The sequence below is a fragment of the Lepidochelys olivacea genome (genome assembly GCF_965140295.1).
Source record: "Lepidochelys olivacea isolate rLepOli2 genome assembly, chromosome: 9".
NCBI lineage: Eukaryota > Metazoa > Chordata > Testudines > Cheloniidae > Lepidochelys > Lepidochelys olivacea.
Window position 1 is genome coordinate 64,950,723 of NC_140419.1, and position 60,948 is coordinate 65,011,670.

Sequence of the window (60,948 nt, forward strand, 5' to 3'; positions counted from 1 at the left end):
GGTGGGAGGAGTGGGAAGGGGGAACGTTAAGTAGTCTGGGATCTGATTTTTGATTCCTTCATTCTCTCATTTCCTGATGCCAAAAGCACGTAATGCCTCATTTTCTAAACTTGTCCGTTCCAGGACTCTCTGGCAAAAAAAAAGTACATTCCAATTAGCCTCAGCAGGACAGCCTGTATTTAATGCAGGCAATGCTACAGCATATTTCGCTTCTAGTAATCTCCTTCTGCTTTAGTGCTTTGAGACCATCGGGGCTTGGGGTGGGGAGAAGAAAAACAAATAGAACTCATCAAAACCAACAGAAAAACCTCATGCTCCTAGCTCCTTAATCCTCACTGGGTCTACTAATCACCATGGCAACCAGCAGGCCTGAAGACCCCCCAGCCTTCCATCTTGTTGTTATCTGAGCCACGTTGAAGCTGCTGCGACTGCCTAGAAAGTTTGCAGTCCTGGGAGAATTAAAGGGGGCGAAGATACTCTAAAGGAGGAAGAGGGAGAGGGATGGGGGAAGTCAGCATTAGTTCCTCTCTTCCACAGCTCTATGCAGACTCTGCAGACTGAGCCATTTCTCTAGGTTGGCATCAGCCAACGCATTGATTTTTAGAGCAGTTTCTCGCCTTTGTTTACAGGCACTAAACTCAGACAGGCAGGAGAGGTAACGAGGGAGGCTGAAGCCATGGCTAGAGTTCTCCTAGATCAGACACAATTAAGTGCTAGCCCGACTGGCCTCATTTCTGCAGACACATCTGCCAAGAGAACACGTTTGGATCGCAGTATAATGGGCTCCCCCAAAACTGGTTGGAAACACTTGAGGCAGTTAGCGAGACAGAACTAAAATAAGAGAGCACCCCTTTCATAGAGGCATGCAAGCAGCTTGGGGGCACCTGCCCTGAGCCGCCCTGTCAGTTGTTCTTGAGACTAGTACCCTTACTCTGAAGATCCCACATGGGGCTTCAGCCTCCGTGCTTATCCTAGAATGTCCCATCCACCCAGCCACCCTCTCATTGGGTTGTAGGCTCAGTGGGACTATCCCAGAGTGTCCCATCCTCCCCACTGATGCCTCACCATCCTGCCAGCCCAGTGTGACTACCCCAGAATGCCATAGCTTCCATACTGAGCTCTCCAGCCTCACGCTCATCATGATCATACTAGAACGTCGTCCCACCATCCCCACGGACATCCCACAAGTGTCAGCACCCACTGCCCAAGTCTTAGGGCCAAACTCCACACTGGAACAAGTGGGTGCAACTCATCTGTAGCCAATGCCACTACATTTGTTGATGCCAGCAGTGCATTTGGCCTTATGGGGTGCAGCGTCCTCCCTGAACCCTGCACCTGAACCCTCCAAAGCAGGGGGTCCTTCACATCAAATGAAAGAGAAGGACATGCACTAAAAGTGAAGCATCCCCTTGGCATAACATGGCATGGAAAGGTGATACAAGAGGTATTACTGTCTTACTTTCGCATCTTCAGATTAATAGTGTGCCCGGTGCTCTGCACCCCCCAGTGCCATGCGCAGCGTCCTCACCCGTGCTCACTCTCTCTCGGCATGTTGGGAGGATACATTTAAATCATGTCTGATCTCAGCCGATGTCTACACTGCACACTTTACAGCGACACAGCTGTGCTGCTATAGCAGTACCATTGTAAGGTGTGCAGTGTAGCCGCTCTTTGTCGGCAGAAGAGAGCTCTTCTGCCGACGAAACAAAACCACCCCTAGTGAGCTGCGGTAGCTCTGTCAGCGGGAGAGCATCTCTTCCAACAAAGCGCTGTCCACACCGGTGCTTTTCATTGGTAAAACTTTCGTCGGTCAGGGGTGTATTTTTTTCACACCCCTGACCGACAAAAGTTTTACCGACGAAAGTGCAGTGTAGGAATAGCCTAACGCTTTACATAAGGCTTCCCTTCGGAGCTCTGTCTCAGATCAGACACAAGGGCTGACATTCAGTGCCAGGATCCAGATGGACTGCAGGTCTCTAACTCTTTTATAAGCAAAGTGGGCACAGTTCAGAACTGCTTAATTTTATTCAGCCCCAAAACACTGTAGAGAGTAAATAATGGCAGCACAGACCCAGAGAAGTAGAGGTGAGGGAGACAAGCTATGCCATCAGATGAGATGTGTGGAACTACCTGGAGAGCAGATAAGGCAGCGACGTGGCCATAGGACAGAGGACATGTGCCAGAGGACAGGAGCTACAGAAGAAAAGACTCTCATGCCAGCACTAGAGCGGGTGTGGGAAGAGCCTGGGGAGAGATTGTCCAATAAGCAGGCCGGAGCAGGTCCACAGTGGGGCTTAAGAAGAAACAGAGTGAGTTTGAACTGGATACTAAAATGAATGAGGAACCAGTGGAGTGGTTTGAGGAGGCTGGTGGGCATGGCTCTGGGTATGGGACGGGAATGGAAAACGTTACAGATACTGGAGCCTAGCGAGCTGGGGCAGAGCCATTGCCCGGCTCCTTCCAACTCCCACACCATGGTCAGTCCTGTCCTCACCATCCTTTCAAGGCTGCTCTTTGGTGACTTTCATTGCAACCAGCAACAGTGGGTGCCTACCGAATTCACCACAAGTAACACGACAGCACTGCTCCTCCCTCACACCACTGGGGGCTTTCCCCCAGGCACTGCTCCATGGGCCTTTCCTCAACCCCCACAAAGAGGATGAGCCCAGTCATAAGGACATAGATGTCATGTCAGAAACAGTGACAGGGATGGCCAGGCCTATGGACCAGAGCAGCGGCTGTCAAGTCTAGGGCTTGGAGCCAGAATCAGGAGTCCAGAGCCAGGTTGGAACAAGGCAAGAGTAAGGCTGGGAACAGGGCTGGAGCAGGTTGAGGCCTGTGGAGTCTGTCACTATTATCAGGCAGGGGAGGGTTCCAAGCCCTGAAGTGACTGAGCTGCTGTTTCTCATGTGAAGCTTACATACCTGCCCGAGAGTCACCCCACAAGCTCTTGGTTTATGCATGGCCTAGCACGGGATTGACTCATCACCACATGCAGCTTAATCAGGCTCTAGTTCTAGTATGACTCATCTCCTTGCAGTAGGACAACACTTCTCACTGGCCTGTACCCCTTGATGGCACCTCGTGATTACCCTCAGCCTCTCCAGGGACAGACTATTCCAGAAGCTAATTGTTGTTCCGATTAAGAAATTCCCTCTAATGCCCGGCCTACAGGTTACCATGTACAGGTGCTAGTCTCGTTGCCTTGCTCTGTCATCTCAGCCTCTGTAAACAATCCCACCTCCTCTTTATCCTTACATATTTCAAGAGTTATCTCCAATGTGACCACATTCCCCTGCATTCTCGGGCCATTGGCTTCCTTGCCCACCTCCTCAGAGGCCCCATCTCCTTCTAATGCTTTAATCCTCTTTGTCACTCTTCTTTGGATTCTCTCCAATTTCTCAAGGTCCATTTCACAACGATATGTCTGACCCCTCTGCAGCTCTCCCACTGTGGTCCCCGTACTACTGCTTTGTCGAGGGGCTGTTATCAGCTCATGTAGTTTATACCAATAACTCTGTACATGCCACACAGCCCACAACAACATTTGCTTCTTGAGCAGCTGGCTGACATTGTGAGGTCTCAGCCCACGTGATACCCTCTCACAGCCCCAAATCCTCAATTGCATTCTGCTCATCAACTCTTAGGATACGGTCAGGTCAGGGATGCTAGTTTGGGGGCTCAAGGGAGTCCCCAGCAGCAGGAAGGAGTGCCTTGCCTGCCACAAGTTCCATCTCTCCTCCACTGACAAATACTCTCTCTCTTCCCTGCAGGGACTCCCCACACAACCTGCCTGCATGGTGCCACTCTGGCCTACCCTTTGGGCCAGGATCAGCTTCCATGGGGGTCAGAGAAGCAACAGGGCATCAGAGTGGAGGCATGTGATGAGGGCAAGGAAACAGGCCAAGGAGATGGGAAGCAGCTATGTTGGGGCAATTTGGGGCTGGCTATGGGAGGGTTGCAAAGCCGGGTGACTAATGAGAGAGGGGAAGGTGAGATCTGCAGCTAGCCAGGGGTCAGCACATCCCTGAGGAGAGGAGCGCTCGCTTCCATTTTGCATCTGTGCTGGCCTTAGCTTTTGGCCCCAAGTGTTTTATTCAACACTTATCTAAATTAAATCTCCCCTTTCAGTGTGCCCATCTCACTAGGATCACAGGATCATCCCATAATGGTGCTCTATCCTTTATTCCATTTGCAGTTTCTCCCAGTTTGCTGTCATCTGCAAATGTGATCCAGATACAATTTACTTTATGATGAGTGCAGTCAGTACCATGTTCTCCCCCACAGATCACTACAAACAAGATTTTTAAGCCCCAGGACTCAGAAAGGCATGTGGATGCATTTGCCCAAGCCTTCACACAAGTGCAGGAGTTCAGCTGCTTGTATACAAATGCACACAGGGATGTCCAGATTTCTATCTATGCCTGTTTCTGTAATTTTCACTCCATGCATCTATATGGTCATATTTTAATCAGATAATGTCACACTGGTCTCCACTGAAAACTCACATTGGCATATCTGTGTCTCTCAGGGATGTGAAAAATCCACATCCCTGAGAGACGGAGCTATGCCAACCTAACCCATGGTGCAGACAGAGCTAGGTTGACAGATAAATTCTCCTGTCTGTCAACCTAGATACCACCTCTCAGTGAGGTGGATTAACTCCAACGAGGGGAGACATCATTGTGTATGTGTGTATATAGACAAAGATATATAGATAGGGAACCAGGTTAGAGCATGGCATAATTTGACCTTATGCCAAAAATGCAAGTTCAGTACCATACAGCTGTACTATTTCATGGCTGCAACTGGCTATAAAGACTTTTAAAGAAAACGTATTTGATTGTCTTCTTTTGAAATACACTGTAATGGATTGATTTCCAGGGTCAGTAAACTGTGTCTGCCACAGATTCATGTTCCAGGGCTTAGGTGGATGAACTGCAGGTAAGAAGCCAGCATCCAAAAGACCTGAATCAATATTATACGAGGTCAGGGAGTAGGAGTAACCTCTCCTGGCTTGGTAATGGTTTATGAGATTATTGGGCAATTCCTCAGGGCATGGCTACGTTTGCAGATGTAGAGCGCTTTGAGTTAAACCTGCCTTCGGAGAGTGCAGTAGGGAAAGCGCTGCAGGCTGTCCACACTGACAGCTGCAAATGCACTGGCATGGCCACATTTGCGGCACTTGCAGCGGCATTGGGGGCAGAGTGGGGAACGGTACAATCACAGATTTGCGTATGTCCTGTTACCGTACTCAGCCTTCCTGTCTGGAGTGCTGTGCAATGAGCGCTGCACTTCAGGATGGCTATACTGCATGGTGATGGGGGTAGTGCAGTGGGTAAGGGCCGTAGTTTTCAGGGCTGGATGGTGAAGCTACAAGTGTTGGAGGCAGCTGGTGGCAGTGAGAACCCGGATGTTGGGGCAAGTGGGTTGGAGGTGACATGGGGGCACAAGGGAAAGCGTTTGGGGTCAAGGGCTGCGGGGAGGAGGATGGGGGCAGTAGTGCTCCACCTGCATGGCTACGAGGGCCTGGAAAGAGTCCGCTTGGCGCTCCATCATGCTTATCAGCCAATCTGTGCTTTGCTGCCGGAGCACCGCGCTTTGGTGCCGGTGCTCCTCAGTCTGCTGGCGGATCCTCCTTTCGCTGTCCCGCCACTCCTGCACTTTTCAATGTTCATTACTTGAATGCTGCATGACTTCATGAAACATGTCTTCCTTGCTTTTATGTGGCCTCTTTGGAGTCTTTTGGCCGGTGATAACATGGACGGCTGAGATCTCAAGGTTGCATCTGTAAAGGCAAAATGCAACACTTAACAGAGGCAGCGTTGTTCACACCAGACAGAGCAATGATTCCCCCGTACTTCAGGGCAAGCCCAGTCTACACAATAGCATAATTGGCCTGTCCCAAAGCGAGCACATATAACCCATGGGAGCCCCAAAATGGTGAATAAGCACAGGCTCAAGCGTGACCGATTGTTTCACAGCTGTACTGTCCTCTGGGTTTCTGTGCCTTGGGGAGAGCCAACAGCAGCAGGGGGCTCCTACACTGAACACTGTCTCCACACTGCAATGCAGCTTCCACCCTGGCCCATATGCAGCTTGCCTGTGTGCAGCAATGGTCCCCCCACCCCTCACGGCCTCTGTAAAATCTAGGCCTATCCCATGCAGCGTGAATCCCACCAGTCTAGTCTCCCTTGGCCACAGCCTTTGCAGGTCCTAGAGGTCCTCTCTGTCATTGCTAGCCAGGGTTCGTATTTGGCATGTGACAGGGAGGGGGAGAGGGAGGAAGTCCACAGTAAAAAAACCAGAGACTAATCCTGCATTCCTCCCCACCCTGAAGCCTAAACTGGATTCAGCAGGAGCTCTGGGTGTGCCAGGCCTGGCAGGTGGGGCCAGGACCTGGAGAGCTTTGGTAATTATCAAGGAGAATCAGGAACCGTAATGTGAGATGGGGCTGGATCCACCTCTGCCTGGGAGTTTTCTCCAGCAGGGCAGCAGCTCTTTGGGCAAAACCTGGTGCTCCAGTACAGCAGGTGTAGGGCCAAGGACTGTGCAAACCGGGAAAATCACTTCCCGAGGGGGGTTTGCTTTTTTGTTCCTGGCATTCCGCTCATCGAAAATGAGGCGCCCAAAGTGAGCCCCCAACACCCTCCCTGCTCTTAATCTTTTAAAAGACCGCAACCGAAAGCGAACATACTGCAGCAATCAGCAAATTAAAACAGGGTTATCGAGAATAAAAGGCATCAATTATAAAAGATTCCCTCTGGACAAAGCAATAGGCGAAGGATTACTGGGGATTTGCACCAGTAGAGGTGGCGACTGGAGCTTCGGATTCCCGACTGGAGAAGGGGCTTTAAGAGGCTCCCTTTGAAAGCTGCTGGTGCTGCGGCATGCACTCGCTGTCTCTCTCCCGACCCTAATCAGATGCCGTTGTTCGCTGCTTATCCTCACAGTCTGTGGACTTTTTGCTGAAAGAATAACATTGCATGGGTTGCCATTGCTGAATTATTCATCCCGCAGCCTAGGCATGACAAACTGCTCTCATTAAAAACACAGGGTGAGACTGTCCTTACACTAGAAGGGAAGGGGGGCGTGGCATAGGACCAAACCACTAGGGCTTTCCACATGTCACATCACACCAGAGGAAGGCACCGGGGCCCCTGGTTCTCCATCACCTTGTACCCGGTGGAATCATCTGCAACTGGGCAAAGGGGAGAGAAGATGCTCCCATGTCAGAATGGTCCTGGTATCCCCTCAATGTGCCCCAGACTCCTATGCCATGCCAGTTACAGGGGAATTCAGGCCCAGCAAGCCAGGGTGGGTGGAGGAGGGGAAGTGTCCAGAACTAGAACTTGCTCGTGTGGTGAGGTAGGGGAATGGCACGTGGACATTTCCTGCTAAACAGGAGGAAGGTGTGGGGAGGAGGGGGAATCTGGGAGGTGCCCCAGGGCTGTGATAAATAGGAGAGATGCCCCAATTCCCTCTGTGGACTCAGGCTACCCCCAGGCCTCTGTCAGCACAAAGAAGCTCATACCACCCCACATGGTACTGGAGTATGAGCAATAAACATCACCCCAGCATCTCCACCTGCCACTGGAAGGATGGGGCACCCAGAACCAGGGTCCCCCACAGCAGCAGGTTTGTCAGCAATGTCTGAAACAGCCCTGGTGTGTGATGTCAGGGATCCAGGCTCAGCCATACCTCTGCAGGGAGTGTGGTCCTCACCAGGATGGGAAGCAGTGTGTCAGGGCCCACCGAAGACCTTCCGGGAACAGAGGGGAGCTGCACGACAGAGGAAGAGGCAGCCAGGCAGAGCAAGAACTGCTCAGTAGCAAAGAGCCATGTCCTGACTGTAGCCCGTGGAGGGCATCCAAGTCTTGAGCTCTCGCTTGGATCCTGTCCAGGTTTGGTTTCCTTCTCAGACCCTCCTCCCCTGAGCGGGGCAACAAGCTAGTATAAGCAGCTCTGCTTCCCAGTGCCTGCATGCGGCTCACGCTTTGCTCCCATATAAACAGCAGGATATTTTTAGCCCTGGAAAAGAGCCACAGAATTGGAGAGAGACATTTAATGCAGTTTTGACAAAAGTCTCCTTTCACCTTGCAATCTCCTCTCCAGGCTGACCTGCGCGTCCCAGCGAGGCCCGGCGCTATCTGCATGCGATGGGCAGGGATGTGTCTCCACAACTTCCAGGAAGAGTCCTGCTGGCTGAGGACCTGAGGCAGTTAGCACCCGCTCTGCAAGGCAGATATGCCAGCCAAAGGAGAGCAGTGGGAGGGGAGGGCCTGGGCTTACTGCAGGTTAACACACCCCACTTAGAAGTGAACAACACTTGATGCACCATTGTAGGCTGCATGATAAAAAAGCTCCCCAGACAGCATCTCTAGCTCTGGCTCGGGAACTGGAGCCTTCATGGGTAGGCCCCAGATCCCGGGCCAGGTAGCTCACAGTGGCTAGGAGCCCTTGGGTTCCCAGAGGGAGGGAGGCACAGGACTAAAGACAAGTGCTGCCCGAGGTGTTTTGCAGCTGGTGGAGCTGGCTAGGATCAGAAACTGATGCCTTGGGCTTAGGAGAAGTGTGTGCCAATGCCCAGGCTAGCACACGTGCTCATTGCCCTGTAGAGTGACACTCCTGTCCCTAGGCAGACTCGCTTACATTCCCCCCAGCACCCACCCCACCCACAGACACCCATGCACCACCCACACTCATGTGCCTCCATATGCATCTCCCACTTGCACCTACACACCTAGACACCCACTCACCCGCACACACACTCACACATGTACTTGGGTACACACATATACACTTACCAGGGTCTACACCCTCCCTCCCATGAATAGACCTTGGCCTGGTCCCGCTCCTACCCACCCGTCCTTGCACACAGCTACCTACACACATGGGACACATAGTACTTCCATAACCCCCCTCAACATACTGTCACAGACAGGAATTAAATCTCAAGCCTTCCTGCCAGGCAAGGAAGTAGTTTTATCCCCACCTGTTAAACAAGGCACAGAGAAGTGAAGTGAATTGCCGAGGGTCACCCCTCAAGTCAGTGGAAGAGCTGGGAAAAGAATCCTGGAGTCCATTGCTCCCCCATGCTCTCACAAATAGACAGTGCTTCCTCTCAGCCGGTCCTCCTTGCCCTTGAACGATCATGCCCACTGCAGCTTTTCTGCAGCAGGGTCTGCTCCAGTATTTGATTGACTATATTTGCCTTATGCCAGTGTTTCCCAGCCTTCTCCAGAGCAGCTTTCCCCTCCCATCTAGCTGGGATCCGTCCCAGTGAGCAACAGGGAAGAGGAGGGTGTTCTTGTGACAGATTTTTGCTACCAATCTGCCTGGGGCCACAGTTGATCAGGCTGGGGCCACAGGATCTTTTTGGGGAGGAGATGACAACTCACACCAAGTGTTTAAATTTTAAAGCTTTATTAATAAAATAATAAAATAACAGCAGAGAGTGTTGGGAACATGCCCATGTCACTCAGGGGAAGAAAGAAAGCATTAATGCCCCAAGCCCTAACCCACTTTCATACTCACACACGCACGACCCACACTGGCCAAGTCTGAATGTAACGTCAGAAGAAGTGTGGGGGACGGGGGGAAGGTGGATAGGAGTGCTGTCCTGGGCTTAGGCCGTCCAAGGATCTGCTATGCTCTCCGAGTTGATCCAGCTCTTAGGAGGGTTTGAAGTCCTGGGCTCCTTTGTGGGTTTTCCATTTCATTACCTCTGTTCCTGGTCCTCTTTGTGTTAGTCCAAACCGGCTTTTTCTGGTCTCTTTCCCATTCCCAAAACACCCGGTTTCAGGGCCGTGAGACAGTTCTGTTTGTTCCTGGCTGGCCTTTGCCATTTTGCTCCTCTTCCCACCCCCTGCATTTTGTTTAACAACTTTCCTTTCTCACAGCTGGTCGGGGGGGTTGGACTTCCCACTTTTCTGTCTTGGCAGGTGGTAGCTGGCCTTGGACTGGAATCAGCTTCTTATCTTCAGACTGAGCTTGCAAGCTGCAGTGTTGAATTAACCCATTCTCTGCTTTCTTCTTTCTCTCCCCACCCTCAGCCTCTCCTACCTGCAAAGGAAACTTCCACTCCCCACTCATACACCTCTGACCCTCCCCAAAATGCTTTGTGATGCGAGCAACAGCATTAGCAATATACAATGCTGATCTGCCTTCCCAGGGGACTCCTTGAGGGAGGGGGCCGTCGGGGTGTGACATTCTCACCCACTCCTCCGCCGTCTAGAACCCCTGCCTTCTTCAGAGAGAAAACAGAGACCTCAGAGCAAAAGCCAAGGAGGGACAGAGTGTGTGTGAGAGAGAGAGACAACGTCTCCTAGGTCTTTGCCGTCATCACTGTGCTTGCTACACGACCTCTCCACATAAGATCTCATCACAGCAGAGGGGACAGAACTCACATGCTCCTGCCCCAGCTTCTACCACCCCTATAGGAGGATCTCTAGTAGCTCCTAGCAGTGTAGAGCTCATGACACAGAGCTGAGCAGTCTGAAGTAATAAAGAGGTTGGTGGCCCTGCCGTGGCACTCGGCGCCTGGCAAATTCTCCCTTTCCACAGAATTTTCTGCTTTTAATTTGTTTCAATGCAGCTGTTCATTTTATTTCCCTCAGTTCTGTTTAATATCCGGGCAACCATTCAGACACTCCTCCCGCTTCCCAACACTGCTTTCCCAGCCGGGAACATTCCCCAGCAGCAAACTGAAGAGCAAGAAAGTCACACTTGTTTGGGTTTGGGGGGAAAAAACAAACCCAGTGTGATAGGTTAGCGCTCCACAGCTGGAGTGAAACAATGGCAGAGATGCAGCCATGGGCCCTGAGAGGCTGTCTCAGAAGATATCATAACTAAGTAGATAAATGGGGCAGTTGAAATCCCCCGCCTCCAGCTCTGCCTGGGCAAGGAGATACAACAATCGCTTCCAATCCAGAGGAGCCCCTGTATCTGGCCCGCAGTCTGCACAAAAATCTCTGGGCTCTTGTGACTGTCCTAGAGCTCACCTGTGGTAGGCCCATTGACTGAGACATTGAAAGGGGCTGGTTCTTCAGAAAGTCCAAGCGTCTGTCATGGGGTGCACCCACCGCTAGTGGCACCTCCTCCTGGCCATTCTGGGGATCAGCTCTGGCTAGGGCTTGTGCCCTCCTCCGGCAGCATCTCTCCTGTCATCCTCTCACCATCTGCCACTAAAGGGGCTTCCTCTTTGTGACTCAGCCCTTCAGCCAGATCACCACCATTTTCTTTCCAGGGGAGTATATCCAATTCCCTCTATTCAAAATGGCAGTCTTCTTTTTACTGCTCTGACCATGCCACTCCTCCAGTGGCTGGTAAGGGGACCCAGGCCCACCCTCTACTCCAGGTCCCGGCTCAGGGGTCCTCTCATCAGCAGCAAAGGTCTGACTTACCCCATGCCTTGCTGCTTTTCCCCTGAGCCTTGCCTCTCTCTCTGGCTCTCCCCCTTGTCTGTATTTGCTCCGGAGTAACTGTAGGCTACTTGCCTCTAGCCCCAGACTTCCCTCCCTTCTCCCAGGGTGTAACTACAGGCTCCTTCTCTGCCACCTCCTCTGCTGCTAGCTTCCTGGCTTATATAGGCCCTGCCTGTTTCTGCCCAGATGAGCCTCTTCTAATTAAATCCCTGCTCCCTGTCTCCTTCCCCAGATTCAGCCTGGGCAGTTAATTGGCCCCATCAGCCACTCCATGCCTTGTGTGGGGTGGACACCCCATCACAGCATCCTCCCTCCGAAAACTAGATTCTGGCAACGTGTCTCCAGCTGGGCACCAAAAATCACTAGCCACTTTTGAGCACCGCACCTAGCACAATGGTACCCTGACCTTGACTGCGGTTTCTGAATTCTACTGTAATACAGAGAAGAAGAAATAATCAATATCTGGGCCTGCTGGTGGAGCAAGACAATGGGGAAAAAGGCCAGAGTGAATTAACATGGAGAACGAATGCCTCTGACTACCAGCCTCCAGTGGGCCTTGTGGAATGAGCCAACCCGGAGACCCATTGGTGGAGCAGCGTGGCTAAGCTAGGACTGGGTGTCAGGGAATGATGTTCTTGGTAAATGGCATTATTAGGCTAATGTTGTGGGAAGACTGCTGAATTTTACATAGTGTATCTGGCTCCTGGCTAAATATAACTGGATGGGCTAATCTAAGATAATTGGAGGCTTTGCCTTTTTAGCCGAAGGTCTCTTTTCTTGTACCTGTGAGAAAGTTCAAGGCTTCATCTTCCATGTCTATGAAATCTCAGTGTTGCTAAGGAGCTGTAGTGAGAGTTGGGGGGTCAGGATATGATTTTAAGCAATACATTGAAAGAGGAATTTTTAGGTTTAAAAGTTACGCATATTTGAGATTATATAACTGTACTGCACGCACGTTTAATAACAGGTGATGGACCATTCCTTCTCAAGAAGAGATGGGTTGGTGGTATATTGATCAGTTTAGGAGTCAGGACTCCTGGATTCTACTTCTGGCTCTTCCACCGTCTCTCTATGTGATCCTGAACAAAGTCATTTAATCATGCTGTGCCTCGGTTTCCCCATCTGTAAGATGGGGGATGATACCAACTTCACAGCGACATTGCGAGGCCCCATTCATTAATGAATGTGTGCAAAGCACTGCAAGATCCTCAGATCCTCTCAGAAGGCAAAGTAGCAATTACTCTGTATGTAAGCACTTACTCATCAGTATGTTACACTAGGATTATTTATTATTACCCATGCTGGGACATTAAGGTGCACGCAGCATATCTGTGCTGTTTCTTCAGAGAAAACACAGAGACCAGCACAAATCTGAGAAACCAGGAAAATAAATAAGAAATAAACACCCCAGCACAGCACATGCAGAGAGCAAAGGGAAAGAGAAACAAACAAATAAACCCACAACCAGCCTCTAAGACTTCTTTTTCTGCAACATTAATTTTACACCCGTGACCCGACTGGATTGCTCAGATGTGTGCTTACTGGGAAGTCACTTGCTATTATCTAACCCAGGGATTCCCTTGCAGAGGGTGAGAAAAGACAGCAAATGGCTCTGTGCTTAAGGCTGCATTAGTGTGCTACAGTGTGAGCACAGGGGAGACACTGAGCTTGAGTTTCCCCTAACTTGCACCTTGTACAGTATTGTGCATTTACACTTGGGCAAAGTGAGTGTAGCGAGGGCATAAAATGCTCCCACCGTGATACCACTACACTGCCCACAAGAGGACATGTGTAAATGACCACAAGAGGCAAAACAAAGGAGAATCAAACCCCTGGATTCTACCCCAGACTCTGCCACCGACTCACTGTGTGACCTTGGAGTGTCATTTCACCTCTCTGCCTCAGTTTCCCCACTTGTAAAATGAGGCTAAAAGTATCCCTCTTCACTGTGAGGAGAGTCTGGAAGATTTTGTGAGACTTACAGATGTCTGTAAAGTGCACCAGATCCTCTGCTGAGAGGCACTAGAGAAGGGCAAAGGTTTGTTTTACTGCTTTTAAGCTGGGATCTGTTGGGAGACAAAGGGCATTCAGGCCTGTGTTTCACATCACACTGCAGCAGTCCTGAAGGATAATTACAAACCTAACGGAACAGTAAGAATAAAGTCCTCCTTTGCCACTGGCTACTAGGCCAGTCTTCTATGGCTCAGAACAGCCCTGGGCCTGTTCTGTTCCTCCTGTGGTGTAAATCAGGTCAGTGGGGTAATGCAGGTGTAAACCCACACAAATCTGAGCAGCATCCTGACCAAGAGCTGTAATGAGGTCATCGTATCCATGGCAGCATGATGTTCAGCTTGGGACTTGTTGACACAAACCCATTTTTCCTCTTTCCTTTTTAAAATAATGTCATGATTTATTAGAGACTGTCAGCAAAGCAGAGTTAGGTAATTAGAGTTCAGCCCGAGTGGCTAAGTGGCTGAAGCCCACCACCCTTCCAGCCCGTCATGAATGACAGGGGAAGGGAAATAATTGGGGACCTATGCCCTTTTTTCCTCTTCTGTGATGTAAATCTGTTGGTTTTCCTTAGAAATATGCATAATATCAAGTTGGTTTTTCCAGTTTTGGAGAAGTCCCATGAGGACTACGAAACAGCAGAGGGAGCTTTCATAGCCTTGGGGTAGAGTGAAGGCACTGAACCTTTTACAAAGAGGTTCTTTCCTCCTTTTACACCTTTTACAAAGAGGTTCATTAGGAGTTTGGGTTAAAATAATTAACCAGATCAACTCAAAACAGCATTTTAAACACTGCCTCAGAATCCTTCCCCCTCTCACTGACACAGGTTTCCAGCTCTTGTTTCTGGTGATAAAGTCTCAGTCCTCCAATAAAACAGAGAGAAGGGAGAGGTCTAGTGATTAGGGCACTAACCTAGCAGATGAGTGACCCAGGTTCAGTTCTCTGCTCTGTTCGGGTAAGCCTCAGTTCCCCACCTGTAAAATGGGAATAATGATTCTTCCTGTTGCCACAGGGATGTGGTACTGGTAAATATGTTAACTATTGTGAGGTGCTCAGCTCCTATGGTAACAAGAGCCATATACATACTATGGACAGGAAAGTCTACATGCTTCTAATGTGAAATACAGCCCTTCCAAAAACAAGATCTTCTGAGCCTCCTTTATACATTGCAAAGAAGCAAACCAAGTCTCCAACCAACTCTCACCTGTCATTGCACGGAAATGCTCTTGCAATTGGTTACTATTGTTTCAATAGAGATTCACATGCAGCATGAATTGTTGCTGGAGGGATTTGACCCCTCAGGTGGCTGGTGCTCTGGAACCACAATCTTTTCAGCAATTGCGGCTGTGAGTCCTAATTAGAGATGAGCTCCTGCAACATAACTGGGATTTGAGTCTGGATTTGGGACACCCCAAAGTTCAGCCCCAGGAGTCAGGTTCTGGCCCCATCTCTAATGTTAATCTGAGCCTGAATGAAAGAGACTGAGCTTTAGCGTCTCTCTTACTGAGCACCTGATGCAAAATTCACTGAAGTCCGTGGAAAGACCCTCATTGATTTCCATGGGTTTTGACTCAGATCCTGAATAGGGGATTCTGCGAAACTGGCCATTGGATTCAGCAGGAACACCCCTGAAGGGTAGCAGCATCTGGCCAATGCAGTGTGTGTCACAGCTGGCTCTTAGGAGCACTGCAGCTACTTGTTATCCCAGGATGGACTCCTAATCATTTAGCACAGGGGCAATGGCTGCTCCCTAGCTAACCTTCTCCAAGAGTCAGCATCCTGCTAACAAGGGGTTAATCAAGACTCCTCAGTGGCTATGACTGCCCAGTGTCAGAGTGGCAGGAGAATATCACTGCATGGCAGGCAATGGGTTCACCTGCTCGGAGTGACCCTGTAAAAGGGGGCTGGGCGGGTACAGAGAAGAGAGTTGTGGGGTTGGTTGTTAGATTCCCTGATGAAGGAAATTGTCCCATGCCTGTGACTCTGACATTTAATTAAAATAAGCCAACACCCTCCTGAAGCATCTGTCTCTGCCACTGATTAATGGCATAGCCATTATCCCGTCTGTGGTTTGCCTCATCATTTTGCCCTCTCTGGGGCCATTCCAAATGCACTCTGGTGCCATGTGACTTAGAATAAGGGTCTCTGTGAACTTTCTCCACAGCCTGAGCCATCTGAAAGAGCTGAATTGTAAATTGCTCTTACATTCTCTCCTCTCTAAGCTCAGCTCCCTCAGGCTGGGAACACTCTAATTGAAGCCATTTGAAATTCTCACTGCGTGCTGCTGTCAACCTCTGCAATTCTCAAAGCACCTATCCCTCCCACTCCAACCCTTTTGATCCAGCCATGTGCATCCAAGCTCCAGAGGTGGCTGCACTTCAGTGGTGGGCAAGGCTTAACTCTGGGGCTGTCCTTGCCTGACACTTCAACACCATTTATTTTAGAGATGGAGCCCTAGGTGTAAATGTGAATTTGGAATCAGATCAGAATCCCCAAAATTCAAAGGGTCTGTGGATTCATGCATCCAGTTAAATCTATTATAGGACAAGGGTTGAATCACAACATTCCCCAAAGTGTGTGTGCATGTGCACGCACAGAGCAAAGCTGGGATCTGGTACTGGAATTTTTCCCCCCTCTGGTTGGGACTAACATTTACAGCTTAGACAGCTTGTTTAAAAGTCACAACAAATCTGTGATCATCTAGGACTTCATGCTTCTCGCTATTCTGCACATGTAGAACTTCATAGCAGCAGCAGGAACAGAAGTCAGCACCTCCTTCTCAAAAAGCACTTGAACTACAGGAGAATCTCCATCAGCTAGTAGCAATATAGGGCCTATGACACACATCAGAGCAGTTCCCATTCCACCCAGTGGAGGGCAATAGTGACATATACATGTTGCTTCCTTTGAGAAAGTCAGGGAATTGCTCTTAATACTAGATATCAAAAGTAGTTTGCAACCTAAAAATAGCAGGATGGCCAATGAGAATTCATGTCAGAGGAGAAAATAAAATGCACCCATGAAGTGTATTTCCAACCTGAAATGCACATGATACCTGTCTCCTGTGCATTCTGCTCAGAGGCAGTATGGAAACATTGCTAGCAGCAGCATGTTCTGACAAGATCAGGAAACATACAGCACAACAATACCCTGAGGTGGAGATGGCCTGCGGCTGAGCTCCCTGTCTATTCAGCATCCCACACCAGAACTCCCCCACCTCAGAGCTCTCTCAATTTCTGTCTTGGTCTGTAACTGGCATGGCTGACCCCCCTTATGGAAAGGTTAGATGGAGAGATATAAGGGTCTCCTAATTTGCCTAACTTTTACTCTGTCCTCCATCCATTGCAGCCCGTGGGAGTTCTTCCTTAGTAAAGGTTTGGGGATAGTTTATTCAATGAGCTGGCTCTTCGGGATCCCCCTGGATCTAAGGTGTTACATCAATACAAAATTGGTATCATCCCACCCTGGCAAGAGCCAGTGTTTCCCCTTCAAATTAATTCTCCCTCTGAGCTCAGAAAAGCCTGAGAAATCCCTACTGTTTGGACACCCGGCCCAGCCCGCACAAGACCTGAGTCCTGAAGCTGATCGCCCAGGCTGAGCATTTCCAACCTAGGTTTAGCACCTAAATCCTCTCTCCCTACAAAAATGACCTGTGGCTGAGAATGGGTGTCTTCCCCTCAACTGGGCTGGAAAGTGGTTTGGCTGCTATTGTGATCAGTTAACCCATTTCAAAAAGCAAGGGGACCGAGCAAGCTTCCTGCAGTGGGTGTGGAAAACAGCGTGAGTCTGACTACACTAAGGCCAAACTGCTTCCAGCCTGGTTGGGAAGGGGGAAGAAACAGGGTGCGGGATCTGCAACCACAGGTCATTCAGCCCGTCGCCCAGCAAGGCCCAGCTCCTGACTGGGGTAATGCGTGCCATCCCCATACAAAGAGTAGCATTTGCCCGAGTGCACTGAGGGAGTTAGGCAGCTAGATACCTTCAAAAATCTGCCCCTAAGTGCTCAGTAAGGGGCCATTCCTGCCAGGCGTTTAGTCCCTCCTGGGAGCTGAGTCTCTTGACCCCCAAACACACAAGCGTGGAAATTCCTCAGAGGGCTGCACCGCTGTTGAACACTGAGCGCTGTCCAAGTGCTGAAGCCTAGTTCAGTGTGAAAGCTGCTCTCCACTGGCCCTAAACCCTATTCCGCAGCCTGGCTGGAAGAACCGCATCACCTTGAACAGAGAAAATTACCTGCAAGGAAAACCACAACAGAGGGAGACAGCCTGCTCCTCAGAGACACGCCGGAGGCTTTGCCCTCCCTGTTAGCACATTTAGTAACAGGACTGAGCGGCTCTATGAAATCAGCTAAATTCCCTGTAATTTCCCCCAGGTGAAATAAACACACTGCCAGCACAGAGTGGCTCTACCCTCAGGGTCTCCCTGGAATCACTGCTTGCATAAAAAATGCACCCGTCCTTTTAAATAAACCTGAGAGGTGCATGGGGCCAGGCCCCCAGCAGCCTGGGAGCACAGAGCAGGGTTGAGGGCTAAGGGGAGGTTTCTAGGGAACTACTTGTGGCCATATATTGAGATCACATCCAACCACCTCCTCCCTGCCATAACACCACCACCACCACATTGATTGTGAAGCAATGGTTCACTCGGCAGCACAGTTTAAGTGCCCTGCCAACCTTTCCTCCAGAAATCATGGGTTTTCAACATTCAGCCACTTTAAACCGTGTTAGCTGAGTACTCAGCACATTTACCTGCCTGGATTAAAGAGATATACTCCAAAAAAAAAATGGGTGAAGCCAAAAAAATATCCAGCCTAGCAAAGGAGGGCAGACCCTGAGCTGGTTTAAATGGGCACAACGTTGTTGAAAACAGTGGTGCTAGGCTGGTTTACACCGGCTAAGGATCTGGCCCCAGGGTTTTTTTTTTTTTTTGGTAGGGGTGACAGGGGCCTGTGCAGGAATAAAAAATTGACGGCTTTTGGAGGGGCATGTTCTGTGCCCCCCACAGCCCTGGGGCCTGAGGAGTTCTGTGCCCCTGCCAATTATGGGAGGGATGGGCCCATGCTTGCCCTGCCTTGTGCACGCCCTGAGGTGTGATGCTCTCTTCCTCCTGCCCCCATCAGCACCTTTCATCCTCATGTTGTGTTGACTCTCCCCTTATTAAAAGAATATGACAAATATCCTACCGTGATAGTCTGGAATTCTGCCCATTTACAATAGTGTTATTAGGGGGGATGGGTCTTGCAGACTATTGCTCCAGTATTATTTTTTTTTTAAATAAGGCTGTCTCCAAAAAAGGATGGCTCCCATTCTGCACAAAACTACAACAGTACAGCAAGGATCCCAAACCCTGCAGTTCACTAGAGGGATACTGCCAGTGCTTGGGGCTATTCCTGGAGAATTTTGTTACTAAGGAATACAGCTCCGTTCAGAGCACTGGCCACTGTGAGTGCTTGAGTAGCAGCAAGCCATCTCCCTCCCCAGGGCCACAACATTGCTTGTTCAGCCCTCCACGCCCCAGCTGGGCCTGGGGACTACAGGGAGAAAGGCAGGGCCCTGGCTGTTCCAGGTGCTTGTTGTCTGCAGAATGCTAGGAGCTTCAATTGCACAGCTGGGCTGTGCACGGGGTGTCCTTTACTGTTTACAAGGAAAGGGCTAAAAGGAATCAGGGACCAGTGGCGAGCAGCTCATTTTTACTGTCCAAGAAGATCATCCACACTGGATGCTACGCCTGGCCTGATTAAGTCCCACAGATACTGACTGGAGCAGGGGCAGGGTTTGTAGCACTTCCAGCCTATCTCCTAACCTCCAAAAGCCCCAACAGCATTTCGGTGGCTGTTAGAGTTCCCTTTTAATTCCCATGGCCCTTGCTGGTAAGGCATTGGACTTTGAGTCCACAGAGCTGGATACGGTGCTTGTCTCTGTCCCAGGCTTCCTGTGCGACCTTGGGCAAATCATGTTCCTCTCTTTGTGCCTCAGTTTCCCAATCTGTAAAATGGGGATAATACTACTTCCTTTCCCCTACCCTTTGTCTGCCATGTATACTTAGGCTGTAAACTCTCGGGGGCAGGAACTGTATTTTACTAAGTGTTTGTGCAGCACCTAGTATGGTGGGGCTTCTTAGCGCTTCTGTAATGCAAGCAATTCTAGGAGACTTGCCCAGGACAGATGTCAAGTCAGTGGCTGCAATGGGACTAGAAGCCAAGCAGCCTGCCTCTTAGTCAAGTAACCCTTGCCAACGGACTACACTTCTCCCCTTTCCACTGGAAAAAAAACCTCACAGGAAACTATAGACAAAGATCTACATTTTCGGTATCTATCGCTCATTTTTCCTCATTAAAAAACCCCAGAACTCAGCAGGGAGCTTTCAAAATCCCTGATTTGGCTTTTTTTAAGAAAGAGAAGCCAATACAGACAGAGCACCGTGCTTTCGAAATCTGTGACCATCTGGACTCATGGGATGGAAATTGCGCCATTTGAAAGGGAAGATGCTAGAAGGCTTTATGGATCGGAGCCAATTCCCAGTCAGGACCCTGGAGATATTTCCACTGACTTCAGTGGGCTTTGGATCAGGCTGACCTTGGGTTTCATTTATCCAGGGCCAGAGTGGATTTTCTGTGGTGTCTAGAATTCCCAGTGGAACTTTAATGAAATAACTCAACAATGAGAACTGGGCAAGCCAAGGAAACAGCGGCACAGAGGTGAAGTGACTTGCCCAAAGTCATATAAAAGGTTAGGACCAGAACCCAAGGACCAAATTCTCTTGCAGAGATCTGGGGTATATGTGGTGTCACTGAGAGCAGGATCTGACCCTAGATTATCTGACAGCCGGTCTTGTGCTGTAGCCAGAAGGCAATCATTCCCTCCAAGGCCAAACCACGCTGCTGGGCTGGCCTTACTAGGGAGACGGAAGGAAAATGCTGATGACAGGAAAGTGCCAGGAAATCCGAGACGGGGAGGGGGGAAGGAACTGAAAGGGAAGGGGAAGGGGGCTGCAGGTGAAAGTCCTGTGTCCCAGGGGCTCTGCGGTAGAGCACAGCGGCTCTAGTCCAGCACAGGCTGGACCCCGGGGGGGTTAGATTGATGTCATCAGCTGCCTTGGGTGTGGGGCCAGCCTTGCATTGTGCAGTTCTCCATGGAGCACTCCTAGAAAGAGGGCTAGGGGGGGAGGCCGAGCCCACCGCTCAAGGCGGAGAGCGGGCAGAGATCCTTCAGAACTAGGTTACAGCGAGGGCTTCTTAAAGCACTGGCGGGACTGGCCTCGCCGGCAGCGGGAAGACGCCCAGCTCCTCCGCCCTGGCTTTCCCCAAGCTGGGAGAGCGAGCGGCGTTGGCACTTGCGGTAGGACTCCGGCTCAGCCAGAGGGAAGCTGCTAGGTGGGAGTCCCCCGGATCAAACAGCTGCCGGCTGGATCCGACCCCCCTGCTCCCCCCAGAGCGCCTCCCCAGCACAGTTGAGCTGCTCTGCACCCTGCTCCCCGCGGCTGGGGGCTGCGCCTTTCTACCTCTGCTCCCACAATACGGGCAGGGGGGTCTCCTCTCAACCTGCCCACCGAGAGTCTCCAGGCTCCGGAGAGCGACCGCAGCCCACAGCGCAGCCTGCTAGGAGCCCTGGGCTGGCAGCTTTGGGTTCAGGGGAAGACTTCCAGGCGCTAGTAGCGAGGCAGGGGGTGGGGGAAACAGGAGAGGAGACTCCAGCGGAGGAGGGGGAGGACATGTCTGTGATGAGGCAGAGGGGGTGCGCTCTCCGTCTCGGGCTCCCTGCGTCCCCTAGCAGCTCCTCTTCGCACCCAGAGAAGGGGGGTTCAGCTTGGCCGAGGAATGAAAACTCTCGCCCTAGGCACCGTCTCCTTCTTCGTCTTCTGCCTTTTGCAAGAGCACATCCCGCCCAGGTGAGGAGCAGGGTCGGGGGCAGGGCAGGGGAACATGCAGGAGCCTCGGGGACCAGCAGGTTTGGTGGTCTGACTTGCGGGCGGGGGGTCCGTACCTGCAAATACCACCGGGGATAGGAATTACCCAGTGTAGCCCCGGGGAAGGAGAGGGGCGTGGGAATGCAGCGGGCTGTGGAACGTAGCCCTCTCCAGCGTGCTGGGGTCTGGGGGCCACGCCACTCGGTCTCCCCCTGGGGCTCCTAACGGTGCCGACCCACTAGCCTTTGGCCAGCAGGGACAAGGGGCGCATGGCGCTGCACAGTGGAGATGGAAGGTGCCGAGTCCCAGCCCGCTCGCAGACAAGGACTAAAGGAGGTTCTGTAGGCAGGCAGGCAGGCAGCGGTGGGGGGGGGGAGGAGTGCAGCGCAGCATTGAGAAGCTCTGTCCACACGGTGCAGGGCAGGAGCCGGAGCCGCTCGGCTGCCGCGGGCTGCGGGACATACACCAGGCACCTCCTAGAAGCCCTGGGGAGGGCTGGGCGAGGCTGCCTGGGGCCCACAGGGAGGCGAGAGAGACTCATAACTGAGCATCCCCCTAAGGATTGCCCTGCCCCAGGCTTTGACTGCCCGGTGTTAGCGGGCAGCGCCTGGGGCCGTAACCGGGCGTCGGGCAGGAGTGTGCCCGCAGGGTGGTGGTTTCCCTGTCCTCTGAGCCTTCCCTGTAACAGGGAGACCTGCTAGCCTTTGGGCACAGGGAGTCTGAGCCCAGCCTGCCTTCCAGCCCTGGCCTCAGGTTTGCTCTCAGCACCCAGCTATTCTCCCACAAGTGCCATTAGCCGAGACACAGGGGAACTGGGGCTGCAGCCAGCAATTCCAGACCCCACCAGCCTCCAGCTAACTCTCCCATGCCCTATGCCCCCAACCCAACCTGGGGCTGCGTGCCCCACTAAACCCTCTGGCAGCAACCCATGAGGGGAAGGATCCGAGGTAATGCTGAGAGGCTCAAGAAACCCTCCCAGGGAATAGGTACTGGAGCTAGGGGTGCTGGGGGTGCTGCACACCCCCTGGCTTGAAGTGGTTTCCATCATGTAGAGGTTTACAGTTTGGTTCAATGGCTCTCAGCACCCCCATGTTACAAATTGTCCAACACCCCTGCTCCCCGGGGCCCAGGCAGGGCTCTAAAGAGAACAGGCCACACTGCGGGGCAGGGGTAGAATGACCAGATAGCAAGTGTGAAAAATTGGGACGGGGGTGGGGGGTAACTGGCACCTATATAAGAAAAAGCCCCAAATATCAGGACCATCCCCATAAAATTGGGACATCTGGTCACCCTAGGCAGGGAGGGAGCGATTCATCGCTCTGAGTGCACAGGGAGAGACAGGAGAAGTAGGACAGGGTGGGCTGGGAAGCGACTGCCAAACAGGGGGGTTGTAACCAAAGGCCTCCCTCCCCCATGGCAGATCTGTTGGCACAAGGTAGCTGCAAAAACAACACAGGGGCCTACCCTGGAATTCCTCTTTCATGAAGGATGCTCCCAGGTGACTGGGACATAGCACCCCTTCCCAGTCCATGGTGTAGTGGGAGTGGCAAGGAAAGGAAGCATGGCTAGGTTGCCTATATGATTCAGATGTTATGGAGGGGGGGGGAGGAAGGGGATGGACAGGACACAGCCTCTTGCATCATGGAGAGTTCAGTACAAGTTGCAGCAAACTTTGTGTCACCTTTTTCCTCTTCTCTCAACTGATGCACTGAGAGAAACTTGGAGACAGCTGGGAGCCTAGGCCTGAGGATCTGGTAATCACAAAGCCAGTGCCAGGGTTTATAACCGAGCATCAGGGGTATGTAATGGTCTGGGAGGTGAATGCTCAGCACTCAGGTTTATGACTGAGGGAGGGAGGCACTGCCTATTGCTCATTGACTGCAAACCGAACGTTTGTCTCCAGGACAGTATGCGGTGCTCAGCAGTGTTTGTAGAATGGGCATGTAGCTGGCTCCAGAGGCAATGGCCTGTTCCCTGCAGCTCCCTATTGCACATGCAACAGCACTAATGGAGTGATCCTTCCACTTGAGCTGTTGAGGGGGAAGAATCTTTCATCCTCCTCTAAAGTGAGGGCTCAGGTCACTGGTCTGTCTGGCAAAGGCCTGACTTAACTCTTTGCTGACCTGGTTTCTGGAAGACAGCGGGTTTCCTGTCACTGGGCTGTCCCACTCCCCACAGATTCTCTCCCAGCCTTTTGGTCTCACCCAAGCTGCTCATGCAACAGCAAACTAATATGAAAAGAGATATTGTCAGGTGCACATAGGAAACATAACTTGATAGGCAGGGTTTTTCCTGGGTGACTCTAGCCCAGGCTGTGTCTTTTGGGTGACTATAGCACAAGCAGGAGTTACTACTTGCCTTGGGCGGTGCTATGAGGCAACCGATTGACTTTTATTTTCCCAGAGACCCAGCATGCAGCGTTTTACTGCTCTTAGGAAACGGGATTTGCAGCTGCAAGTAGGGGCAGCAGCGTCACATGTGCCTAGATCTGACACGATAGCAAGCAAGGATGTAGCATCGCTAAGAGCTACTGCCAGAGCTCCCTTGGGCCCAGAGTTTTAAAGCCATTTCTTGTGTGTTACAGCACGCCCTGCGATGTGTTTAGTCAATGTCTTTTATTTTGTTCCTTCCAATGATCATTACAGACTGACGGAGGGAGAGAAACTGACAAGCAAATGTAGATTCATAAATATATACCCTTTGAGATCAGTTTGAATAAGTCTCCATCATCCATAGAAACAGTTCAGGAAATAATTCATGTCCGATTCTCCTGGGGTAAATGTTCACCCCGTGCTGTTTCACTCCTGCAGGCCCATTTAATCAGTGAGCATCAGTTAATCAGGAAGGAAACTGCCGTACAACACTGAAGGGGAAATATCATTGAAGAGACTATGCACTGACAGAGATCAATCACCAGGACTGGGGTTTGGAACAGGCTAAGGGAGCTGAGTGCCCAGCACTGGCATTAACTCTTCTATAAATAACGTAGAGAAGCGCTTTCTGTGTAAAGAACGCGCTATAGAATCCCCACACCCACTCAGTTTGCCTTGATGTTTGCAGTGCCTCATGGGGGCAGACAGTAGGTTCATGATCCAAATTTGGCATCATTGGAGCAAGACGTTCCTGAGATACAGCCTCCTCCCAAAAAGAAAGGCATATCTTCATGCTGGTTGATTCTATCAACATTTTTTTTTGCACGCACCCGGGAGGGCGGGGCGCATTTCAAGTCTTGTCTCTGATCATGCCCTCAGTGGATCCATATTTACCCCAGCTAGCGCATGGCATCCACTGACCCTGCAGGGAAGCAGTACTGAAAACATCATTCAGCAGAGTTAATCTCCAGATAGGATCAAGCCTAACGCTCAAAAGCCAAGTGGATACACAGCATATGTGCAGACAGACAGCCCACGGGCTTGCTAGACAGCCAGTTTTCACACTGTGGCCATGGAACCTGTGCTACCCCAGAGCACTATACGTCTGAATACACCCTGGGCAGAAATCTGAAGGCGAAATGTGGTAGGTTGCTACAATCTGCTTTGGAGCCATCATCTCAGGCTGTGTTCGTCTCCCTGCAGTGTTCTCATTCAGCTGAGCACAACTTATTGAGCTGATGGGGCCACTTCACGCTTCTCTGAACCTCCAGTGCTGCAGCTGGATGTGTAGAGCCACTTCCTTCCAAACTCCCTGTGTCCTTGCTAAGAAGTTCCCCTTTCAGGATTCCCCTGTGCTGGCGATCTGCATTAGCAAAGCAGTTGCTGATGATTAATTTCATGCAACATTATAGCAGAGCAGCTGCTCTACTACAGTTACGGCTGAAAAGATTTTTCTGTTTAAAGATAGATTCTTCTAAATGCTCTAAAACTGTATGTATAGCTGGATTGGACTGACATTTGCTGTGCCTCCTGGGGGTGCAGGGTAAGGTTAGTGTTCTAAATCTGAGGTCATTTCCCAAGATACAGGGGGGGAACAAAACAAACATAAACAAAACCAAAAAGCCTCTCAAGGTTCACAGATTCTACCAACATTTTTTGCACATAACTGAGGCTCAAACCATGCCTCGTATTACCTCCCTACCCCCAAAACTCAGTTATAAACCCTGAAGTATGACCATAAGCCCCATTCCACTATAACAAAAGGTACAGGAGTGGGGAGAAGCATTCAGAAATCATGTAGCATCCTTTACCTAGCCACAATAACATCTCAACTGCAAACCTATGCTCACTGCAGCTGCATACACCATCACTAATTCCTACAAACAAAAATTCTCTTTCATTAAAACAAAAATCAAACCTAGGAAATTCAATGATGTCAGACTTCATAAGTGCAGAATTCAGGTTGTCCAGTGGTATCTGCTGCCCTTCCCAAATGTCCAGTTCAGCAAAACTCAAACAGCTGATAGCTAGGAAACGCAGAGTTAAGGTACACACCCACTCAATCTTTACTCGGCCCTCTTCACCTCACTACACCGCTAACTCATTCACATTCTGCCTTTGCACTGGAGCAAACAAGCTACAGTACCTACAGTGGATCTCCACTCAGACACTTCCCCTACTCCACAGAAAGAACCCCACATCTACTAACTTTTACAGCCCTCCGCCATCAGGCACACAATGCCATCTAACTGCACTTTCATTTACCCTTCATTAGACCTACAGACCACCCTCGTCTCCCACCCAACTCCTTGCCATGGGGATTGTTACTGACACAGCCTACGCAACACAGTGCTGACGTTAGCCATACTGGATTTCTCAAGTACACATGAGCCTCTTCCCTACGATCACACACCCAGGGGTCAGGGAGAGGGGTCACATCTGTGCTTAATTTGTAATGAATGAGGTGCCAGGTCTCAAGCAATTTTTTTATTTTCATAACTGATGCAGCAAGCCCAGAGGTGCCGGGGCTCAGCCCTGGCACAAATTAAGTACCGGATCACATCCCTCCCTCCCAAGGAACACAGTCCCCAGATTGCCTCACATCACAGTCACAGCTCTGTCAAGTCGCTCCCAGCAATCCCTCCACCATCCAATACAGCTACCCTGAGCAGACTGCATAAAGATAATTCCCAGTGACTATGGCCAGCTCCAGGGGGACAGAATTCAGGTACTGTGCGGGTGAACCCTAACTCTTCATTTCCTGGTTCTCAAGAGTTTGCGTTTTACAGAACTCAAAACAAAACCAAGACACCTCTGGGCAACCTGAACTCTGCATTAGTGACGTGTCTGGTCATTGACTAACTGTGTGTCAGGGATGGGAGGGCCCAGCGCTGGGGTTTATAACAGCGGCTATGTCCTCAGTTGGAGCAAAGCTAGGGGGTGTGAGTCCTCGCTCGAGGAGACAGGCTCACACACTAGCCCTCCTCGAGCTAGCGCACTAAAAATAGTAGCGTAGCCACCGTGGCAAGGGCAGCAGTGAGGGCAGCACAGGCTAGCCGGGCCAAGTGTGTACCCACAGGGTCCAGGCCAGTGTGGCGCAGGGCAGCTAGCCCCTCCCACCACTCACTGCTGCCGGTACTGCCATGACTACATTACAATTTTAGCACACTAGTGCGGTGAGCGTTAGCATGAGCTGGGGAATCACACCCCTAGCTCCTAGTGCAGACATAGTCGGAGTGTCTAGGAGCAGAGTGCCTGGCGCTGGGGGTTCAGGACACCAGTGGAAATTCAGAGCCTAAGTAGCCTTGAGGATCTGGCCCCCCAGCTGCACCAGGAAGGAGATGAGGAGGGAATGATACTTTACTGGCCCGTCACAAAAGAGGACATTCCCCAGGCAGGTGGATGTGCAGCAGGGTCTTGCAGGCTGCTGAAGGGGCAGGTAGATTGGATGGAGAATCCCAGCTACAGTTTAACCCCAGACATCGGCCTCCCTTGAGCGGGGAGGTGCTGCTATTTCCAAAGGGACAATCATTGGGAAAGGGAAGAAAGCAGGAAGGCAGCAAACTCCCCCCTGCCACCCCAGTGTATTTGTATGTGGGCGCGGCCTCTTCATCCTTCCATTCACACCCACCCGGTCACCCACAGCCCACCACTGGAGCCGCTCCGCCAGCAGCCAGGCAGACTGAGCTGGTCTGTAACCCTCCCTCCTTTGCAGGGCGAACCCACTGACAGCAGCAGCAGGAGAGCCGTCTCTCTAATCAGTGACTTTACCTCCTGACAGCTGATTGACTGAGAACTAGACAGGAGGCGACACCTCTATCCATCACCCTCCTACTTCCTGGCTTTCCTCAGCCCCTAGTCACTTTAAGCCCTTGCTGCAAGTGGGCTGGACACAGAGCGCCCCCACCTTTGCTGCACCACCCCTCCTGAATGATCTGTGCATTGGGGGAACTCACCTCTCCCTGCTCTGGTCCAGGCCCAGCCAGAAGCAGCAAAGAGTCCCCCACCAGACCACTTATCAACAGGGTTAGGAGGCATTTCACAGTTCTGGGGGAGTGAAAGGACCCACTGCACATGACCCCAGCAGAGCCAGGGTCACAGAGCTGGGGTCCTGTTGGTGTCAAACTACATGGCCATTGGGGGAGGTGCTCAAATACTACAGAAGGTATCAATGCCTACATAGACAGTGAGGCAGACAAGCTTTACTAGCACTTACTGCTTTATTGTCAACCAGTCCATCCTTGTGCCCTGGGAGGCAGGTAAAGATGGCAGATACTGGATACGTACTAATGGGAAAGCTGAGATATAGGGTGACATTCTGGCTCTGGTTGAAGTTATTGGGAGTTTTGCCATTGACTTCACTGGAGGCTGGATTTCACCCATAGAGAAAGATTGAATCAGACATACAGGGCTGGAAGAGACCAGGAGACATCATCAACTCCAGCCCCCTGCACTGAGGCAGGACCAAGTAAACCTAGACCAGCCCTGACAGGAGTTTGTTTAATTTGTTCTTAAAATACTTCCAATGCTGGGGATTATACACCTTGGACAGCTATCTCACTGCTTAACTATCCTTAGAGTCAGAAAGGCTTTCCTAGAATCTAACCTAAGCCTCCCATGCTGCAGATTAAGCCAGTTACTTCAGGTCCTACTTTCAGTGGACATGAACAATTGATCAACACCCTCTTCAGAACAGCCCTTAACACATTTGAAGGCTGTTATCAGGTTCCCTCCCCCGTCAGTCTTTTCTCAAGACAAAACGTGCCCAGTTTTTGTAACATATAGTCATAGGTAGGTTTTCTAACCTTTTATCATTTTTATTGCTCTCCTCTGGACTCTAATTTGTCCACATCTTTCCTAAAGCACGGTCCCCAGAACTGGACACAGCACTCCGGCTGAGGCCTCATCAGTGCCCGGGTCTCAGATACGATACTCCTGTTAATATACCCCAAAAGGACATTTGCCTTTTTCCTAACAGCATCACACTGTTGGCTCTCATTCAATTTGTGATCCACCATAATCCCCAGATCCTCTTTTAGCAGTACACCAACTAGCCAGTTATTCCCCAGGTTGTAGTTGTGCATTTGATTTTTCCTTCCTAAGTGCAGTACTCTGCACTCGTCTGTATCAATTTTCATTATGTTAAGTCCAGACTCTAAACGATTTGCCTGAGATCAGAGAGTATATGTCAGACCAAGGAGTAGAACTCCAGAGGCCTGGCTCCCAGTCTGGTGTTCAGGCCAGCATTATTACAGCAGTTGCGTGAGGCACTGTACAAACACATAACAAAGAGATAGGCCCTGCCCTAAAGATCTCAGGCCAAGAGCCAACTCCAGCTACTTACATGAGAGGCACAGAGCCAGCGTGCACAGAATGGGGTATCCACCCTGACACAAGATGACCACAAGCCCACAACCATGGACCAGCAGGACCCTGGGCCCACGCATAGGTAAGCAAGCTGATGCTGCCAGTGGAAGGCATCTGTGGTGTGTTAAGACAGGCAGGACAGAGGCCCACCGCTTATTCTGTCCTTCCTGCAAAGCTTGTGCTTCACCTGGCACCAAGGGCTATATGCTGCAGCTGCTCTCCCCCAGGTCAGACACGCCTCACAGAGAGGCCCAGACACTGTTATAGGTAAGAGGAGAAAGAACAGCTCCAGCAAAGAGCGAACGCCTCCCTGCTGCTGGCAGTGCAATTCCCCAGCTGCATGTGACTGTTTAGCACTGGTTATGTACAGTATTTTGAACACACCGCAAGGGGGAACAGCTACTTGTCCAATTCCTCAATATTTACAATACTCCCGCCCAATCCTGACATTGACAATAACCATGGTAGCAGGTTGTGAGCTTCCTCAAAGCAGTGCCTTGGCAATACCAGCCAGGATGACAGCAAGCTTCTTCAGCCCGGAGCCCTGTCTGCGCCAGGCAGGTCTCTGGCTCTACGAGCTCCACCACAGCACGGCCTTGAAGACTCCTGCTCCCCAGCCCTCCACACAGCACTGAGGCAGATGATGAGGCATTCCTGGCCCAAGAGGGAGGATCCCAGCCTGCTAACCTCCATCCTTTCCCCCTTCAGGCTGGTTTCAGGGAAAGAGGAGATTCAATCCACTTCCAGAGGCTCTACCCAGCCTATGTCACCCTCTGATTTCCTGGACAAGCTCATGGGAAAAACGTCAGGATACGACGCCCGGATTCGACCTAACTTCAAAGGTAAAAATGGGGCACGAATAAGGCTTAAAAACCCAACAGCAACTGAAACCCAGAGTCTCTCAGACAGCACGGACTAAAACCAGGGACAGTGTGAGCATGGGATTCGGTGCAGGACCCCTGGCAATGCCCCTCCACCCTGACCTGCCACCCCCGTGATTTTCCAGCCTTGGGAACCTGCCACAACTCAGCCAACACCCCTCTGTGCTGTCCTGCCTCCCCCTGCTATTCCAGCCTGGCGAACCCGCCACAGCTCTGCCATTGCCCAAGGGATGGGCTGACCGCCGCTTCCTGCAGCCCCCATTGGCCTGGAGCAGCGAACCGCGGCCAGTGGGAGCTGCGATCGGCCGAACCTGCGGACGTGGCAGGTACACAAACCGGCCCAGCCTGCCAGGGGGCTTACCCAGATGTGCTGCGTGCCAAAGTTTGCCAATCCCTGGTGTAAATGAACCCATGGGGGGGTCTGGAATCCCCCATCCCTTTAGATTGCATGTATGCATGCACGTGTACGGGGGTTATCTGTGTGTGCATGACTGTATATCTAGGCAAATGCCTGTGCATTTACTGGGGGCAAGTGACTGTTGGGGTGAAGATGGGGAGCAACTGGCTGGTTTACATCTTCTCTTCCCCTCTGACCACCTGCTCTAAGGAGGGCTCACATCTTGTCTGGTTGTTCCTCAGGCGTGCCTGTCAACGTGACATGCAACATCTTCATCAACAGCTTCGGCTCCGTCACAGAAACCACCATGGTAAGACTTCACCATCTGTCCCACCCTCCTTCCCAGCCCCTTCCACTCCCCTAGAAGCCTCCGGAGGGAACAACTGGGGAATTTGGCCCTCTTTGCTATGCATGCACCAGGCCCTTGGAATGGGCCAACTCCAGGAGATCTGGGGTCAGATCCAGCCCACCTGAAGGTTTGTTCAGACCCACCTATAGCGTTAATCCTGTAGCTAACATAGAGATATGTTGCCCATGGTACTGGGAGACTTATGGGGAAGTGGTGGGAATCTTGTGGGACAAGGGGCTAACCAGTGGGGGGCCTTGCGGGAAGGGTGTGAGAATGGAATAGGAATCACTTTGTGGTGGGGAGAGGTGGATGGCAGGAACCTCGTAAGAAGCTGGAGCCTTCTAGGGTCCAGAGACGGATGCAGGAAAGAGATTAGTATTCGCTCCTTTCCCCAGGCAAGTCTTGTTGTTCCCCAGGGATGTGCAAGGCTGCTCTGAGCTGGCTCCTGTAGGAGTGTTTCATCCCCAGTGGGGTGAGGGGTGGTAGCCCTGCCTGACACAGTACATTCAGTCCCTCTCTGAGGAGCAGCGATGTCCAGCCAGGTACCCATGCTGCCTTCCCCACCTGAGATGGGCTTCCTTAAGACATGCCAAGCAGCAGGGGCCAGAAGCCCTGTCCTTTGGCCAGACCCACTGTCAGTCTTGTAGATGAGACTGAACTGAAAGGCCATGGTTGCTCCTGGCCACTGAGGACCCTAGGGTACCTTCTGCCAGCAGAGGGGATGAACCATATGCAGCGGGGCCAACTCCCAAGGTCCTACAACCATGAGTCAGACTCCCCCAAAATCATGAGACTAAAAACCCCTCATGATGTTTGGGTGAGAGCTGATATTGTGGTTTTTAGTCTGTTCTTTGTTGAACTCCCTCTCTCCACCTCAGTGTGCACAACCGTTAACGCTGCCAACTCCCCCTCTCCACCGCCCCAGTTCCAGAGTTAAGCGAGTAGCAACCCACATGGAACTCAGAGCAGTGTGAGATGCAGCAGGCTGCACTGGGATGGCAGAGAAAGCGGTGCTCCTGATCAGAACAAACAGATCTTTGCTTTAGGAGAGCTGAATGGGCACGAACAAACTCTGGCATGCAACCCTGAGAGAAGAGGGCTGCAGGGCCTGAACTGACGTCAGAGCGGCTGAAATTTTATTACATATATTATCATAGGAGGCCCAGGCTAAGCCTCAGGCAGGAGGGAGTGGATCATCCCACCCTGCAATCTAAGTACAGTGCCCTCACAGAAACGGGGAGGACGGTTTCAGAGGTACGATTAGTACAGGAACTATGACTTCTTTGCTGGCGGGGGGGGGGGGGGAAGAGGAGGAGGGAGTCCTAGGACAGTTGTGAATTTACAGTAAGTGCCAACAGCTGTGAAAGCGAGTACTGTCAGAGGAAAAAAGCATTTCAGAGAAATGGATCTTTAAAACCCTAGACAGTTTATACACAGGCCTGGCTTACCCATCTTCCATAGGAAGACCCTGGCAGGTTTGAAACAGTCCCAAATCCTCTCACAAGGCCTGTCTCTGGTCACGAACTCCTGCCAATTCTTGGCCTGAACATGAGACACCAACCTAATCAGGGCTGTCCCTTTCTGGTTCCAAGTACTTTGTTTGCCAGGAACTTTGAGCCAGGTCACTCGGTCTGCTCTTCCCAGCTACAAGAGGATTTGTTACCAGGGCCGGCCTACAACATTTTGGCACCTGAGCCGGGGAGCTCAAATACAACCCCCATACCCCCTCACTCGGGCCCAAACTTTGAAAGGTCTCAATTCTGCCTTCTTCCTGTTCTACTTCTCTCAGGGTACTGCTCTGCTACCTACCCCAATAAAGGAGAACTTAAAATGCCTTGTTCAAAAATTAAGTAACACTGAACTTTTAAACACCTGAACAGCAAATGTAACTTTTCTTGGCTGCATAGTAAACACTGGCATTTTTATGTTTGAATAATCAAAGTGGTGCTTTCCGTGCCTTCTTGGTTGCAAGGATTTGAACTGCTTCCTGCTGAAGGTCTACAGTCTGGGCCAGCTCAGGCTCGATTGAGATGGCTGCAAGGCCGACCAGCCTCTCCTGTGTCATTGTGGAGCGTAGATGTCTTTTTATTAACTTCAGCTTGGAGAAGCTGCGTTCTCCAGTGGCAACTGTTACAGGAAGTGTTAGAGAAGTATGTGCAGAGCAACAAAAGCATTTGGAAAGAGGGTGGTCATCTTATTTGTGTACATATATTCCAGAACAGCCTTTGGAGTTGATCCTGCTGAAATGTATCTTGAAAGGGCTTTCAGTTCATCACCTAAATCACTCGCATCAATATCGCGCATGTCATCATGTGTTAACACTGTCTCTAGTGCCCTGCATTGCTGGTGTAGGTCTTCTTCAGGTATAGTGAGGAGTTTTGAAATATCCTACAACATCCCAAATATACTGCTGTGTTCCTTGAGCAGCAGGAAACATTCAACTGACTGTATTGCACAATCTAGCACCTGGTTAAAGAATTCAACTTTGAATTGTTGTTTGGGATCTCTTATGGGATTATCCCATGCCTTGTAATCAAAATGTCTTCTTCTTCAGTGACTCTTGTATTCCTGAATGGGTGGGAAAATAGCTTCAGTGTGAAGTTCCTCTGCCAACTTCTGTGCATTCTTCAGAACGTTTTGAAATCCCTCATCTGACCGGTAAGACTGTAGGTATGACTTTGCTTTGTCCAGTTGTTCCCTTGCTCCAGATATATCAAGGTCAACATCTTGGAGTCTCTTGCTTACAACATTTATTTCAAACAGTATGTCATGCCACTACACTAAGCCACACAGAAATCTGAAGTTAGGTATGTTTCTGGTGATTCCATTTCTCTCTGCCACTGTTCTCCCACAAATAGTTCCTGTCATAGCATTATCCTCCATAATGGCAACTATGGCATCATCTATCTTCCCAATTTGGTGTTTGATAGGCTTTATTGCCTCCACTCGACTTTCCCATTGTGTGGCACTCAGTGGTTTCAGTGTCAGAGAGGATGTGCCCAGATGTTGCTTCAAAATTTGCCATTGATGAGTTGATGCAGAGAATACACAGATGCTTTGAATTACATTAAAAAATTCAGCAGCCTCACTAGAAGCTGATGCTGCATCACTGACCACCAAGTTCAATGAATGAGAAGTACATGGGAGAAAAAAAGCTCGAGGATTTAACTCTCGGATCCGTGTCTGCACTCCTCTGTTCTTTCCTTTCATGTTGGCACCATTATCGTAGCCCTGACCTCTCATATCAGCTTTCGCAATTCCCGTATCTTCCAGCTTTTTAAGAAGCACATTTGTAATACCAGCTCCTGTATCATCATCAATGTCAATAAATTCTAGAAAATGCTCTGACAGTCACCGTTGCAGGGGTGTTTTCACTAGATTCTGTTGATGTTACAAAACGGACCATTAAATTCATTTGTTCTGTATAGCTGATGTCAGGTGTGCAGTCCAGAATAATGGAGTAATATCTTGCTGACTTCAGATCTGCCACAATTTTCTGTTTGAATTTTGTTGCCAGTAACTGTATGATCTCATTTTGAATGGTTTTTCCAAGGTAGTGGTGTGTGTGTACATTTCTTGGATGGTGACTCTTCTTAGATGCTCCTGGAGTACAGCATCAATCTCAGCCATCAGCTCCACACTTTTAAGGAAGTTTTCATTGTTTGGCACATACAGCTGATCTGAAATGCCATGCAGTGCTATGTTTTGGGTAGCAACCATTCTCACAATGGCAATGAGCCTTTTCAGAACATTTTGCCAGTAAAGAGACTCCGATGCAATCTTCTCTTGATGCTGATCATCTATGGTGGCTTTTAACCTTAGTCTCACCTTGAGTGCTTTCCACCTATGGAATGCTCTCTGGAGATTTGCTGCCTTCTCATGGCATGCCAGATTATTCCAGTCCTTTGTTCCTGTAGAACCCCCTGTGGCTGGAACATTAGACTGGAAGAGTTTGCAACAAAAACAGTACGCAGCACTCTGGGTTTGAGTACCTAAGCCATGGCCTTTCCACTTTGTCACTATTGGGGATTTCACGCCAGTAATGTGTTGGATGGAAACTTCTATTTTCATTGTCTTTGGGGAACATGAAGTTTTTCACTTGCTGTGGCCCATGCAGTACAAGGAAGTCCCTCAGGCTACTGCTCAAGTGGGTCCACAGTCCTGGATCATCTAGACTTATGGAACTAAACTCAGCAGCAGCTGTTTCTTGCACTTCCACCACACTCTCCTCTGATCTACACTTTTCTTCAGGAATGTGCATGGATGCATCCATTTGAGATGGAGATATAGATGCTGCAGTAGCTGCCAGGTCCCCTGCACTCTGACTAACTGGAAGATCAGGCATCTCCTCACTATTCACATCCGCACTGGGGCTGGAAGGCTCATCATGAACATTTGTGTCTATGTATCTCAGGAGAGCTCCTTCCTGCTTAGATAGAAAAGCTTCCTTTCTTTTTCTGAATGCTGCCCCAGAGGGGCGTTTTCTGCTTTCACTCATGACTGCTGTTCTGTGCCAGCTATAGTGGCTCTCAACACTCAGTAGAAGGGGACAAATAAGCAGGCTGGTAGCAGAGCCTGAGTGAGGGAAGATATCAGCGTCTTAAGGGCCTAACTGGCTCCTGCTACTTCAGTTGACTGCCTGTTCTCCTCAAGTGGGTTCAGGGAAGCAGCAGGAAACAGGAAGTTCCCTGAGAAGCTGGTGTTAATCAGTCCAGGCTCCTTGGGGTGCTAGAGAGGTACATAAGAGGCTCCTCTGCCTCTCTCTCCCTGCAGCTCCTTCTGCTTTCTGTTATTCCCTCTCACCTTTTCTCCTGACTGCCTGTTATGTCTCATGCCCTCTTTCCTCCAGCACAGCACTCCACCATCTCTGTGCATGTAGATCAGAGAGAATACATATGCACCAGCAGCAAACACAATTTTCTACACTCTGAGTCCTAGTGGCACCCCCACCCCCCAGTCTGGCACCTGAGGCAGCCGCCTCAGTTCGCCTCATGATAAGGCCAGCCCTGGTTGTTACCTGCATTATCTTCAGTAACTGGGGATTTGCATTAGTCCCTCTGATTGACATTAGCTCCTGTAAGACACATCCATGAAGCTAGGAACACAGCCACTAGAAGCGTTCTAGATATCTCAATAGGGTTGTTAAAAATCTGACTGTTCCAGGATACCATAGCACCTGTCACTGGCTGCTCCCTCTCACCCAACCCTTCCCAAGAACTCCTCTTCGCCCGAGCAGAGGAAGGAGAGCTTTGCCTGCTTCCTGCAGCAGCTCCGATTGACTGCTCTTCCCCAGGAGCCTGACCCTCTTTCTCCAGCCCCACTCATCACACTAGAGCCAAGTCCCTTGAGGCATGGTGGGTGTTTGATAACAGGGAATATCCTTCCTCCCCAGCTGATTGGGATGGGTGCTCCTCTCCCCTTAGGATTACCGGGTGAACGTCTTCCTGCGCCAGCAGTGGAACGACCCCCGCCTGGCATACAGGGAGTACCCAGACGACTCGCTGGACCTGGACCCCTCCATGCTGGACTCCATCTGGAAGCCAGATTTGTTCTTTGCCAACGAGAAGGGGGCCAACTTCCATGAGGTCACCACCGACAACAAGCTGCTGCGCATCTTCAAGAATGGCAACGTGCTCTACAGCATCAGGTATGCACGGGGCAGGGAGAAATGAGGTGAGCAGGGAAGGCAGGAGAGAAGAAGATTCTGGCTACCTAGGGGGGAAAACAAGGCAGGGTCATCCAGGGAAAAAGGGATGAAGAACAAGTCTTAGGATCGTAGACACATGGGGATAGAAGGGATCTCAAGAAGTCATCTAGGCCACCCCCTGTATTGAGGCAGGTCCAAATATACCTAGACCATACCAGACAGCTGTTCGTCCTCTAACCTGGTCTGCAAGGCTTCCAGTGATGGGGATTCCACAACCACTCTAGGTAACCTGTTCTAGTGCTTAGCTACCCTAGAGTTGAAAAGGTTTTCCCTAATAGACAACCTAAATCCCCCTGGCTGCAAGCCTTCAGTGGGTGTGAAGAACAATTGATCGCTGTCCTCTTCATAACAGCACTTAACATATCTGAAGACTTATCAGGCCTTCTTTCTGCGTCTAACTTAACAATGTTCAGTTCTTTCAACTTTTCCTCATAGGTCATATTTTCTAAACCTTTTATTATTTTTGTTGCTCTCCCTGGACTCTCTGCAATTTGTCCACCTCGTTCCTAAAGTGAGGTGCCCAAAACAGGACACAATACTCCAGCTGAGGCCCCACCAGGGCCGAGTAGAGCAGAATAATTACCTTCTATCTCTTAGATAGGACATTCTTGTGAATACACCCCAGAATGACAACATTTGCTTTTTTCCTGCCAGCATCAGATTGAATATGAGTTAACAATTTGTGATCCACTAGATATATCCTCCCAGTTTAACAGCAAGCCATTGATAACTATTGCAAGTATGTTTTTTCAGCCAGGTGTGCATCCACCTTATAGTAATTTCATCAGGACCACATTTCCCTCAACTCTTGATCCACTGACTGGTGTGGAAGGGAGCCTCACCGCAGGCACCCCCTGGCCTGGCTGGGCATGGTGTAGCATCCTTTTCCTCTCCAGCATCCCCTGCCACTGGTCACTCCGGTCCTGTGGTGGTGCCTCATCTTACAACTTGGCCTGCCGGGAGAGTCACATTTCAGTTCTACCCCTTCCAAGATGACAAAGTCTCACAGATAATCCAGTATCTTTGCATCAGGCCCTCAGCCCTGTGGTCCTTATATACTTCTCTCAGGACTTTAGATCATCCTTATCCTCTTACAGCCAGGGGCTTCAAGCCACCTTCCCAGTGGCTGGTAGGGGGAACTCAGGCCTGTCCTCTGCGCTGGGTTCCAGTCCAGGGACCCTTGGACAAGCAGCCTAGGTCTGCTTTGTCAGAAGCCTTAAAGCTGCCTCCCTGGACTTCTTCCATTAGCCTTTCTTCAGGCCTTTACCCCAGCCCTTTCCTTGGCACTTGATAACAAGCAGCACCTCCCAGGGCTTCTCCCCAGGGGTCCAGTGTTGGATCATATTAAAGAAGTTCTGTATTAAAATCACAAATGAGTTTGATTCCCCAGAGTTTAAATTCCAGGGTATTACTAATTCAGAGGTCTCTTGGTTTTTGGTGCTGTTTCTCTCCCTCTATGTGTGAAACTTGCAAGCTGCTAATTGTGTTAGTACATTCTAAGAAAGAGTCTGTTCTCAAAGCAATTCACACAGAGAGAGACTCAAAGCAATACTCTGTAACAACAGAAACAGCACCCAGAGACTCCCCGCCCTTTTGTTGTATTAACCATTGTGATTAAAATAGAGATAGAGGATGTATGTGGATGGATGCTTGGTGTGGATAATAACTGAATGATCAGGGAGGTGCCAGCCTAAGAATCCAGTGTCCATCTGTTATAACTATAACTAACTGCTTACTATGATTCTTTCTGTATTCACAGTAAATGTGGTATTTTGCCTTTTTCCCTTTAATAAGATCCTGCTGGTTTTTATTTTATTGGTATAACACCAGTTCCTGTCTTTTTGTCAGGGTCAGCTGCAGGAACTTGCTCCAATTCTGCATCTTCCAGAGAATAACTGCAAAACTCTGCCTACAGCCCCTTCTGGGACAGACTTCTCTTTATAGTCTCACCCAGCACTTCCCCAGCAAGGCCTCATCTTTAATTACACCAGGTGCATCCTCCAGATGCCACTCAGGCCTACATTAACCCTTTCATCACCCATGTGAGGTCACTACCCCATCACACATGGCATGTATACCCCACTGATTTGCTCATGTCCCTCCCAGTGGTGAATAGCCTATTATTATTACCAGCTCAGGGAGTTACTCCTTTAGCTGGAGTGATACAGGCCCATGCCTGTAGAGCTGAAGTTTCCTGACTCAAGCCCCCTGATGGGGGAGCCATTACACATAGAACTAATAAGAGGTTCCACACCTGCTGTTAACCATGGGCCAGCAGCACAGCTCTCTCACCCCTGAGTCCCAGGGCTGCTTTGGAAGACAAAGGGCGGGAAGGGCTTATCCAAATGCTGTAGGCTCAGACAAACCTGCTCCATTCTCTCTGCTCCTCCCAGGCTGACGCTGATCCTCTCTTGCCCCATGGATCTCAAGAACTTCCCCATGGACATCCAGACGTGCACCATGCAGCTGGAGAGCTGTGAGTACCCCCTGGGAATGACGGGCAGGGATAAGGATGTGAAGCGGGATTGAGGGCCGTGTCCTACCATCTCTCCAGGCTGCTCCTGTGGTGGCTGCCTGCGGCAGCATAGGGGAAGGACACTCAGCAGGCTGTGTCCAGCAGTTGTCTTTGTATGTGTCTCCCGTGCTGACCCCTTCCAGAGCCGGCTCCATGTAACCCCACTTCTCCTGCGTACTGGGCCTTGCCGCTGCTTCTGACTGAGGAAGCTGCCGGGTAACTGAGACAGGAGGTGGGGGTAGGTGCAATGGAGGGAGATGGGGAAAGGGGTGAATGGCGGTGAGGGGGAAGAAGGGGAGGAAAAGGTGGAAAGGAGGGCCAGCAATGAGAAGATGAGCCAAAGAAGGCTATGGGGACACAGCCAAGGGGGGCTGTGGCACAGGAGGGAAAGGGGCGCAATTAGTGGGCAGCTGAGAGACACCGTGTGGGGGAAATTCTGGGGTGAGTGGCCCTCACTTTGGGACTGGGAGACTGCAGGAGTGGGAGGGCAGGGGGGGAGATGATGGGCCTAATACTGTATATGAGCCCCTGGCGGGAGGATCACGGCTGCTAGAAAAGCTCATCCGTAATCTAGTTCCCAGGAGAGAGAGAGAGAGAGAGTGAGTGTTCCTAATGCTATGTTTGGGGGAATGATTACAAGTGTCAGAGTGTGTGTGTGGTGCGTGAGATAATGCTGTACCCATCTTGTGAGCGCTCTGACTGTGCGAATAGCCTGTATAGCCCAGGTGTGCTTGTCAGTAGGTTTGCATGAGTATGAATTTCTGTGAAGGCGTGCATCTCTATGGCATGCATTTGTGTCAGTGCATGCCAGTCTGTGGCGTCTGTTATGTGGCATGCCTATCTACGCATTTGTGGCTATTCCCTTCCAAACAGGAGCACTTCCAAGTCCTTACGCCTCTCTAGTCCCAAGGCGTGAATGCATGGACTCACAGCACGCATTGCAGGCAGCATTTCAACACGTCCAGCTATGCAGGGCAGGTCCCACCTCCAAAACAAGGAGCTCACAGAACAGGACAGAATTCCTCCTTGGGAAGTTCTCAGTTGCACCATAGCCCTTCACAGCTACTGCGGGCTAATGGGCTAACCTCAGTGGGAATGCCCTGTGCCAGCATACTTAATGTACAGACCCAGGGGCAGCAACACAGAGCAGCCTCAAGTCTGCTTCTCCATCATCCTGTTTCTAGAGTTGGCCTGAGGGTTCTCAGAATCGTCTCCCAATTTTCATTCTCTCTGCCCTCGTTCCCTTGCTCCATCCACCCTCACTCTCTCTCATGCTCTCTCTGTTTGCCAGTTGGCTACACCATGAATGACCTGATCTTTGAGTGGCTGGAAGAGCAAGAAGCTGTCCAAGTGGCAGAGGGCTTGACGCTCCCACAGTTTATTCTGAGGGATGAAAAGGATTTGGGCTATTGTACAAAGTATTACAACACAGGTAAGTGCGCGCGCGCGCACACACACACACACACACACACAGTAGAAGTCTGCTCCAACAGCCTCAGAGCACAGGTAAACCACACCGCTAGACTACCCCACGCATAACTCCACTCTGGGGTTTCTGCAAGCAATCAGAGCAGGGAGGGTGGTCCTGATCCCACCCCAGGAACAACCGTTTAGGACTGGAAGTGCGCCTGGAGATTGTCTCCAATTGAAACAGCAGGGGAAGCTGGGAGCATATCTCCCTGAGTTATCACTTACCAGACCAGCAGGGCTAATGCCCCAACTCTTACAAAGAGTGTCACGGGGCCGCCAATGGCCACACCTGGCCAATGCCTTGGTTTTGGGTCTCCCCAGAATGCCAGCCATGAGCTAGGAGGTTCTGACCAGGTCACCACAACCTCTCTTAGGGCTGCCCAGACCTAGTGACCATCTGTGGCATTGACCTATCTCGTGTCTCTCTCCTTGCAGGAAAATTCACCTGCATCGAGGTGAAGTTCCACCTAGAGAGACAAATGGGCTATTACCTGATCCAGATGTACATTCCCAGCCTGTTAATTGTCATCCTCTCCTGGGTCTCCTTTTGGATCAATATGGATGCTGCACCCGCCCGTGTAGGGCTGGGGATCACCACAGTGCTGACCATGACCACCCAGAGCGCGGGCTCCCGGGCCTCTCTGCCAAAGGTCAGTGGAAGGGGGTTACGGATCATGTCGGCATTGCCTGTGCCATCATATCATCTATTCCGTGCTCCAACACCACTGCTCCTCCGACTCCTCCGGTTTCAGCCAGCTGTCATGGAGGGAGATCTGGAGCAAAGCAGGCCCAGGGCAAGCTGTGGGACCTTCTTTCCTTCTATCCCAATTTCCTGAGCACAAGCCATGTACCCCAGGGCTCTCCCCACTCACGTTACTGGACGGTAACTGTATGTCAGGTCCCAGACACACAGAGGGCTCAAATCTTGTGTGGGGCAGAACCCAGTGCAGAAACCAGTAACCAAGAGCCAGATCCTCAGCTGCAGTAGAGTGATGTAGCTCCACTGAAGTCAATGGAGCAACACTGATTTACACCAGCTGAGGAGCTTGCCCCTGTTCTCAGTGTGCTCCGGACCTGCTGAACCTACAGGAGCATGCACTGTGAAGAAAAGTCCCACCTTTCCACCACTGGGCCTCACCGGAGCTTTGCTTCCTCCCCTGTGCTGCAGCAAACTGTCCTTATGCCAGGATCACTCTCAGTCAGGTTGTTAACCTCTCAACAATGTGAATTTAGTAGCAATTGCAAGGATGGAAAAGCAGAACTACGCTGTAATTACAATCGCTGCATTCAAAAATGGAACTGAGAGGCTCAAGCCTGGAACAGCTGGGGGCTGCATGTCAGGAGAGGAGAGGGGCATTGGCAGAGTGGGTGTGGGGAGCCCAGGGCTGGAACAGCTGGCGGCTGCATGTCAGGAGAGGAGAGGGGCATTGGCAGAGTGGCTGTGGGGAGCCCAGGGCTGGAATAGCAGGGGGCTCTGCAGCTGAGGTTGAGGTACTCTGGTGGAGCTGAGCACAGGAGCAGTTTGCTCCTCCCCAGCATGCACTGTGCCTCGCGCCAGCCTGTTCTCTGAGTCCCCAGGTGACAAGCACTTCGCACTGTCTGGTGCAGTTGAAGGAGGTGTTTCAAATTTTAGCTTCCTGCTGCCAGAAAAGATCCCTTTCGGCCAGGCCAGCTCCTGCCAACACGTTCAGCCCATCTGCTCACCGCAACTATTTATAGTTTCCTTATTCAGAAGCAAAATGTTTCTTGCTGCTTCCTGCACATCCTGAGGATGATGCTAGGGTCTTTTCAGCTACCAAATGATGCTGTTAGCCAGTAAGCACATGTTCCAAGAGTCCCGCCCTAGATGTTGGTGATGTCCCTGTGACTGCAGGAGCCAGAGGAAGCCCAGCTGCAGCACCTGGGATCCCTGAAGGGGAGTGAGGGATGGAGACAGTTTTGGATGCTGACAGGGTAAACCTGGCCCTGAAGAGCTAAACTGAGAGGGAACATTCCCAGGCCTTTCTGTTCTGACTCCAGCAGAAACCACCATCTTTTAAAGCAAACAAACATCCTCTGGTGGCATTTGCAACCCTGCCATTGACTCACTGAAAGTAAAACCAGTTCTAAACCACTGACTCTGATGTCCTTGAGCGCCAGCGTCCAAGCAGAGAGAAATACAGAAAGGACAGCCACCATAAGCAGGGTCAGCTCCAGAGGAATTTTACAAGCCCTCCCTCTTGTGCTATTAAGGGGTCAGGGAAGGAAAAGTCTTTGCTTAACTGTGAGCCAAAGATCACAGCATGCTGGATGCACATTGGGTGGTAAGCTTAGTTGTAAACCTGGCTCCATGTTCTTCCAGAGCGGAAAGCGTCCAGATTTTGTGGGGAATTTAAATGAGGTTTTCTAATTTTTAGCAGGGGAAAGGAGATTGTACTAAGGGTTCTTCTTTCCGCTCAAACAGGGCAAGAGCTAGTTATGAGTTATTCAGTATTCGCATGACAGTAGAAGCCCCGACTGAGAGCAGGGCCCCCTAACGGCAGGTGCCGTACAGACACATAGTAAGAGCCAGTCCCTGCCCCAGAGAGCGAATGAGTGGTGCAGTGCACCAGAACACCAGCTTCTCAGCTCCACAGGCTGGAGGGTTTTGTTTAGATCACCAGTAAAGTGAGTTGGGATGTCTTGTCCTGCTGACCATTCACACATCATAAAACTGCATGATTGGCAAGGGAGATTCAAGGCTGGAATAGCAGGGGGCCACAGGTCAGGAGTGAGGGGCATCGGTAGAGCTGTGTGAGGAGTTGGGCAGGACTGGAAGAGAAACAGATTTCCAGCCCAGGACAGAGGTGCCTTGGCAAAGCTAGCTCAGCTCCTGCCAGCCCCGTGTATGGGCAACGATGCAACAAGCTCCTGAGTTTAACCAGCTCTCGAATCCACTCTTCGTTCTTAAGAAAAGACTGACTCAGGCCACCAAGCCCCCCTCACGCTCCCAGGCATGAGCAGTGTCTGGGACTGGCATCGTCTACTGTGGCGTTGGTTAAGGGGCTCCCATTCAGTCAGCCCTCAGGAAGGGACAAGAAGCCAGCCTGGGAAGGGCCTGCCCTTGGGTCAGTCAGGGCCAAGGGGGAGCAAGACCCTCCTTGTCTCTTGCAGCACTCGGAAGGACACCATGCCGGGGAGGGCTGCTGGCCAAGCCAGCAGAGCCCCACGGCTGTTCTGCCAGGGGCCCAGTGAAGCAGCGACAGCGACGACAGGAGGCGAAAGCTGCTTTGGGTTAATAAAAGCAGGAGCCAGGAGGAGGCACATGGGTGGAAAATGCGTCAAGTGCTGCATAATTGATTTTCTTCTTTCCCTCTTTTCATGGCCCCTTGGTCGGCCCCACACGGGGCCACTCCTTACTGCCTTAGCACAATCATCTCTGGGGTCAGAGATGCGGGGAATGAAAAGAGGGAGAGGCAGAGCGAGGGAAGGACAGAGAGGGTGGGGGAGGGGGAAGTGTGGCTGAAAAAGGGAGGAGAGAGAAGTGAAAGGGGCTGGGCAGGCCCGAGGAGATGGTGAGAGGCTCTGTCTAGCAGAAGGCTGTGGGAGGCCTGGGGCCAGAGGATGGCCATGTCCCCACAGGCGGGAGCAGCCCAGGCCCTGTGCTCTCTGACCAGACTCCCCCTCCATGCCGGTTTGCAGGTCTCCTACGTGAAGGCCATTGACATCTGGATGGCCGTGTGCCTGCTCTTTGTCTTCGCTGCCCTGCTGGAATACGCGGCCGTCAACTTCGTCTCCCGCCAGCACAAGGAGTTCATACGCCTGCGCAGGAGGCAGCGGCGCCAGAGGATGGTGAGTCCCCCCCACACCCTCCAGCACACACAACACCCTCAGCATTACCATGGGGACTGGCCAGCGGGGATCTCCCTGGCTGGCCCTCCCAGGCCCATGCTCTGCACTCAACCACCCCCGGAGCCCTGAGTGGTTGGAGAGGCCTGCGCTGGGAGTTTAACTAGGCTCTCTCAGTCGTGTCCCAGAGCTTCTGCTCCAGGGAGCCCAGGGGACTGCCCTGCGAGATGCACCCAGGCTTGGGGCACCCAGGAAGTGAGCCTTACGAGACTCACCAACCTGCAAACCTGCTGCCCAGCAAATTCCCAGCCATCTTAGAATGACAACAGGGGGCTGGGAGCAGGCAGTGCCTCCTTCCGGGGGGCATGGAGCCCAGTTATAGCATCGAGCTGCGGGAGACAGTGGCCTGCCAAAGGCCTGATGGCACCTTATTCCTTCCGCCTATGGCCCGTGGGCCCAGGCCTGGCTGGAGGGTTCTGTTACCTGCGAGCTGCCTTGAGCAGAGCCAGCTCTGGAATCCCACAGCCCCGAGACACCTGTAAAATATTCCCGAAGCATCCTGCTGCCCTCAGTATGAGCCTCACGAGGCCCAGTCCTGCTCCCACTAAAGCTAAGAAGAGATTTATCATTGATGTGGCTGGGACCAGATCAGGCCCGAGATGGGGGAGGCCCTGAGGCACATGCCGCCAGCTCAGTCACGCTGCCCATCCTAACCCCAGACTCAGTGGGTGGAAACAGGAGACCTGGTAAAACCTCCTCTAGGGCCTAGCACTCCTGCCAGCAGAAGGCCTCAATACACTGAGCAGAGAAAGGACTGTGTGTGTGGTCCCCAGAGATCTCCCTTTGGAGCCCCATCCTGGGCCAGCAGGCTGGGCGGGGGCACAGGGATTAATCCAGGGCAGCCGCTTTCCTCCTGCAGGAAATGCCATCACTCTCTGTGCTTTAAGGTGTGGGTGTGTTGTCCCAGGGGCAGGGTTATCAGTATGTTGTCATGGCAACAGAGGATATCAACAGTCAGGGCATCAAACAGGCTCTAAATAAGTAAAAGCAGCATTGCCGAGCTGGAGCTGCGTGTTGGTTGCCTAGTGACCGAGCCCAGATAGATGGTGCTTGTTAATAGTGGAGCTCTGATCTGAAGTGAAGGGCCCCTGCCTGCTTGCACTAGAGGCTGGGGAGTACCCATATGCCAGGCCCATATGCTGCTGCTCATGACCGGCAAGCGACCCCGGCCAAGGCAGAAAACCAGCCTCCCCAAGTCTCTGAACCAACTGGCCGTGGATTGCGACAGCTGAGTGGGGCCTGGGCTCAGACACCAGCCCTCACCGAAGCTCCTCTTCCTCCAGCCGAGCCAGCTGCCCGGGCCATGCGGCAATCTGCTCAGGTGGAGGTTATGCCAACACCCCATCATCAGCAGGAGCCTCCCTGCTGCCTTCCAGGGGGCTCCAAGGCAGGGACCAAAAGGCAGATAGAAATAAAACGGGCCAAAGCGTCCCCTGGAAGAAACAGATGAGGCCTGATTTTCATGAGATTGGCAAGCCCAGGCAGCCAGCTCCAGGGCTGGCACGTTGCAGCCCTCCTATTCAATTTGTAATTAAGTTGTGCTTCTCACTTTCCACTGTCCTCATTACATTCAGAGGGGCTGGGTCGGTGCCCTCCGGTGGATAACAGAACTACTGCAGATCCTGATTATTCAGAAGGAAAGGCTCAATGGAGCCTGGTGAATAAGGGGCCTGATTCTTCCCTGCCTCTCACCAGAAGGGGAGCGTATGACAGCCACCTGGCCCAGGTGTGAATGCACGACCCAAGCTGCATGGCAGAATCAGGCCTGCAGAGCCTGACTGCAGGCCATCAGCCCCACTCCCTCATTCCATCCTGAAAGGGGACACGCGTCCGCATCTTCTGTTGCGGTTAATGTGAGATCAGGGTGCTCAGCACCTGCCAGAATCAGACCCTCAGTCTGGACATGTTCCTGGCACATCCGTATTGCTTGTGGGCACAGTGCTGCTATCCCACCTCTCCAGACACCCATGCTAGGGGCGCTGTGCTGCCCAAGATACATTCCTCCATAACCCGCCACTTCACTCTCCCCAGCACTGCATCACCAGGTGGGCACCCTTCACCCTTGCCCATTATATCCCACCTCCTTTTCTCTGGCACTATGGCCTTTGCTCAAAGCTTCTGTGCACGTGTGCTGGCTGGTGGAGCCACCAATCATCCATTGTCCTGCTTTTGTTTGGTCTGCACTCTTGGATTCCAAGAGGGTCTGAGCAGCCAGACGCCCAGCCTGGAGTCCTTGCAGCTGCTGAAAACCCTGCGCAGCCATGAGCCCACCTACAGAACACTCTCTCAGTTCTGCAGCTCCAGCTCCAGGGCAAAAGCAAACCAACCACCCCCCACCGTGAGAAACCTCCCTGGCTCAGCCCATTCTGTCCCCTTCTTTTATGTTAACCTCCCCCAACCCCACCAAGCTCACACCTGCACCCTCACCCATGGAAAAATGGGGTAGGCCTTTCCACTGGGGATAGCTGCATCCGTGGCCAGGCCTGGCGCCACAGCAAAGTTATCCTGCAGGGATGCTCAAAGGCTTGGAAGATGAGAGCCACAAACGTACTTGCGGGGAGTGGGTGGTGTTCGGATTTAAAGGGAGTGAAACAATCTCACTGTTCAGGGCAGGTGTACATAGTCTCTAGGACACAGCAGGAATTTCTGGGTTCCAATCCCAGCTCTGTCACTGTCTGACCTGGGGCAAAGCATTCTGCCATTATGTGCCTCAGTTTCCCTCTCTGTAAAATAGGGGTAATGATAAGTACCTCGGACCGGGGGTGACTGATGTATAGAAGATGTGTTGCTGATCTATGAAGCAACACTGTCACATTCCTTGACTTGCACCTTCTCCAAAGCATTTTTGCAAACATCCCTCAGAGGGACTAAGACATGAAGGGTCTTGCCTGAAGCCCCACAGTGAAACAATGGCAGAGCCGGGTCTAAAATTCAGGCATTCTGACCCCCAATTCTGTGTCTAGTCATCTCCCCCTCTTCCTTTTGAGGCTTCTACTCCGCATCTCTCCTCAGAAGGGCAATCTCCTGTCCTGCATGCCAGTCACTGCTTCTTACGGATTCCCCAGGGGCAGACAAAGCAGCTCTCTAGGGACCATGGAAGAATGTCCAGTCAGAGCAGAGGTGGGCAAACTACGGCCCACAGGCTACATCTGGTCCATCAAACCATTTAATGCGGCCCTCAGCTCCAGCCGAAAGTGGGGTCGGGGGCTTACCCCACTCCACGTGGCTCCCAGGAAGCAGCTGGCATGACCCCCCTCCGGTTTCTACGTAATAAGCGAAGGCATAGCCAGATGGCTCTGCACCCTGCCCCGTCCACAGGCATTGCCCCTGCACCTCCCATTGGCCATGGTTCCTGACCAAAGGGAGCTGCAGAGTGGTAACTGCAGACAGGGAAGCGCGCAGAGCCGCCTTGCCACGCCTCGGAGCCGGAGGGAGGACAAGCTTCCAGGAGCTGCTTGCACCCCTGAGCTCCCCCCTGCACTCCAATCCCCTGCCACAGCCCTAATCCCCCTCCTGCCCTCTGAACCCCTCGATCCCAGCCCAGAGCCCCCTCTTGTACCCCAAGCCCCTTATCCCCAGCCCCACCCTAGAGCCTACATCCCCATCCAGAGCCCTCACACTCTTCCTCTGTACTCCAACCCCCTTCCCCAGCTCTGACCCTTTCCCAACCTCCGAACCTCTTGGTCCCAGCCTGGAGCCCCCTCCTGCACCCCAAACCCCGCAACTCCAGCCCTCACCCACCCACCCCGCACCCCAACCTGGAGCCCCCCTGAACTTCCCATTTCTGGCCCCATCCCCGAGCCTGCACCCCCAGCCAGAGTCCACCCCTTCCCACACCCCTACCCCCAATTTTGTGAGCATTCATGGCCCGCCATACAATTTCCACAACCCGATGTGCCCCTCAGGCCCAAAAGTTTGCCCACCCCTGAGTCAGAGCTTTCTTACCAGTGATCCTGGGAATTTCTTCCAAAGGCACTCCCAGGAGTGGCAGCAGCTCCTCTGAGCCTTCGTGCCTGAGGACAGTGACTACAGCTGGACAGGCCAGTGCACTGGGAGAGGGGTGGCGTAAGAAGACCTTGGAGAACCCCTGGGCAGAGACACTCTGGTCATAAACACACAAAGTCCAGCACAGTGAGGACATGCATATGGTGTTCAGAAAGGTGCGACAGGTGAAGGCAGGTGTGGCAGGCGAGTGCAGGGCAAGCAAACAGTGTTCTAACCTGAATGCTAAATTCAGTGAGAACAACAGGGATCGGTGCAGGTCAGAGTGGTGAGGGTGGAAACAAGACTAATAAACTCAGTACAGGTCCAAGCGGGGAGGGTGTATTTGGATGCGCACGCAGGACTGTCACACTTAGGGCAGGTCCAAGCGGTGAGAGTGTATTTGGGTGTGCACTCAGGCCTGTCACACTCAGGGCAGGTCAGAATGGCTTCCTGTATTTTTGTTAGTGTTGCTCTTGGACTCCCCAACATCCTCAAAGGAACCTTCTAAAGAGTTTCACTGTCAGGCAGAATAAAATGCCCATGTTTGCTACTAACAACATGCAGGGTTGCAGTGCGTTGTCTCCTCCCCTGCTGCTCTCCCTTTGTGATCTCTCGCAGCCCCCCTGTTGCATCCTGTTGCAGATCCCCACCAGTCCCAGAAAGTCCAGCTGTCTTACCAGTCATCCGTGCACACCTCCGAGCTGCCTCAGCCCCACTCATCTCCCTCAGCACAGCCAGTTTCCTGTACCACCTCCCTACTCTGAATTCACGGCTCCATAATTCAAAAAAGATAATAGAAGCCAACTTAGATTGGATGTTCCTGGTTTCCCTTCTGCATTACTACTCACCGGCATATTTTGTGCCATCAGAGTGTATGCAATCCTTCCACTTAAAGCGCCATTAAAGACAAGAGGAGACATTCTGCTCTGTCTCCCCGGTGTAAATCTGGGACAAACCTACTGAACCCAGTGATTTTCCCCAGCCTCGCAAAGAGCAGAACTGGGCCCAGCTGCCTGCTCCAAGGAGTTTCCATCATAAGGGCCAATCTGTGCTCCAGATTGGCAGCATTACAGTGCTGTTACCAGGTCCCCCGACACAGCTGTGTCTGGAGTGTAGTTGGGGCCCTAACTGAAGCTGTTTAAAGAACAGGGTCTGCGCAGAACTGACACCTTCTTACTCAGCCATTCTCAGCCCCTGGGCTGTAGGAGAGTTAGAGCTGCTGACAGAGCCACTATCATAAGTGTGTGCTGAGTGTTACTGCTGTTAACACTGCAGAACCTGCATAGCTAAGGCCTGCCTGTGCTGACAGGGAGTCCTGATTTCAGCCTTTGCTGGCCAGGCACCAGCGTGGTTGCAGTGGTACAAACCCCAAGTGTAGGCAGGGTAAAGTGCTGTCAGCTCCCATTTTTCCAAGTGCATCTTAACCCAGCTTCCAGCTCCACTGGTTCCAGCAGCTTTACCTGGCTACCCTAGGGGTTTGCACTGGGGAGGCTAGGCTGGTGGCCAGGTATCAATGGCTGGAACTGGGGCAAACCCCCAAGTGTAGACAAAGCTGGGGACAGAGAGAGCTGGAGTCTGTTCCTTCTTGTGCCTTGTTGATAGGATTGTGTCCTACATTCCAGTGACAAGGCCAGTCTGCAGCAGATGGGCAAACCCATTGTGTGTGTGTGTGGGGAGTTTGCACACATCTCACCAAGGGCCTAATTTGAAGAGAGTTGGGATTGCACAGGTGTAACAGAGTAAAGTCTTCCTGGCTCATGGGACACACTAGACCAGGGGTTCTCAAACTGGGGGTTGGGACCCCTCAGGGGGTTATGACGTTATTACATTGGGGGGGGTCATGAGCTGTCAGCCTCCACCCCAAACCCCACTTTGCCTCCAGCATTTATAATGATGTTAAATATATAAAAAGTGTTTTTAATCTATGGGGGGGGGTGCACTCAGAGGCTTGCTATGTGAAAGGGGTCACCAGTACAAAAGTTTGAGAACCACTGCACAAGACTACTATGCCTTTTGCACAGAGCCACTTGTTAGAGTGGAACCTTTGCTGAAGCCAGAAAGAAATGATTGCTTTTTGCACAGCCCTCCAGCCAGAGGCAGCCGCCTGCTTTTCCCCATGGCAGTCTATGGATGGGGATTGGCACAAAGGTGGCATTATGTTGTCGCTTTTAACAGCAGTGCTGTCACGAGGAGACCTCGTAACAGAGCCCCTGGCTTAAAGTCACCTTTGCCTGCCCACCCCCAGGACAGAGTTCTGTGGAGTGCTTCCTGGAAATGCAACAGAGAACCTCAGCCTGTGTTTCTAGCCCTTATGGCCGGGAAGAAAACTTTCCAGATGCAAATGGAACCAGTGCAGCAGTCTGCCTGAGTCTGCAGACACCCTGAAAGAATAACTCTCTGAGAGGTGAACTGAGAAGAACCTTTCTTCTCAAGGGGGCATTCAATTTAAAATCTGACACATGGTGCGAATTTCAGTGACAGCATAGTTCCACTGCTGATTGTCTTAACACCCAGCTAGTGCCTATCCCAGAAACCCAGACTACCTCCCAGACTCACTGCCTGCTGCCAGCTTGTTATGCAGCTGCCATGCAAAATTCTGCAGCACACTGGACATTTACAATTTGAGGGCAGCATAAAACAAACAGAAGGTCATCTCAGATTAAATAACCAAGAGGACTCCCTAGTGATTGCATTATTCATGTCTAGGTGAATCCAACCCTCACTCAAGTACTATACACCAGGAACTGCCACCGAAACTCGAGTTGGCCGCACCAGAGTGCCACAGAATGGAAGCACCTGGCTGCAGAATGTAGCTCAAGCTTGCTGCCAACACAGGGCTTTACTCAAGAGTTGCTCCCTCTTCTGGATGAAACTGGCAAAGCAGGATTTCAGCCTGGGAGGGAATTCCATTCTGAATGTCAAGTTTAACATCTCTTGATTTCAGTCTCTCTTCCGCACAGCCAGCCGACTCTCCGGTCCAGAGACAGAGCCTTGTCTAGGGATTTTCCCCAATTCCACCCACCAGCAGAGTTACACCAGTACAAACCCCACACAGAGAGAGCTTGGCCTATCAGCTGCAGTTTGCGCCAGTGCAGCTCACCCAGCTGTCAGGCTACTCCACATGTGCAAAGAGGAGGTTTGCTTACCTACAGTAGACATTTGCTCTATTGCAGTTGCATCATGGCTGCTATTAATGGCAGCTCTTGGGACACAGCCTCAGTCTAGGCAAGGCCTAATATAACTGCAGGTCAGGGTTCAGCCTTGGGGTTTGGTGATCCTCTTCCCAAAAGCACCAAACTTCTCCAGCCAACAGGGGCGAGTCAAACCGCATCTACTTCTGCAGTGTAAGAAAAAGCTGAGGTAACATTCCAGCTCCTAAAGGATCAGTGAAGGGCACAACCTTCTGTCTGGCTTGGAAGTTCACCTTTAGCAACCCTGCTGTGTGCGCCATTCTTCCAAGCGCTCTCTCTGCTTTCCTGGATTTTGCAGCTAGCGGTAAATCTAAAGAAAAAGCTAAATAAATCTCTTCAATGAAAGAAAACTAATATCAATAATTTACCAGCTCCCTGTTCTCCCCCCTGGGAGAGATTTGCTTAGTAGGCAGGTTACCTGTTAAAGAGCCAAGTCAGTGCTCTTTCTGCATGAGAGCCCCCAAGCTGGCTGCTCTCCACCCCAGAAACTAACATTGGGGAGGAGTTTGGTCCCTGCTCATTCATGCAATGAGATGAGTGGGTCTGTGCTGAGGACCCTGGTGAAAGTGAGAAATAAGCACGATGATGATGAATAATCATGCTTCACCATTTCTGTAGCCTCTTTCATCTGAGGATCTGACAGCGCCTTACTGACACCTTTTTCATGATTGTCTGTAGGACAATAGTGTTCAGAGACCCCCAGCTGACATCAGAACCCCATTGTATCAGTCATTCTGAACAGAATGGGACAGTCTCAGCCCTGAAGAACTTACAACCTAAATAGACAAGAGAGTGGGTAGAGAAAGAGTTACAACATACAAACAGAAGCTTGGGGAGTGAGGTACAGACATCAAATGACTTGTCCAAGGTCTGTGGCGGAGCCATATGTTGATCCCAAGTCACCTGTGTTCCAGCCCCATAGTTTAACCTCAAGATCATATTTCTTTCCAAAATAATCGCTGGCATATTTGGGAGCAAGTCCATTGAAGGACTGCTGGATCCTGTTGATGTCAGGACTAAATTTGGCCCACTAAATATTTCAGCCTTGGAACTCCTCATTGAGGTAGATTATTCTGGCCCTGGCCTCTATGGGACAATAATGCAGTGTAAGCAGATGGGGTTAGAAACAGCAGCTCAGAGCTCACCTACCTCGCCCCAGCAGCCTGGGCATCAATTCTGGGCCCCTGAGCACTGCCTGCAATCCTATTATAATATGGCTGCTTATGTCTTTAAGTCTTGTTCTATAGACACACAACAATGGGTGTCGTTCGCTACATGTCCTCACAATGTAAAGGCTATCCCAAGCGGCTGCTGATCAGGCCTTTACACCATCTGCCGCTGTATCCCTGCATCGTGGAGGCATCGGTAGTGACCCAGAGTTAAGGGGTTGTTAACATTTTTTGTATTACAGTCCCTCTCTTTCACACTCCAGTGATTGCAGTGAGTCTCCATAAACATGGAAAATATAACATACATATATATATATATATATATATATATAAAATGATGGGGTCTAAATTAGCTGTTACCACTCAAGAAAAAGATCTTGGAGTCATTGTGGATAGACCTCTGAAAACATCCACTCAATGTGCAGCAGCAGTCAAAAAAAGTGAACAGAATGCTGGGAATCATTAAGAGAGGGATAGATAATAAGACCAAAAATATCCGATTGCTTCTATATAAATCCATGGTGCACCCACATCTTGAATACTGCATGGAGATGTGGTCACCCCATCTCAAAAAAGATATATTGGAATTGGAAAACATTCTGAAAAGGGCAACAAAAATTATTAGGAGTATCTTTTCACTTTGGAAAAGAGACGACTAAGGGGGAATATGATAGAGGTCTATAAAATCATGACTAGTGTGGGGAAAGAAAGAAAGAAATTGTTATTTGCTCCTTCTCATAACACACAAACTAGGGGCCACCAAATGAAATGAATAGGCACCAGGTTTAAAACAAACAAAAGGAAGTATTTTTTTCACACAACACACAGTCAACCTGTGGAACTCCTTGCCAGAGGACGTTGTGAAGGCCAAGACTATAACAGGGTTCAAAGAAGAACTAGATAAATGGTGGATAGGTCCACCAATGGCTATTAGCCAGGATGGGCAGCGTTGGTGTCCCTAGCCTCTGTTTGCCAGAAGCTGGGAATGGGCAACAGGGGATGGATCACTTCATGATTACCTGTTCTGTTCATTCCCTCTGGGGCACCTGGCATTGGCCACTGTTGGAAGACAGGATACTGGGCTAGATGGACCTTTGGTCTGACACAGTATGGCCGTTCTTATATTCTCCAGCCCTGGCCTGGCAACTCTTCCAAGGATAATGTCTCCAGGCAGGGACACTTTGGCTTCCTGGACGCTGCTGCCATGGCTCTCAAGCACCCCAAGCAGCAAACAGTGGGGGCGTCGGCATCTGCACCAAGGCAATGGTGCATTAGGGGCTCACAGCGGGGCTGCTGCCTCAGTGCGCTGGGGAGTCCTTCAAGCACTGATGTGGAGGCCCTGACCTCCCCCACCACAATCCTCTTCCCCATTTGCCCTCTGGTTACTCCTATTGCTCTGCTCACCCATCATACAGCAGCAGCATGGGGGAGGCGGGTGGCGAGGGGCTATGCAGGAGACATATGGGGGGCAGGTGAGGATGTGGGGGAGCAGGGTTGTGTGTAGACAGCATGGGGAAGGCCTGGAGTAAGAGAAGCTGAGGGGAGAGGCGCAATGGTTTCAGCTCTTACATCACCTGCATACCATGCAATGCACTGGCCTCCTCCCTCCACCTCCACATTCAACCTTCCCCCGATCAGCTACTGCTAAAACCCAGCGCGCGTCCTCCTCACACCCCTGATGACTGCTATTACAAACACGCCGTTCCTCCCATCAGCCACAATACCCTGAAACACACCCATCCACTGGAACCCTGCCACCATGCATGCAAGCCATTTCCTTCCACTACGCTCCCTCAACCTCCTGAGCAATTTGAGAAGAGCCATTCCCGGCTCTGCCGCCCGACCCGAGGTGCAGGCTGCACGCTGTGTGCACGGAGGTGGGAACGTTGTGGGTAAAATAATTCAGAGGTTACCAGGGCTGGATAAGCACTTAGCAGTGATTTCCTGGCTTTTCTATGCTGGTATGTACACGTAACTGGTTCCTGCTCCAGATCTTTGGGGGAAGTACACTATGTGGAACGGATGAATAATTAATTAATATTAAACTGGAGTAATAGCAATAGGATGAAATTTAATAGTGAGAAGTGCAAGGCCATGCATTTCGGGATTAATAACAAGAATTTTTATTATAAACTGGGGACGCATCACTTGGAAGTAACAGAGGAGGAGAAGGACCTCGGAGTATTGGTTGATCACAGGATGACTATGAGCCACCAATGTGATATCGCCGTGAAAAAAGCTAATGCGGTCTTGGGATAAATCAGGCGAGGTATTTCCAGTAGAGATAAGGAGGTGTTAGTACTGTTATACAAGGCACTGGTGAGACCTCATCTGGAATATTGTGTGCAGTTCTGGTCTCCCATGTTTAAGAAAGATTAATTCAAACTGGAACAGGTACAGAGAAGGGCTACTAGGATGCTTCGAGGAATGGAAAGTCTGTCTTATGAAAGGAGACTCAAAGAGCTTGATTTGTTTAGCCTAACCAAAAGAAGGCTGAGAGGAGATATGATTGCTCTCTATAAATATATCAGAGGGATAAATACCACAGAGGGAGAGGAATTATTTAAGATCAGTACCAATGTGGACACAAGAACAAATGGATATAAACTGGCCATCAGGAATTTTAGACTTGAAATTAGATGAAGGTTTCTAACCATCAGAGGAGTGAAGTTCTGGAACAGCCTTCCAAGGGAAGCAGTGGGGGCAAAAGACATATCTGGCTTCAAGACTAAGCTTGATAAGTTTATGGAAGGGATGATATGATGGGATAGCCTAATTTTGGCAATTAGCTGATCTTCAACTATTCGCAGTAGATATGCCCAATGGCCTGTGATGGGATGTTAGATGGGGTGCGATCTGAGTTACTACAGAGAATTCTTTCCTGGGTGTCTGGCTGGTGAGTCTTGCTCACATGCTCAGGGTTTAGCTGATCGCCATATTTGGGGTCGGGAAGGAATTTTCCTCCAGGGCAGATTGGCAGAGGCCCTGGGGGTTTTTCGCCTTCCTCTGCAGCATGGGGCACAGGTCACTTGCTGGAGGATTCTCTGCACCTTGAAGTCTTTAAACCATGATTTGAGGACTTCAGTAGTTCAGACATAGGTTAGGGGTTTGTTACAGCAGTGGGTGGGTGAGATTCTGTAGCCTGCGTTGTGCAGGTCAGACTAGACTATCATAATGGTCCCTTCCGACCTTAAAGTCTATGATTATCATAGCTCAGTGGTTCTCAACCTATTTACCATTGTAGGCCGCATATGCAAAAGCTCTCTCTATTTATGGGGGCCACATCCACACAATATATATATACACGCTACCTGTATGGCCCTGAGGATGTCACAGCTGTGTGCTGATGGGTCCACAAGCGACCCGCAGGTTGAGAACCACTGTCTTAGCTACTCACACATCACTGCCTATAGGACAGATGCATGGAAAGCACAGCCCTGGCCCAGCAAAGGCATGCGTGAGTGTGAACCCCTGGGCCCATGCACAATCCCATTGGCTACAGTGGGACTTCCTGCTATGGGATCTGCTAGCCTGACCCTTCTACCTGCACAATCCAGACTTACAAATGTGTGTGATGGTATTTGGTATTTCTAAATTCGATATATCCATGTGCTGGTATAGATAGTGTGTATATGTAGGACTATATATACACACACACATCTCCACACAGTATACAGATACACTGTATATAATCAAAACAAGCCATGTGTATATATACACTCCCTGTATAGACACTCCTGCAACACCATCTCTCACTGTCTGGTGTCTAACTGTGGCCAGTGACACTGAATTCACATGCCATTCCCTTCCCCTCTCATCTGCATCTCTCCAGGAGGAAGAGGTCGTCCGTGAGAGCCGCTTCTACTTCCGTGGCTACGGCCTAGGCCACTGCCTGCATGTGAAGGATGGCAGCACCATGGAGGGTCCCAGCATCTACAGCCCCGCTCCACCGACACCCTTCCTGAGGGAGGGAGAGGCAATCCTTAGGCGCTATGTCGACAGGGCCAAGCGGATCGACACTATCTCCCGAGCCGTCTTCCCCTTCACCTTCCTGGTGTTTAACATCTTCTACTGGGTGATCTACAAAGTGCTGCGGTCCGAGGACATCCACCAGGCACCCTGATGTGACATGGCGCCAGGCAGGGGAGCCGCTATGTCTTCCCAGTCTCATGTGCACACTGCTGTGTGGGCTAGAACCTTCCACCAACACCAGTCAGGACACTAGTAGCTTTGCCAGGACCTTGTTTCTCTCTGACCCAGAACTTCTAGTACCAGCTGAGAAACTTGGGCACACTCTGCATGGTGTTAGGGGGCACTATGCTGCCCGTAAGGACCTGGCCGTGCTCCATCCACCCATACCCTAGCATGGCGTTGGGGTTCGCTGTGCTGCTTGAGGCACTGGCCTTTATCATCTAGACATGCTCCATCTCCTAGCAAGGAGTTGGGGGAGTGCTGCACTGCAGCTGTCCATAACCAAGATAAGCTCATCGTCCAACTCCCCAGTATGGCTTTAGAGGGTGCTATGATGCTGGAGCTGCTGCCCTCCAAAACAGAGACATGTTCCATCCACCAATACATAATCAGCATGGTAACATGGGATGATGTACAGCTGGGAGTGTATCAGTCTAAAATGGGACACTCCATCTTTCCAGTACCCCCACCAGTACCGAGCTGGGGGTGCTAGGCTACTGTGTGGCACAACTTGGACAGGTGCCATCTCACAACACCCCAGCAAAGTGACAGAGGGTATTTGCTGCTGGAGGTGCTGTCCTCCTTAACCCAGATATAACCCACCTTGCTAATGCCTACCTTGGCAATGCCCTGCTACTGGGGGTGCTGTCCTTCTCCATAATCCGCTTTGGAAATGTGGGCAACAGTCAATTCATGGTCAGACTGGATGAAAGTCACCATAATGGTGCTCCCAACACAGCCTCAGCATGGTGCTAGGATGCACTATGCTGCTAGAAGGGTTGTGTACCATCCTCCAGCTGCCAACAACCTAGCATGGTGATGGGGGGGGAGGCTGTGCTGCCACTGTGGTTATTGATGAGATCTTGAGCTCTTCTTAAACTGGCAAAGACCATCCAGCCATGCAAACCAGGCCAGGCAGCAGTGGACACCATAGGGTAATCAACTCTTCCTCTGATATTTACGTTCTTGGCCTTCTCATCTCCTCGCTCTTACCCTTGATTCTTTATGGCCACGGAGTAGAGGCGCTTGCTGGGGGGCACCCCTTTTGATGAGCATGTCAAGTGCAAGACACCCAGCCTTCGCTGAGACTCTGAGGAGACTGGTCAGAAGGCTGGGGCATGAAAATGGCAGTAAGGCAGAGAGCACTGGAGCCAGATCTGGTAAAGGAAAAGGCTTCAAGGGTCTGTCTAGGGGGCTATATTTATGTTCTTGACTTACTCTGTGAAGAAACGTTCCCAGTTCTCCTCATGATCCAGCCAGTCCACTCCCCTTCTCTTCTCTTGCCAAAGTGAACAGAGCCACCTGAGCTTGCATGTTAGGCAGAGCTCCCACGCAGATTTCAGGTGTAGGAGTGAAAGGAGAGGTTTTTAAAAGGTCAGAATAAATAAGGGCCCAATTCTGAGAGTGATGAGCACCCCTAAATCCCACTAGTTAAACTGGAACTTAATGGTGCTCAGAACCAAATAGGAGGTGCTTAGTAACTGGCAAGGTCGGACCCAAAGTTAATCTCCCTTAAAAGGTTTTGTTGGGCAGCAGGGTTCTCTTAGGTGCTGTTGGCCTTCTTGTCGGATAGCAGAGGGGAATGAGTCTGGGGATGGCTAGTGTCCCTGGATCAGCTCCTTTGATCTCGCCTGTGGAGTTGCCTCCAGCTGCAGTGAGAGCAAGATAAAGTCCTGCTGGGACAGGAAGGGGTGAATGTGTTTTCACCCATAACAGGGGCAGAAGGAGGAAGTATTGGCCCTCGCCAATCTCCTTCCATTCCCCACCTGTTTTCCCTTTCCAACACCACTAGGCTCTCTGAATCATTTTAAACTGGGTCAAATTCACCGCTGTTGTAATTCTATTGAAATCAGTGGAGTTGCTTCAAGGTTGTTTTGTCAAGTAACTTAGGCCTGAATCTTAAGGATTCGAATAATCTGGGGAAGAGCAGACCTGAAATATTTTAGAAAAATCCACTGCTCTGCCCCAAGAAATAAAAGCAATAGGCAACATTATTTAGGTCCTACAAAAAAACCCAAAAAATATTTGTGCCATCATTCTCCCTCTCTGGCATTTTGGGTTTGCCTGTTCCCTCTGCTCACATGTAACTAACCCAGACAGTGCCCAAAGCAGGACTCACCTCCTCAGAGATGCTGGTGCTCATGCTGTACAGCCATGTCTGGGGCTTCCACTCCACACGCAAGGTGGGGCAAGGGAGGCAACTAGTGTTTGCCAGGTGGACAAGGACAGCCTTGTCAGGAGAAGTGGGATGGTCACTGGTCTAGAAGCCTTTTACAGGCAAGTGCAAGCCACAGCACAGTGAGCAGCGGGTATCCCTTTAAATCTCTGCATGCCTGGGGCCAAGCGCCAGGCTGCAGAAAGGGGGAAAGGTCTTGGCGAATCTCACAGTGCCTCTTATTGTAGATCTGGTCCAGATGGGCAAACAGCACAAATCCGCCTTGTTGAGAAACTTTACAGACAATGCCCCAGAGACAGTAACAGAGCTGAACAAGGGAGCCTCTTTGACTGGAGCCAGGCCCCCAGTCAGCTGGTGCCAGACCACCACCTCAGCCCCAGCACATACAGACTCAAAGCCAAAAGACTGGAGAGCAGCTTTGCTGACCAGGAAAACAAGGGGCAGAGTGCAGGTCACAACAGCTCTATCTGCTGTAATAATACCCCAGAAAAAGGTCTAGTGCCCTCAGCTCCCTACTGCAGTCACATCATGTGCCCAGATACCACAGTGATGGGCAACCTTATACAAATCTAGAGACACAGAATTCTTAGTCTTTTCTCAGGCCTTACCCCCACCGACATCAGTTGCCCAAATAACACTGGAGTAAGAACATCAGAATTTAACCCAACAAGGGTGCTCAGCACCTCACGAGATTGGGCTTGCATAGCGCTTTTTGTCGTCCACAAATTTTACAAATATTCACTAATGAATTAAATCTCGCCCTGCCCCTTTGGGATCAGTGGGTAGGTGGATATTGCTGTTCCCATTTTAGGCATGGAAATGGAGGCAGAAAGGTGAAGTGACTTGTTCAAAGGAGTCAGTGTAACAGCCGGGTTTCCCCTAGGAGTGGCCAAACTATGGTAGAACCCTATTTGGCCACAAATCAATTAGACTGTGTTGTTCCACCCATGTTGACAGGGCCTAGTAACGTCCCCATAAGTCATACAGGCTTACTAGATATTTCTCTCCCTCTGTTTTGTTGTTGATTCTGAGTCCTGGTTGGTAGGTTTGGCCCGAACACAACTCAACAGGACTATTTAGACTTGCTTTTGGACAGATCAGGTCTTTGAGGCCACTGAAAGTGATCCTTCAGCTGGTATAAAGTCACTTCCTCTATACTGCAAAACTGCTAACTGTTCTCTCCTGGCACTGAGGAGCCTTGAGGCGCCAGAGGTGCATACATTGTATGGCATCTGGAGAAGTGTCAAGTTTTGAAATGAGGGATTTTTAAACAGCATTGATCTTCCTACACAAATAAAATGTATCTGGGGTTTTCATTAATATTGACAGTGTTATTTATAGAGGAAGGGATTTAGTTTAAAACTGCAACAACACTTGTCAGTCTTGACCTGCTGCCACCTCCCACATGCCTCCTACTCCCGTCAAAGAGGAGACCATTCTTGCCTGTTCTTGCTTTCGCCATTGCTGGTCCCCAGTGTGAAGCAGAGGGTCACAATAGCATCTTCAACAGCACAAGGGCTATTTAGTCTCCTTTGTCATTCAAACCTGTGCATCCCTTGTTTGCTCTTTTTCACCAACAGATCTGAACTCTGCTGTTGCAGAGAAACCACCCTCTCCTGGGATCTGAAGGAATTCAGTCTCCACAGTCATTTCAGCCTTGACACAAGTTGCATACACCCCTCAACCTGCGCCAGAGAAACCACTGTTTCCTTGGCCTGTATGCAATGAATTTGATGGGACTCCACGGACACCTATTTTCCTATAGGCTTGGAGGCACCAGCCATAATGAAGTACAGTCTAATATTTGATCACATGAAGTTCCTGAATATAGGTCACTCACAGGTTAAAAATCAACACTTTTAGAATTCAAACACACTTTTTGCTAATACCATAAAGATTTTGGGAGAATAATTAATATGTAAATGAATTTACTATACAAGAACAAAAAAAGGGTTAATATTTACTAACAGG

The 60,948-nt window shown here is 50.9% G+C and overlaps 1 protein-coding gene and 1 long non-coding RNA gene across 2 annotated transcripts; one reads left to right on the top strand and one right to left on the bottom strand.

Annotated features, from left to right (window-relative positions):
• Positions 1-5,664: 5,664 nt before the first annotated feature.
• On the bottom strand, positions 5,665-7,860 carry LOC311525865. Its single transcript, XR_014712879.1, has 3 exons — positions 7,702-7,860; positions 6,792-6,968; positions 5,665-5,788 (listed from the first exon to the last, which is right to left on the bottom strand). It is a non-coding gene; the product is annotated as an uncharacterized lncRNA (long non-coding RNA).
• A 13,334-nt stretch (positions 7,861-21,194) lies between these two features.
• Positions 21,195-60,297, top strand: LOC311526229 (glycine receptor subunit alpha-4). The gene is made up of 9 exons (XM_084639057.1): positions 21,195-21,323; positions 29,789-29,922; positions 30,601-30,668; positions 36,131-36,354; positions 38,808-38,890; positions 40,221-40,361; positions 40,835-41,049; positions 44,060-44,209; positions 56,443-60,297. The coding sequence occupies exons 1-9, from the start codon at positions 21,253-21,255 to the stop codon at positions 56,731-56,733; spliced, it is 1,377 nt and encodes a 458-aa protein (XP_084495183.1). The 5' UTR covers positions 21,195-21,252; the 3' UTR covers positions 56,734-60,297.
• The last annotated feature ends 651 nt before the right edge of the window (positions 60,298-60,948 follow it).

What these genes read in the sequence shown, in the direction of transcription:
- LOC311526229 (XM_084639057.1), top strand. Translation starts at nt 21,253, where the DNA reads ATGAAAACTCTCGCCCTAGGCACCGTCTCCTTCTTCGTCTTCTGCCTT. An exon ending in CCGTCACAGAAACCACCATG is followed by an intron (nt 30,669 to 36,130) that starts GTAAGACTTCAC and finishes CTCTCCCCTTAG; the next exon opens with GATTACCGGGTGAACGTCTT. An exon ending in TACAAAGTATTACAACACAG is followed by an intron (nt 40,362 to 40,834) that starts GTAAGTGCGCGC and finishes CTCTCCTTGCAG; the next exon opens with GAAAATTCACCTGCATCGAG.